The following is a 58,958-nucleotide window of genomic DNA, read 5'->3' as shown; positions in this document are numbered from 1 at the left end:
AACATTTCGTTTGTTTCATTTCACAGGTTCAGCTGTCTTTCTGTTTCGGTTAAACATTATTTTGTCTGAGAGTGTTAATACTGCTGGCCTCATTGCCTGTGAGTGTAATAACTGAATGTAATGGCTTCTAAAAAAAGAACAAGCGTTGGAATATGTAAGTTCATCAATTTTCTATTCTCAAAGTGACTTAGGAGTTAATAGCCCAGCTCATAAACCCCATAATGCATCATCTGTTTCTCCCTAAATGCCCTTGGGTTTCTGACACTCTGGAGATGCCAGGCCCTGCAGTGAAGCTAAGAGGCCACCTTGAGATGTGAAGACTAGTAGAGCTTGATGGAGTTGTCCATTTCCTTGTCAAAGGGACACAGCCATCACAACATCTTACGGTTATGAATTTTACAGATTTATTGTTCGGAAAATATACTTATCTTGTTTGTCCAGTACGATAGGTGGGATGACCCTAATTTTGATGTTTGGCAAGAGAGAAGAACACCTTCTCCAGATCTTCTTTCTCAAAGCCAAGCGTGATTTTTATCGAACTTGATCATGTCTGCTTTTTTTTTCTTTACTTGCTGTGTTCTTTGGGTGGCATCCTGCGGACTAATGGGTCACGCTTGCTTGATTAAGGTGTGTTTGTTAATTAAACAATCTCTTTCTGGTTCATTGAGTGTGTCGTTTTGAGTATGAGCCACACCTTAGAAGCAAAAGGGCCTTGCAGAGTTTCATTCACCGCCATAAAACATGGGGTGGGGGCTTTGCATTTATGTCCCCCTGGCTAGATTTGAAGGCATCTCTGCTTAAGCACATAAGCTACATGTTCTCCTTTTCATGGGGATTTGTCATTACTTTTTGGATTTTTCCCATGACTTTCTAAGCTAACCTGTGATAAGGATTAACATACAGGTACAACTTACAAACTCCATTGTTACTAGAATTTCTGTTGCTAAACAAGACTGCTGTTTACTAAGTCACACCCATTTTGCAACCTTTTTTTTTTTTTTTGCCACGGTAGTTAAACAAATCACTGCAGTCATTAAGTGAATTTTGCAGTCATTAGATGATTCTGGCTTTGCCCCATGGAGGGCTTGTTGGAAAGGGCACAAGTGGCAATAGCCTGACCTCTGCAACTATAGTAAATACATGCCAGTTGCCGAGTTTAATCACGTTGCAATGGTCTTTCACAAATCATGTATTTCAGTGTTCAACTTAAAGCAGTCACTAAACACATGGTGATAAGTCTAGGAATATCTGCACGGTATAAACTCCATATTGGTTGCCCATTGTACGTTTTGGTGAGACTTTCTTGATTTATTGAGTCGTGAAGAATTTCACATAATGCAAACTGAGTTATAACGTAATGTGTCTGTTGCTAAAGAGGTTTCATTTGACTAAGCAATTCAGGTTGGCAGGATCGCAGGGGAGGGCCTTCTCTGTGGCTGCCCCAGCTCTATGGAACCAACTACCTGCTGACATCCACACTGTTCCCATCCTACTGGCCTTCCGTAAGGCCACGAAGACCTGGCTTTGCCATCAATTGTACATCTTTCATGGCCAAACTGTATGAATGGTGTGTATGCATATGATTATGTCTCTTTTATAATAAATGGGTTTTATCATGGAGTCTAGTTTTAGATATTATATTCGACTTCTCTTATTGCTTTGTATCTTTTTGAATTTCTATTATTATTTTGTAAGCCGCCCAGAGTCCTTCGGGATTGGGCGGCATAGAAGTCAAATAAATGATTGGATGGATGGATGGATTAGATTAGATTAGATCAGGGCCGCCGATAGACTGGTATTACTGTACTGGGAGTGGCGTCACGGGCCCCGGCCAAATTGGAAAATGGGGGGGGGGGGGGCAGCGCCCGCCAAAAACTCCCCAACTCCGAATGAGACAAACTCTGCCTCTGCGGCCCGCACCTTCTTCCCACCCCCACGAGGAAAGAAGGCAGGGAGGCCGGCAGACAGGCAGGGAGCCCCGATGGCAGCCGCGGAAGGAGGAAAGACCGCGGGGTTGGCTCAGCCCTCTGGAAGCCAAGCCACGCTGCTGGGGAAGCGGAATTGGGGAAGCCGGGAGAGGGCTGAGCCCGGCCGGCTTCTCCACCGGCCTTGTGTCCCCCCGAGGATTGCAAGGGCAAGAGAGCCGCGCCTTTCGGCCTCCGGAAGTGCTGGGCCAGGGGTTCGGGGAGGTCATGAACGCCGCCCGGAGCCAATGGCTTCTTTTGGGCTTACTCGAATTCCTGCTGCTGGTAAGCGCGCGCGGGTGGCCGGGTGGGAAGGGCGAGGCGCGAGGGGGAGGCAAGTGGAGAAGCGGAGAGAGAGAGAAGTGGACCAAAAGAAAGAAAAGGGAAAGAGAGGGAGGGAAAGAGAAATGGAGAGGAAGGAAGGAGGGAGAGAAGGAAGGAAGAGAAAGGAGGGTGGAAAGAGAGGGAGAGAGAGAGGAGAGAGAAAGGAAGAGGAGAGATAGGAAGCAAGAGAGAGAGAGAAAGAGGGATAGAAAGAGAAGGAGAGTGAGAGATGCTCAGTGAGCCTTTCTTTGAAGTTGCCTTTCTTTCTTTCTCTCTTTCTCTCTTGCTCTTTCATTCTTTTTTCTTTCTCTTGCTTTCTTTCTTTCTTTTTCTTTCTCTCCTTCCTTCCCTCCTTCCCCCTCTCTATTTTTATTTCTCTTTCATTCTCTTTCTTTCTTTCTTGCTCTTTTTCTTTCTCTCTTTTACCTTCCCTTCCTCTATTCTTTTCTTTCTCCTTCCTACCTTCTTCCCTCCCTCCCTTCCTTCAGTCCTTCCTCTCTTACTCTCCCCTTTCATAAGTTTCCTTGCTTCCTTCCTCTGTTCCTGTCCCTTACCCCTTTCTTTCTTTCTTTCTTTCTTTCCTTCCCTCCCTCCATTTCTTGCTTTCCTTCTCCTTCCTCCCTTCTTTCCTCCCTCATTCCCTTCTTTCATTCCTTCCTCTCTTACTCTCCCCTTTCATACCTTTCCTTGCTATCTTTGCACCCTTCCTCTGTTCCTGTCCCTTCCCTCTTTCCTTCCTTCCTTCCCACCCTCCGTCCATTCATTCACCCATTCCTCTCTTGATCGCCCCTTTTACCATTCCTTCCTCCCTCCCTCCTTCCTTCATAGCTCGCCCTCGCCTTTCTTCCCTTCCTTCCAGATGGGAGTTCCCTCTCAAGACACCCGCCTGACTGCTGGTACCCTGCTTTTTCTCGCCCCTCGTCCTTTCCAGCTCCTCGCCCGTGGCTGCCGGGTGTGGGATCCCCCTCCCCTCTCCCCTCGCTAGAAAGCACATGGTTTTGTCAACAAGGCCTCTTCCAAGAAGGGAGAAGTGCCAAGGAGCCGTAAATAAGCCTCGCTCCGCCTGACCGATGCCAGGAGGATCTTTCTTTCCCTCGTCGCTCCCACTTCTTTCTTTCTCATGGACGATTCCACACAATCGGCTTAACCCAGTTCCTGAAATAGCCTATGGCAGTGCTTCCCAACCTTGACAACTTGAAGATATCTGGACTTCAACTCCCAGAATTCCCCAGCCAGCGTTTGCTGGCTGGGGAATTCTGGGAGTTAAAGTCCAGATATCTTCAAGTTGCCAAGGTTGGGAAACACTGGCCTATGGGACCGCCTCGCTTGGCATGAAGCGGGAAATGATCCCCGGGGGATGGAGTGGCTTGGTGACTTAAAATAGTTTTAAAATGGCGGGGGGGGGGGGGGCAGACACTTAGGCTGTATGGGGCCCCAAAATTCCTGATGGTGGCCCTGGATTAGATTAGATTAGATTAGATTAGATAGAAAAAGCACCCATGCCCCTCATTTAGAAGAAAAAAACCCAGGGTATTTCTACTCTTAATCTCTAAATCTACCTTTGCGTAGTTATGGACAGGAAGTATCTCATTTCCACATGTACATTCTATCGAATAATCAGACTTTGGACTGAATTTGCCTCTGTTTAGAACCCAAAGCAAACAACTTGAAATCACAAATATTTTGCAAGATTTGCAAGTGCCTCTTTCCTCCTTCCTCCTGACTTTGGGAAGTCAGTTTGGGTTTACTTTCATACAATGGATAAATATTTCTTGCTTCTTACAAAGAGGAGAGATAGCAGTTCCTTGTGATTTAGCACCTGATGATCGCTTTTCAATAATTTCCTCTGAAAATGTAAATGTATTTGGCTCTTCCATGTTATTTTTTCTTTCCAGGTAATTTCTTTCTTCTCCAGAAACAGTGGTTTCCAGAAAGCCAGACAATTTTACACAATGTGCTGTCTTGCATGGTTATTTCTTGTATTTTTCAGAGACCCAAAATTGAAACAAATTTCAGGAAGGTGCTGAGAAATTATCATTTTCCATGCTGCTGCTTCTCTCCAACCTCAGAGACAAAGGTGTTGAGAAAATGAAGTCTGAGATAATTTATGGTCAGTTTCATGCATCAGAGAGTGTGAGACAGGCTACAAAAATGGTGGAAGGTCTTAAGCATAAAATTTATCAGGAAAGACTTTATGAACTCAATCTGTATAGTCTGGAGGACAGAAGGGAAAGGGGGGGCATGATGGAGAAATTTAAATATGTGAAAGGGTTAAATAAGGTTCAGGAGGGAAATGCTTTTAATAGGAAAGTGAGCACAAGAACAGGGGAGCACAATCTGAGGTTAGTTGGGGGAAAGATCAGAAGCAACGTGAGAAAATATTGTTTTACTGCAAGAGTAGTAGATGCTTGGAACAAACTTCCAGCAGACGTGGTTGGTAAATCCACAGTAACTGAATTTAAACATGTCTGGGATAAACATATAGCCATCCTAAGATAAAATACAGGAAATAGTATAAGGGCAAACTAGATGGACCATGAGTTCTTTTTCTGTCGTCAATCTTCTATGTTTCTGAGACTCTCAATTATTGTGAAATAGGTTGGGTTGAGAGAGAATAGGAGCTTAGAATCCCCCCAGAAGGGTGGATTTGAATCCAGAACTTCGCCACTACACCACAGAGGCTTTAAATCTCTCTTTTTTCATCTAGGATTTAACTGTCACACCAGGGTCTTCAACTTTGTCACTTTTAGACACTTTTAGAGGGGTGGGATTTGGCTTCCTGTTCTAACTAGTTTGACATTTAAAACTTATTTGATAAGGTTTAGTTCTGATTAATAATTTCTTCTTTGAAAGAGTATTAGAAACCAATGTTTGCCATCCTTCTGAAATGGTGTGATAAGAAAACAAAAAGAGGTGTGGGACGTGTTATAGAAAATGTCATGTCCTGAACAGGTTGGGAAGTTTTCACTCCAGTCCGACAGGGAAGTCAAGTAGGAAAATTCTGATTGGTTACCTGCAGGATGGGCTCTCTATTTAAACCCCCTGCCTTTAAAAAAAATTATGAACATACATAAACAAACATAAACAAAACATTATAAAAACATTGGACGATGTGTGACAGTCCTATTTCTTATTTTCTATAGATACAGTACAGTGATCCCTCGATTTTCGCGATCTCGTTCTTCGCGAAACGCTATATCGCGATTTTTCCCACCCGATGACGTCACTCTCTTCCTTCCTTTCTCATCTTTCTTTTTCTCTCTCTTTCTCTATCTTGCTTCTTCCTCTCTCACACTCTCTTCCTCCCTCTCTCATCTCTTTCTTTCCTTCTCTCTCTTTCTCTATCTCTCCCCCTCTTGCTGGCGGGCGGCGGGCGGGCGGGCGAGCGGGGCGTCAGCGAGGAAGACCCAGGGAAGGTTCCTTCGGCCGCCCAGCAGCTGATCTGCTCGGCAGCGCGGCAGCAGCGAGGAGCTGAATCGGGGTTTCCCCTTTGCGTGGGCGGCGGGGAAACCCCGATCTTCGTCTGCTCACTGCTGCTGCGCTGCAGAGCAGATCAGCTGCTGGGCGGCCGAAGGAACCTTCCCTGGGTCTTCCCTGCCGCCCACGCAAACTCCACCATCTGCGCATGCACGGCCATGAAAAAAGGGCACGCATGCGCAGATGGTGTTTTTACTTCCGCAACCCTACATCGCGAAAAATCGATTATCGCGAGGGGTCTTGGAACGGAACCCTCACGATAATCGAGGGATCACTGTATTTCTATATTACCATCGTTTAATATTTCTAATACTATATACATTTTATTTTACATAGGTCTTATATCGGTATCTCTTTTATTCTTATATTCAGCCAATCCTCTTTTCTTTTCTTTCCCTGTTATTTTAGTTAGCTGACTATTTAATTGGTTGTCTTTACTTTATTTTTCGTTTTTCCCAACTTTCTAACCAAAGGTAAAATTTATTCCAGCTTTGGTAGAATTCAAACTCATCTTTTTCTTTTATTTCCATTGTTAATTTATCCATTTCTACACAGATCATATTTTTTTCTAATAATTCATCTTCAGTTGGTATGTTTTTACTTTTCCATTATTGTGCAAAATTTAATCTTGCCACAGTTGCTTTGTGCAGAATTAAGTAAGTTTGACATTTTTCATATCTCTCGTGGGTTATTCCCAGTAGAAATAGTTCTGGTTTTCTTTCAATTTTCTTTTCCAGTATCTCCTCTAACCATTTTTGAACTCTGTTCCAGAATATGTTTGTCTTGTTGCAAAGCCACTACAAAGAAGAACTACAAAGGAAGGAGGCACTAAGCCAAATGGGCCCGGGAGATTGGCAAGCCCAAATCAACAAACTCCTAATGACACAACACATAACTCTGAGTACAACTATGGGCAAAAGCCCTGCCAAACTTCTGATGGGCCGGAAGCTCTAGTCCAGTGATGGCGAACCTATGGCACAAGTGCCACAGGTGGCACATGGAGCCTTATATGTTGGCACACAAGCCGTTGTCCTAGCTCAGCTCCAATGTGCATGTGTGTGCCGGACAACTGATTTTTGGCTTGTACAGAGGCTCTGGGAGGTTGGTTTAGAAACATAGAAACATAGAAGACTGACGGCAGAAAAAGACCCCATGGTCCATCTAGTCTGCCCTTTTACTATTTCCTGTATTTTATCTTACAATGGATATATGTTTATCCCAGGCATGTTTAAATTCGGTTACTGTGGATTTACCAACCACGTCTGCTGGAAGTTTGTTCCAAGGATCTACTACTCTTTCAGTAAAATAATACTTTCTCATGTTGCCTTTGATCTTTCCCCCAACTAACTTCAGATTGTGTCCCCTTGTTCTTGTGTTCGCTTTCCTGTTAAAAACACTTCCCTCCTGAACCCTATTTAACCCTTTAACATATTTAAATGTTTCAATCATGTCCCCCCTTTTCCTTCTGTCTTCCAGACTATACAGATTGAGTTCATTAAGTCTTTCCTGATACGTTTTATACTTCAGACCTTCCACCATTCTTGTAGCCCGTCTTTGGACCCGTTCAATTTTGTCAATATCTTTTTGTAGGTGAGGTCTCCAGAACTGAACACAGTACTCCAAATGTGGTCTCACCAGCGCTCTATATAAGGGGATCACAATCTCCCTCTTCCTGCTTGTTATACCTCTAGCTATGCAGCCAAGCATCCTACTTGCCTTTCCTACCGCCCGACCACACTGCTCACCCATTTTGAGACTGTCAGAAATCACTACCCCTAAATCCTTCTCTTCTGAAGTTTTTGCTAACACAGAACTGCCAATGCAATACTCAGATTTAGGATTCCTTTTCCCCAAGTGCATTATTTTACATTTGGAAACATTAAACTGCAGTTTCCATTGCTTTGACCATTTATCTAGTAACGCTAAATCATTTACCATATTACAGACCCCTCCAGGAATATCAACCCTATTGCACACTTTAGAGTCATCGGCAAATAGGCAAACCTTCCCTACCAAACCTTCCCCTTTTGGCTTGAATTGTGGGTGTGGTCACTTGCGCATGCTCTATAGCGTGCACGTATGCTCTTTCGGCACCCGAAGGAAGAAAGGTTCGCCATCACTGATCTAGTCTATCCTCGACAGGTTGCACCCAAGTTATTGGAATAAAACAAAATCCCCGAACAGAGGGAATCAGAACATTCCAAATAAACACCCCTGTATGCGCAAGAAATTTCACCACGGGGTCCCTATTTTCTCTGGGAAAATCTTAGAAATAACAGGCTCCGAATCCTACACAATAGGCCTGGGGGATGGCTGAAAATGGCGGCGACATGTAAATTAATTACGTGACCAGTGACACAAACACTGACTGGGAGGTAGGCCCAACCCCTGATTATGTCCTCCCTACAGTTATGACTAAATCCTGGGAGCTGGTTCACTTAGTGTCGATCTGGAGGCGCCGCCCAATGACCGCCATGAGTCCAGTCCAGAAGATCCAACATCTTGCATGAGCAATTCCACAGGATTCCAGAGAGGGAGCCAAAGAGAGAAAACACGTCCTCTTCGGCTCCATCCAACGCCCCAACTGAATTGCGCAGGTCAACTAGAGCTGTAACACGCCCTATATATCTCAGAAATTACGTATGCAAAATTATGCACTGAACTAAGGGGGAGGGAAGGGATGTTATGTTCTGAAGAAGTTGGGAAATTTTCACTCCAGTCCGACAGGGAGTAAAGTAGAAAAAATTTGATTGGCTCCCTGCCAGATTGGTTCCCTATTTAAACCCCCTGCCCTTTGTATACAGCTGCTGGAAGTCACTCCCTGTAACCTAATAAAGAATAGAAGTCACTCCACCAGTCTTCTGTCTGTTCTGTATCAGAACTCAATAGAAAGGGACATATAGGCTGAAAAAATATGTGTGGTTATTGATTTAAGGAGAGGTTTTAATCTTCCCAGAACAGAATAATAGTAGTTAGCTCAATTGGAGATATAAGAGGATAATACAAAAAGGGTGGGTATTTCAAAGGATAATATGGGCCTTCTCCGGGTCCCGTCAACAAAACAATGTCGTTTGGCAGGGCCCAGGGGAAGAGCCTTCTCTGTGGTGGCCCCGGCCCTCTGGAACCAACTCCCCCCGGAGATTAGAATTGCCCCCACCCTCCTCGCCCTTCGTAAGCTCCTTAAAATCCACCTCTGCCGTCAGGCATGGGGGAACTGAGATATTCTTTCCCCCTAGGCCTTTACTATTTATGCATGGTATGCGTGTGTGTATATGTATGTCTGGTTTTACAAATAAGGGTTTTTTAGCTGTTTTAGTATTGGATTTACATGCTGTTTTTATTACTGTTGTGAGCTGCCCCGAGTCTGCGGAGAGGGATGGCATACAAATCCAATCAATCAATCAATCAATAAATAAATAAATAAATATCCCTTTTCCATCAAATGCAGAGTTTTCTAAATCAAATAAAAATACAGTACTTTCTTTACTTGTTAGGAAATAAGAACCTGGGATTTGAAAATAGGCAGCTGGTAATTCCCTATTACAATTATTTGATAGATGTCATCCTTAGATCCAAAAAGGACCTGACATTAGTCAAAGAAGGAAATTACTAAGAGTCATCTAGACAAAATCTTAGAGGTTGGCTGTTGCAAACCAGCTTCTTTGAATCGTACACAAAAGAGCATCCTAAAATTCCGGGTTCATTTTTACACCTCTAAAATCCTTGGTATTCACATAATCTTGATTCTATCCCTCGGTTAATGCAACCTAGAATTGTGTTGGCTTTTTTGGCAATTGCAGCACATGTCTGGCTCATATTTAAGTTACTGTTGCACCAATGCCCAAAACATCCCTTCAATTCAGTTTTGGAATGACCCATTTTTGCCCAGAATTGAGAAAAACGATTCCCATCCTCATGCCTTTTTTTTCTGCTAAAAGGTTTTAAAGTCTAAGCTTCTTCCCCTTTTTTGAGTCAACAGGAGTTAGCCATTCTTTGTGTCCTGCAGACAAGTGCTGGTTGGCCATTGTCTTCATTGTTAACTTTCCACCCCATGTAATTTTTTAAAAAAGAAAAACTCCCTTTTGGCCCTGCAATCTTAAAAAAAACAAGATAAGAAAATGATGAAATTTCATCTCAAAGGGGCAACTGGACTTTTTTCTTTTTCTTTGAAGACATTTTGCTTCTCATCCAAGAAGCTTCAAACAAAATCCAGCTGCCTCTTGAAAAAGCACCTTTGGGACAATTGGGGCCTGGATGACTGAGAATCTCCATAGATGTGGTAGATTATCACTCAATCTTGTTCTCCCCAGGGAACCTTGAAATTGAAACCCAGCCTCAGGTGTTGTGGCTCAGCCCCATAGGATGCTCAGGAGGGATGCTTGCTTTGGAAAGACCAATGGGAAGGTGGGTCTCTCACCATGTCTGGGAACAAGGCTGTTGCGGTGGAGCCTTCGAGAGTGAAGAGTTGGGGAACATCAATGATGTCTCGTTCGGTCAGTCTGAGTTCTCGCTTTAAAATACTCCGGTTCCAGTCAATGCAACTCTGGGAAGAGGAACAGAAGAACAAGGTGTGTGGTGCAAGCAGGTTCCCATCAGATTAAGCAGGAGTCTCCAAACTTTAAGACTTATGGACTTCCACTCCCAGAATTATTCCCCAGCCAGAAGAGGAATTCTGGGAGTTGAAGTGCATAAATCTTAAAAGTTGTCAAATTTGGAGACTCCTGGGTTAAATGTTTAATTCATGTTATCCTTAAGGCACTTTTATACTGTACCTCTGGCTTGACGTCCGTCTCATCAATGTCCTGAGTTTAGTATCCAAGTAATGATCTATTACAGTTAATTTTTGACTTGAGCCCCAAATATCTGGGTAATTGCAATAGTTTCTAAGCGAATTTTGATAGACGCCATTCTTAGATCCAAAAAGAGGATGTGACACCACTTGGTGTAGATAAAATCTTATTTGGAGACCTTATCTCATCAATGTCCCAAGTTTAGGGTCCAAGTAATGATACATTACAGGCAGTGAAGGGCTACCAAAATTTTTACTACCACACTGTGGCCGTGGCTTATGCAGGATGCCCTGCATTTTCTTTCAACATCTTTCAGTGAAAATTGGGTGCACTGGGGTGAAGCTCCATTTTCGCTACCCCACTGTGTTCCCCGTGTCCAGGCAGTAGCCCACCCCTGATTACAAGTAATCCTTGACTTATGACCACAATTGAGGCTAAAATATCAGTAGTTAAGTGAGATGGTTGTTAAGCAAATTTTGCAGCACTTTATGACCTTTCTTCCCTAGTTGTTAAGTGAATCACTGCAGTCCTTATTTTAGTAACAGGTTGTTAAGTGAATCCGGCTTCCCCCCATTGACTGCTCATCAGAAAGTCACAAAATGGGATCAAATGACCCTTTATGTGACTGTCATAAGTTTGAACCAATTGCCAAGCATCCAAACTTTGATCACATGACTATGGGAATGCTGCAACGGTCGTGTGAAAAACAGGCCTAAGTCACTTTTTTTCAATGCCATTGTAACTTTAAATGGTCACTAAATGAACCACTGTAAGTCAAGGATGATTTGTGCTATCTTAGCTTGACATCCTGACTTTCTCCCGAGAGTGTGGGAATTTCAATTATTGTGAAATAGGTTGGGTTGAGAGAGAACAGGAGCCCACAATCACCCAGGAGGGTGGGTTTATTTATATTTATTTATTTATTTATTGGACTTTTAGGCCGCCCCTTTCCGAGGACTCAGGGCGGCTTACAACATACAAAATAACAATATATAACATCCTGAATCCAATTAATAATCAATACTCTAAAAACCCAAAGACCATAAAAACACTCACACCCATTCAATCCACTAACTTGCATACTTTTCATTGGCTAGGAGGCAGAAGTCTAATAGCCCCAAGCCTGAGGACATAAATGAGTCTTGATACTCTTTTGGCAGGCAAGAAGAGTGGGGGCAGAACGAATCTCCAGGGGGAGCTGATTCCAGAGGGCTGCCCCCCCCCCACAGAGAAGGCTCTCCCCCTGGGTCCCGCCAAGCGACATTGTCTAGTTGACGGGACCTGAAGAAGGCCGACTCTGTGGGACCTGACCGGTCGTTTGGATCCATGTGGCAAAAGGCAGTCCCGCAGGTTTTCTGGTCCGATGCCAGGTAGGATTTGAATCCAGACCTTCACCACCACACCACAGAGGCTTTAAATCTCTTTTTTTTCATCTAGGATTTAACTTTGTCACTTTTAGAGGTGTGGGATTTTGCTTCCTGTAATGATAACTAGTTTGACATTTAAGTCATATTTGATAGGGTGTAGTTCTGATTAATAATTGATCCTTTGAAAGAATATTAGGGCTCAAGAAACCAATATTTGCCCTCATTCTGCTGAAAGGGTTCAACAAGAATACAAAAAGAGGTGTGGGGCATATTATAGAAAAGGACACGCAGGCTGATAAAATACATGCAGTTATTCATTTAAGGAGAGGTTTTTAAAACTTTCTAAAACAATACAATGATTCTTATCTCATTTGGAGACACTAAGGAGGTACTGTATTTTTCAGAGTATAAGATGCACCAGAATATAAGACGCATCTTAGTATTTGGGGAGGAAAGTAGGGAAAAGAATCTGCTTGCCAGGTATTCATCTGCCTAGCATCCTTAGTCTGTTCAGCTTCAGCACATTATTTTGTCCCCTGATTAAGGGCTTTTTTTATTCTGAGAGAGTAACAATGAAAGAGCTTGCAAGCCAGTAAGAGCTGTGAACATCATTAGCACCTGGAAAGAAACAGTCTGAGCAAGTAGAGCAATGGGAAAAATCCTGCAAAGACTTAGGGCTTGGAAAACATTCTTCTTTGCAGAGAGTAACAGTGAAGGAGCTTGCAAGTGGGTAAGAGCTGGAAACATTGTTAGCACCTAATTAGGGCTGGAAAAAACTTACTCAGAGCAAGTTAGAGTAATAAAAAAAAACCTGCAAAGACTTAGGGCTTGGAAAACATTCTTCACAGAGAGAAACAATGAAAGAGCTGCAAGGTAAATGCTGGGAAGATCGTTAGCAGTTGGTTAGGGTTGGGGGGGTACATTCAGAATATAAGACACACTCAAATTATCAGCCTCTTTTAGGGAGGAAAATGGTGTGTCTTATACACCGAAAAATACGGTAATATAAAAGGTGTGTGATATTTCAAAGGATTTCAAAGGCCCAGACCCTCTGGAACCAGCTCCCCCCCCCAGTTTAGAACTGCTCCCACCCTCCTTGCCTTTCGTAAAGTTCTTAAGACCCATCTCTGCCGTCAGGCATGGGGGAACTGACACATCTCCCCCAGGCCTATACAGTTTATGGAATGTTTGTGTGTGTGTTTGCTTTTAATAATGGGGTTTTTAGTGTTTTTTAAATTATTAGATTTGTTTTTACATTGTTCTTGTTATTGTTGTGAGCCGCCCCGAGTCTGCCGAGAGGGGTGGCATACAAATCTAATAAATAAATAAATAAATAAATACATACATACATACATACATACATACATACATACATACATACATACATACATACATACATAATATTCCCCTTTTCTATCGAATGCAGAGTTTTCTAAACCAAACAAAAAAAATACTTTCTTCTACTTGTTAGAAAGTAAGAACCTGGGATTTGAAAACAGGCAGCTAGTAACTCCCTATTACAATTTTTTGATAGATGTCATCCTTAGATCGAAAAAGAGGACCTGACATTAGCCAAGGAAGGAAATTACTAAGAGTCATCTAGACGAAACCTTAGAAGTTGGTTGTTGCAAGCCAGCTTCTTTAAAAGATCATACAGAAAGGATCATCCTAAAATTCTGGGCTCATTTTTACACCTCTAAAATCCTTGGTAAACAGTTGCTTAATGGTGGGGAAGTAATTATGCAATGGGGAACTTGTGCCTTTTGCTGGGAATCAGGTTTTTTAAATTAATGTGGTGTTTTTCAGAAGTCTTTCTAAAGGAGAAAAACACACCTGAATTCCCTACCTAGTGTAGAAAATACCACAATTTTGTTATTATTTTACTTGCTGCCTTGGTCACAGAGCTAGTCACCAAAGAGGAGCTTTCACTATCTCAAGCTGGAGTAAAAAAAGGGATGATAATTAAACACTACCTTAAAATGATCCAAAATTTGAGGTGTCTATCCCTGACAAGAATGGCAATGATATCCTCTTTTGCCACCTTCAGTTCAGCGCCATAAACATGGGACACTTACCTAGATAAACTTGAGTGCTTTCTGTTAGCAAACAAGTACACAAAAATCTCAAATGATAGGAAGATGGCATATTTTTTAACTTTTTGTGGAACTGAGGTGTTCAAAACGGCTAGAAACTTGCTAGCAGCCCAGAAAAGCACCTGTTGGGGCGGCATACAAATCCAATAAATAAATAAATAATAAATAAATAAAATTCATTCCCTGGCATGGGATGTATTACTGGCAAAATTAAAAAGCCATTACGCCCAATGCCATCCATAATAGCCAGAGGACATGCACTTTACCATAGGAATCAAAAAGAAGGCAAAGGTATTAATCCATATTGCCTCATTAGGATCTCTACTGCGAGTCTTAAGACTCATTTATGCCTCCAGGCTTGGGAGACTCTTGCCCTTAGCCCATGAATTGTTGAGACAAAGTTGATTGAATGTCAATGACTGTTTTTTATGCTTCCGGAGTTTTTTTAGATTTTAATTTTAATTAATTGGATTTAAGATGTTATATATTGTTTTATTAGGTGTTGTAAGCCACTCTGAGTCCCCAGAGAGGAGCGGCATAAAAGTCCAGTTAATCTATATACTGTATACACACACACACACACACACACAAACACACATAAACACACACATACATGTGTGTGTGTGTAACATATTTTTGCTGATAATGAAAAGGAAGAGAGACTAGTATAGATCTATTTCAAGCCAGGGGAAGAGCCTTCTCTGTGGTGGCCCCGACCCTCTGGAATCAACTCCCCCCAGAGATTAGGACTTCCCCCACCCTCCTTGCCTTTCGCAAACTCCTCAAAACCCACCTCTGCCATCAGGCATGGGGAAATTGATTCCCCTGGGCCGTTTCCACTTTATGTATGGTCTGCATGAGATGTATGATTGTTTTTATGTTAAGGGTTTTTAACTGTTTTTTAAATATTGGATTTGTAGTTTTTTCTTGTTGTGAGCCGTTCCGAGTCCTCGGAGAGGGGCAACATACAAGTCTAATAAATAATAATAATAACAACAACAACAGTAATAATAATAATAATAATAATAATAATAATAATAATAATAATAATAATAATAATATTTTGCTCTCATCAGCTAGCCATGCCCTTACCGGGATTTGAACCTGAGGAGTCTGCCTGTAAGGCAGCAGCTTTAATCTCTAGACCACAGTTTGTTTTCCAGGTGTTTACTGAGTACTTTTAAAGTATTTTCTTCCAATAATCATTTAGTCCACCCAAGGATTACTTATCAATATTGTCTTTAGCTTTTTAAAGGTAAATGTCAATTTATGCAGCTGTGCCTCTTCTTTTGTCCAGTAGGTGTCCCTCTTGTTTTTTCTATTGCATAGCAGCAATGGTACTTCAATTCAAAATATCTTCTCCAATTTAACTTTAGTTGTTAAGGTTATTGCAGCAGTCTACTTCATAAGATTTTCCTTTGGAGTCCAATCCCGATCTCACCTTTATTACTGGAGTTCATCACACTTTCTATTGTTCCAACTCCTCTATTTCTCCTTTGCTTTTACTCGCTATTGTAAATACAATACATGTTGTACCACATGATTCTTGACAATCTATATTTTTTTAATGTACATTGAGAGCATATGCACCAAGACAAATTCCTTGTGTGTCCAATCACATTTGACCAATAATTAATTCTATTCTATTCTATTCTATCCGTTCCATGACCTGGTTCTTAAATAGAAAAGTTTGTAAGAAGAAGCAATTTTTCCCATAGGAATCAATGTAAAAGCAAATAATGTGTGCAAACCTATTAGGAAAGAAATAAAAGCTCGGAATTTGGGTGGAAGGAGGAAGAGGAAGAAGAGGAGGAGGACAGTCACTGCCGAAGGAAGAAGGTGAGGTGAGGGGAATCAAAAAAATCAAAAAAATTTAAGGCTTAAAAAAAAAAAGAGGGACTCTGAGACAGCGAGGAGGAGCACGCGCCTCCCATACACCCGGCGCAACGCTGCCTCCCATACACTGCACCAGAGAGAGAACCCAGGAGGAATGGCAGGAAACTGGTCGGGCCTTCGTGCCGCTCTCATATTTCCTGGGAAATTTTTCTGGGCTCTGGTTCTTAAGTAGAAAATGGTTCTTCAGAAGAGGCAAAAAAAAATCTTGAACACCTGGTTCTTATCTAGAAAAGTTCTTAAGTAGAGATATCACTGTACCAGTGATGGGGAACCCTTCACTGGTCAACTCTATGCAACTGCCATTGGTGACCATCTTCTTTCCTGTCTGACCTCACTGGGGTTTCCCTGTCTCAGTGAACTGCACCCCCATCCAAAAATTGATCTCCAGGATGCCCCTTTCTTCAGATCAGCAGGAAGTGGCTATGTTACACCAAGCGCTGTTTAACACAGACCATTTAGTTGAGCACCTGCCCCTCTACCAACCCCCCCCCCCAAAAAAAAAAAAACAGCACGGTTTTTTCATAGAAGAATATTCCACCAATAAAAGGAGAAAGGTTCCTGCTGGATGTTTGGTGCCCCAATGGACTTCTCCCAACAAGACCTGTAGATTAATTTGACCACCCCCTTCTTTGTGGCAGCCCCTCAAATATTTAAAGATTGCTACTCTGTCCCCCACTAGTCTTTCTTTTCTCTAGACTGGCCACACCCAATTCCTGTGTTCGTTCTTCATGCAGTTTTGGTCTCCAGGCCTTTGACCATCTTAGCTCTTTTCCTCTGAACTTTTTCCAAAATGTCCACATCTGTTTTATACTATAGTGACCAAAGCTGGTTGCAGTATTCCAGGTGTGGTCTGTCTCGCTTAGCGACAGGACTCTTGGTCTCCATTCTGATCATAAGATGAGGACTACCTGTATTCTAACTAACTAACCGACATGTTAACTCAAGTGTGTGTATGCTGACATTGCAGGAAGCGAACCAAGGCAAACATCTCACATCCAGTTATTTAATTTAATTTAAATTTAATTTAATTTTTAAGCCACCCAACTCCTTGCGGACTCTGGGCAGTGTTATACTGTTGAAATAAAATTTAACTCAGATTCTTTCCCTCCTGGGGGGTGGGGTCTCCACGCAGGGTTTCCGGCTGCTTCTGGCCAGTCCCCTCGCTTGCTTGAAGCTCTTTGAAGAGAAGCAAAAAGAAGGTTATGGGGACGCTGCCCTGTTTGAAGGTGAGCTCTGACATTGTTCCTCCTGGCTGATTCCCTGGGAGACCACCCATCCTGATGTTTAAATCTTTATTTTTTCCAGGTCTGAGGAGAGTGGAGAAAATTACCCTTGATGAGATCCTGACTGATAGAAATTTGCGCCAAGACAGCAAAACTATTCAGGTAAAATAGTAAGAAAAGTGTGGCATTTTCTACATTAGGTTGGAAATTCACCTCACATTAAAAAAAACCACTGACTCTCCTCAAAAGGCAGAAGTTCTCCATTGTGTAAATAATTCCTCATTGTTAAGAAACCATTAACCAAAGATTTAGAGGTGTGAAAATGAACCCAGAATCTCAGGATACTCCTTTGTACCAACTTCTAAGGTGTTGTCTAGAGTCTAGACCACTCCTAATAATTTCCTTCCTTGACAAATGTCAGGTCCTCTTTTTGGATCTAAGGATGACATCTATCAAATAATTGTAATAGGAAATTACCAGCTGTCTGATTCAAATCCCAGGTTCTTCCTTCCTAATAAGTAGAAAAGGTGTTTTTATTTGTTTAAGAAAACTCTGTATCCGATGGAAAAGGGGTATATTTTAAAATATCACATAATTTATACTACCTCCTTGATGTCTCCAAGTGAGCAAATAACTATTGTTCTGTTCTGTAAAGATCAAAATCACTCCTTAAATCAACAACCACACATATATTTCAGCCTATATGTCACCTTCTATAATATGTCTCACACCTCTTCTTTGTATTCTTGTCGAATCATTTCAGCTGAATGAGGGCAAACATTGGTTCCTTGAGCTCTACTGTTCTTTCACAGGAGACATTATTGAACAGAATTACAACTTATCAAATATGTTTTAAATTTCAAACTGGCTAGAATTTTCAGAAAGCAAAACCTTGTTAGGCCCAACCTCTCCCACTTAATCAAGGAAGTGAAGACTCTTGAAACCATGGATTTCAAAAGGAAGCTTTTATTGAGAGAGGTGAAAAGCTGGGTGAAAGCAAAGCAGGGTCTGGGGTCATTTAGGACAATGCAATAGGAATAAAAGAAGTTGGAATCTCCTCCCAACTGTCCAATGTGGATTTGGCCCAGGGGTGGGTTGTGACTTACCTTGCTATCAGTTTGCTTCCTCCTTCACAGTATGGCAAAAAAAAAAAGCGCCATAAAACAGATGGTGGCTGCATGTACAGTGCCGGGACTCAGCTTCTGTGCATGCTCAGAAGGAAAAAAAATTAAAACTTTTTTAAAAATCCCGCCCAAAGCAAAATGGCGACACATTACACCTGTAATAGATTGTTACTTGGACACTAAACTTGGGACATCGATGAAGTGGACATCAAGCCAGAGGTATCAAAGTGCCTTCTGAAATAGATAATATGAACCTTTAAGCCAGGGAACTCCAAATTTGGCAACTTTTAAGATTTGCACACTTCAACTCCCAGAATTCCTCTGCTGGCTGGGGAATAATTCTGGGAGTGGAAGTCCATAAGCCTTAAAGCTGCCAGGTTTGGAGACCCCACTTGCATCACGCTCCTTGTCCTTCTGTTCCTCTTCCATTGACTGGAATTGGAGTATTTTAAAGTGGGAACTCAGACTGAACGAGCGTCCAGCATCTGTCCGGTTCTGGCAGCTCCCTCCGCTGGGAGAAATGAGTAGATCAAAGTCTATACACTGCACGAACAGCCCCAGGACATCCGCTCAGGAGGCGAGCGAGTGGCCAGACTGGTTCAGGATCGTGCCAGCCCACCATCACTACCGGTTCAGGAAATCACTGATTAGTGGCCACCGCTAACAGTACTCCTGAGCCAGTCCAAGCTGGTAGCATTTGACCCCTGCACCACAGTATAAAAAAGATGTTGAGATTCTGGAAAGAGTGCAGAGAAGAGGAACAAAGGTAATTAGAGAACTGGAGGATACAACATGGAAAGATATGGCTGCAGCAATTGGGTAGGTCTAGTTTAGTGAAAAGGACTGCCAGTGTTCCAACATCATCTTTCAGCTGTGGCGAGGAGGGCATTTGCCCAGGTTCGCCTGGTGCACCAGTTGCGGCCCTATTTGGACAGGGAGTCATTGCTCACAGTCGCTCATGCCCTCATCACCTCGAGGTTCGACTACTGCAATGCTCTCTACATGGGGCTACCTTTGAAAAGTGTTCAGAAACTTCAGATCGTGTAGAATGCGGCCGCGAGAGCCATCGTGGGGCTTCCTAGATTCGCCCACGTTTCTGCAACACTCCGTGGCCTGCACTGGCTGCCGATCAATTTCCAGTCACAATTCAAAGTGTTGGTTATGATCTTTAAAGCCCTACCTGGCACTGGACCAGAGTATCTCCGGAACCGCCTGCTACCGCATGAATCCCAGTGGCCGATAAGGTCCCACAGAGTTGGCCTTCTCTGGGTCCCGTCAACAAAACAATGTTGTTTGGCGGGCCCCAGGGGAAGAGCCTTCGCTATGGCGGCCCCAGCTCTCTGGAATCAATTCCCCCCGGAGATCAGAACTGCTCCCACCCTCCTTGTCTTTCGTAAATTTATTTTATTTTATTTTATTTTATTTTATTATTTTATTTTATTTATTTATTTATTTTTTATTTTATTTATTTTTTTATTTTTTATTTATTTATTTATTTATTATTTAGATTTGTATGCCGCCCCTCTCCGCAGACTCAATTACTCAAGACCCACCTATATTGCCAGGCATGGGGGAACTGAGACATCTCCCTAGGCTTTCATATTTTATGATTGGTATGTATGTGTTGTTTGGTTTTAAATGAGGGGTTTTATATGTGTTTCTTTTTAATATTAGATTTGTTCTTTGACATTGTTTTTACTATTGTTGTGAGCCGCCCCGAGTCTTCAGAGAGGGGCAGCATACAAATCTAAATAATAATAATAATAATAATAATAATAATAATAATAATAATAATAATAATAATAATAATAATAATTGGAAAAGGCAAAGCTGCAGCCAGGTAGATCAGAGCTGCCCTAAGCCTGTAAGTACAGTTACAGGAATTAGGTATGTCTAGTCTAATGGAAAGAAGGAGTAGAGGTGACATGAGAGGAGTATTTCAGTATTGGAGGGGCTGCCCCAAAGAAGAGGAGGGGGTCCACCTATTCTCCAAAGCACCTGAGGGCAGGACGAGAAGCAACAAATGAAAACTAATCAGGGAGAGAAGCAACCTGGAACGAAGGAGGAATTTCCTGACGGTACAATTTATTTATTTATTTATTTATTTATCAGATTTGTATGCCAACCCTCTCCGCAGACTCGGGGTGGCTCACAGCAATAATGATACAATGTAACAAATCTAATATTTAATTAATTTATAAAACCCCAATTTAGAAACCAATCATACATACTAGCATACCATACATAAATTTTATAAGCCTAGGGGGAGGGAAAATGTCAATTCCCCCATGCCTGACGACAGAGGTGGGTTTTAAGGAGCTTACAAAAGGCTAGGAGGGTGGGGGCAACTCTGATATCTGGGGGGAGTTGGTTCCAAAGGGTCGGGGCCACCACAGAGAAGGCTCTTCCCCTGGGTCCCGCCAAACGACATTGTTTAGTTGACGGGACCTGGAGAAGGCCAAATCTGTGGGACCTAAATGGTCGCTGGGATTCGTGCGGCAGAAGGCGGTCCCGGAGATATTCTGGTCCGGTGCCATGAAGGGCTTTATAGGTCATAACCAACACTTTGAATTGTGACCAGAAACTGATCGGCAACCGATGCAGACTGCGGAGTGTTGGTGTGACATGGGCATATTTAGGAAAGCCCATTATTGCTCTCGCAGCTGCATTCTGCACGATCTGAAGTTTCCGAACACTTTTCAAAGGTAGCCCTATGTAGAGAGCATTACAATAGTCGAACCTCGAGGTGATGAGGGCATGAGTGACTGTGAGCAATGAGTCCCGGTCCAAATAGGGCCGCAACTGGTGCACCAGGCGAACCTGGGCAAACGCCCCCCTCGCCACAGCTGAAAGATGTTTCTCTAATGTGAGCTGTGGATCGAGGAGGACGCCCAAGTTGCAAACCCTCTCTGAGGGGGTTAATAATTCCCCCCCCAGGGTAATGGAAGGACAGATGGAATTGTCCTTGGGAGGCAAAACCACAGCCACTCCGTCTTATCGGGGTTGAGTTTGAGTCTGTTGACACCCATCCAGACCCCAACAGTCTCCAAGCACCGACACATCACTTCCACTGCTTCGCTGACTGGACAAGGGGTGGAGATGTAAAGATGGGTATCATCTGCATATTGATGATACCTCACCCCATGCCCTTGGATGATCTCACCCAGTGGTTTCATGTAGATATTAAATAGTAGGGGGGAGAGGACCGACCCCTGAGGCACCCCACAAGGGAGTAACCTAGAGGTCAACCTCTGACCCCCCACTAACACCGACTGCGACCGACCAGAGAGGTAGGAGGAGAACCACTGAAGAACAGTGCCACCCACTCCCAACCCCTTCAGCCGGCGCAGAAGGATACCATGGTCGATGGTATCGAAAGCCGCTGAGAGGTCAAGAAACACCAGGACAGAGGATAAACCCCTGTCCCGGGCCCGCCAGAGATCATCCATCAGAGCGACCAAAGCAGTTTCCGTGCTGTAGCCGGGCCTGAATCCTGACTGTTGAGGACCTAGATAATCGGCTTCTTCCAAGGACCGCTGGAGCTGGAGCGCCACCACCTTCTCAACAACCTTCCCCATAAAGGGAAGGTTGGAGACTGGTCGATAGTTGTTGAGAATGGCTGGGTCCAGGGAAGGCTTCTTGAGGAGGGGGCGCACAAGTGCCTCCTTGTAGGAATCCGGGAAGGACCCCCTCCCCAAAGAAGCATTGACAATCTCCTGGACCCAGCTCCGTGTCACCTCCCTGCTGGCCGAAACCAGCCAGGAGGGACACGGATCCAGTAAACAGGTGGCGGAACTCACAGCTCCAATGGCCTTGTCCACTTCATCAGGTGCCACCAGATCAAACTCTTCCCAGACAGGTGGACAAGTACGTGCCCCAGTCACCTCGACTGACTCGTTGTCAGTCGACTCTGTATTCCAATTGGAGTCGAGGTCCGCTCGGATCCAAGCGATTTTATCAGCGAAAAACGTGTTAAAATCCTCGGTACTACTCTGAAAGGGCTCCCCAACTCCCCCCTGATTAAGAAGGGAGTGGGTCACCCTAAACAGAGCGGCCGGGCGGGATTCCGCTGATGCAATCAAGGCGGCATGATACGCGCATCTTGCCGCCTTGAGCGCCACTTTGTAAGTTTTAACATGTGCTCTTACAAGTGTTCGATCGGATTCGGACTTACTCTTCCTCCATCGCTTCTCTAGACGTCTCTTCTGGCGTTTCAACTCCCGGAGCTCCTCGTTGAACCATGGAACTCTACAGGGTCTAGTGCCGCGGAGACGTCGCAAAGGCGCAATCCGGTCAAGAGCCTCTGCTGCAGCCTTGTTCCAGGCCTCAGCCAGAGACTCTGCCGAACTGTGTACGAGTGTATCTGGAATAACCCCAAGCGCCTTCTGAAAGCCCTCTGGGTCCATCAGGCGTCTGGGGCGGAACAGCTTAATCGGTTCCGCTTCCCTGCAGGGAAGGATTAGAGCCAGGAAGTCAAGCCGCAGTAGAAAATGGTCCAACCATGACAAAGGCAACACTTCTAAGCCCCTTAGTCTCAGACCATTACTCAGTTGCTCAGAGAGGAATACCATGTCGGGTGCGTGCCCCCCCTCGTGAGTTGGACCCTGTACTACTTGGGTCAGGTCCATGGCTGTCATGGTGGCCATGAACTCCTGTGCCAGTCCAGAGGTTTCGCCGAGCGCCGGCAGGTTAAAGTCCCACAAGACAATAAGTCTGGGGAACCCCACCGCCAACCCGGCTACCTCCTCAAGTAGCACAGGCAGGGCTTGTGACACGCAGCTGGGAGGCAGGTACGTGAGAAACAAGCCCACCTGAACCCCTAAGTCCAACTTCACCAGGAGGGACTCACAACCCGCAATCTCTGGAGCAACGAGTCTATGCAAGCCAAGGCTCTCCCTGGCTATAATAGCCACTCCTCCCCCCCCTTCCCTGGGGTCGAGGCTGATGCCATATCTGAAACCCAGCTGGGCAAATTTCAGAGAGAGGAACTCCTCCCTCTGGGCCCAGCCAGGTTTCAGTAACACATGCCAGGTCGGCCTCCTCATCCAGGATCAGATCCCGGATGAGGAGAGCTTTATTTACCACCGACCTGGCATTGAGCAGCAGCAGCCTGAGCCCAGGGCCAGAATTACACTCATCACCAGTGCCCAAGATTGGGTTCACAGAGCCGGAACAAGGGATTGTTATTAAGCAAGATCATATGCTGCAATGTCCTGCCTATCAAGATCATATGCTGCAATGTCCTGCCTACTTCAGCTTCAAACACAACAACACAAGAGCACACAACAGATTCAAGCTTAATATTAACCGCTCCAAACTTGACTGTAAAAAATATGACTTTAGTAATCAAGTTGTTAAAGCGTGGAATTCATTACCGGACTCCGTAGTATCATCCCCTAATCCCCAACATTTTTCCCTTAGACTATTCATGGTTGACCTCTCCAGATTCCTAAGAGGTCAGTAAGGGGCGTACATAAGCGCACTAGAGTGCCTTCTGTCCCCTGTCCTATAGTCTCTCCTATATCTCGTATTTCTTCTCTACTATATCCTGTATAACAGCGTTTCCCAACCTGTGTGCCGCGGCACACTAGTGTGCCGCGAGACACAGCCAGGTGTGCCGCGAAGCCTAGGGAAGCTCCAGCTGGGTGGGGCGCTGCCAGTGCCAGACCGCCAGTGCCTCGGACCTGGAGCTCCCACTCGCAGCTGTCCCCCGGCTACTGCCCGATGCAGCTGTTTCCGGCGCTCTCCTGCTGGGCCCCAAAGAAGGAAGGTGGGAAAAAGGAGAGCTTCATTATTCGCGCCTCCTTTTTCCCACCTTCCTTCTTTGGGGCCCAGCAGGAAAGCGCTGGAAACAGCGGCATCTGGCAGTAGCCGGGGGACAGCTGCGAGCACCGTTCCCCGTAAGCTGCCCCCTCTCCTCCGCCGCCTCCTGTCTTGGGGGACGATCTGCCCCCTCTCCTCCGCCGCCGCTTCCTGCCTTGGGGCGAGCAATCCGGGAGTCCGGGACTGTGTGGCTTTGCGCCATGAAGAGAAAACGGCCGACTTTTCCCTGCTGGCCGAGCCGTTTTCTCTTCATGGCGCAAAGCCACACAGTCCCGGACTCCCGGATCGCTCGCTTCTCCGGTCAGCAAAGCCATCTGCCCAGGAAAGCGCCGCGCATTGAAAAAGTGCGATGCTTTTCCGGCAGCCGGCTTGCTGGCTGGAGAAGCGAGCGATCCGGGAGTCCGGGACTGTGGCTTTGCGCCATGAAGAGAAAACGGCAGCAGGGAAAAGTCAGCCGGGCTAACGGGAGGCGGTGCGTGGCTGGGCGCTGGGGACGTCTGGGAGGGCGAGGGGGCTGATCGCTGCTGCCTCTTAGCTGCAGAGCCGGCTGGCGGAGGCAAAGACAACAGCCTCCGGCTCTCTCCCTCCACTCTCTCCGGCTCTCTCACTTTCTTTTTCTCTCTGTTGCCGGCGTGGTGAACGAGAGAGAAAGAGAGAGAGAGAAAAAGGAGGGGAGAGAGAATGAGAGAGAAAGAAAGCAAGAGAGAGAGAGAAAGAGAGGGGGGAAGGAGGGAGAGGGAAAGAGAGAAAAAAAGAGAGGAAGAAAGAAAGAAAGAGGGATGGAGAGAGAGAAAGAAGGGAAGGAAGGGAGAGAAAGAGGGAGGGAGAAATAGAGTGAAATGGAGGAAGAGATTTTTTTTTGTCCAAACTTTTCTTTAGCCACCCCCCCCCCCCGCCACCCCCTCAGTGTTCCCCAGAATTTTGAAAATATGAATAATATGCCACGGCTCAAAAAAGGTTGGGAAACACTGCTCTATAACATTCATTGTGTATTATTGTGTATTGGACAAAATAAATAAATAAATAAAAATAAAATAAGCCATCATCCATGGCCAGTGTTGCTTGGACATGAAAGTCCACTCCCTCCTGGAGCAACTGGGCCTCTCCTGCACATTCATTGATGACATTTTTCCTACCATGTTTTGTCAGGAGAAATTCATTTTGTTGGTGGAATATTCTTCTATGAAAAATAACCTGCCCTCTTATCTCAGATTTAATGTTCTCAATACCTTTGTCTTTGAGGAAGCCGCAACATGGAAAATGGTAGGAAGGAGAAGGAGAACCTCTCCCAGAAATAATTTCTTATCACCTTTCTGAAATTTGTTTCAATTTTGGATCTCTGAAAACACAAGAAAGTAACAATTAATTTAATTTAATTTAATTTAATTTAATTTAATTTATTAGATTTGTATGCTGCCCTTCTCCGTGGACTCGGGGCGGCTCACTACAAAATAACACAATATAACAAATCTAATATTAAAAAACATTTAAAACCCAACATTAAAACCATGCAACACAATCATTCCATGCATAAACTATATATGCCTGGGAGTACCTTAATTCCCCTATGCCTGGCAACATAGGTGCAAGACAGCACATTTGATAAAATTGTCTAGCTTTCTGGGAAAATGGCCAATATAAATATATTTATAAATATAATTTACATTTTCAAGCGCTCACCAAGAACATCCGGATAAAACCACAAGGAGGAAATGCTGTTTCTCCTCTTTGTAAGGAGCAAGAAATATTTATCCATTGTATGAAAGTTGACCCAAATTGACTTCCCCAAATTTAATTTTGAATGAGGAAAGAGGCATTTGTAAATCTTGCAAGTGTTTGTGATTTCAAGTTGCTCCCTTTGGGTTGTAAACAGATGCAAATCCAGCCCAAAGTCTGAAGAATGTGCATGTGGAAATGAGATACAGTGGTACCTCGAGATACGAGTTTAATTCGTTCCGGACCTGGGCTCTTAAGTCGAGCAGCTCTTATCTCGAACGACTTTTCCCCATAGGAATTAATGTAAATAATTTTAATTGGTTCCAGCCCTCAAAAAACTCACAAAGTTAGTCTAAATTATGCAGAAAGACATGTTTTTAATGAAGAAATGTACATGTACATATAAATGAATAATGAAGTTTCTTTCACTTAACTTGTAAACTTCCTTAAACTTTTAAATTTACATATGTTCAACTTCTCTGCCACCCAATCCTGTAGGACAGAGGTCCCCAACCCTTTTTGCACCAGGGACCGGCTTTAATCGATCAAGAGAGGAATGGGTGAATGAATGGACGGAGGGTGGGAAGGAAGAAAGGAAAGAGGGAAGGGACAGGAACAGAGGAAGGAAGCAAGGAAACTTATGAAAGGGGAGAGTAAGAGAGGAATGAGTGAAGGGAGGGAGGGAGGGAAGAAGGTGGGAAGGAGAAAGAAAAGAAGAAATAGAGGAAGGGAAGGTAAAAGAGAGAAAGAAAAAGAGCAAGAAAGAAAGAAAGAAAGAAAGAAAGGGGGAAGGGACAGGAACAGAGGAAGGAAGCAAGGAAACTTATGAAAGGGGAGAGTAAGAGAGGAATGAGTGAAGGGAGGGAGGGAGGGAAGAAGGTGGGAAGGAGAAAGAAAAGAAGAAATAGAAGGGAAGGTAAAAGAGAGAAAGAAAAAGAGCAAGAAAGAAAGCTGCAAGCACCCCCCCGAGCCCCCCAGGCCGGCTGCAACCTTTTAAAACACGCGCGCCGCTTCACAGCTGTCTCCTGAAGCCGAACGCGGAAGTTAGCGTTTGGCTTCAGGAGACAGCTCCTTGGCGCTTGTATCTCGAATTTGGGCTTGTAAGTAGAACAAAAATATCTCTCCCCTCCCAGCTCTTATCTCGAGTTGCTCTTAAGTAGAGCAGCTCTTATGTCGGGGTTCCACTGTACTTCCTGTCCATCACTACGTATAGGTAGATTTAGAGGTTAAGAGTAGAGTGATGAAGGACCAGCTGTGCCAAAATCAGGTGAGAATATCTGATCTCTGCAGAAGGGGGGGGGAGAGAAGCCCATTATTGGGAAATCCATATGATTTGAATTGGGGATTGTTATCTCAGCCAGAAATGCAAAATTGTCAAAAATAAAAATGTGCATTATGAAATAGTCTCAGGGTAATGATTAAACTTTGGCTGCAACTGGCAAATATTTAGAGTTTATACCATGCAGATATTCCTAGACTTATTGCCATGTGTTTAGCGATTGCTCTAAGTTGAACACTGAAATAAATGATTTGTGACTGGTCCTCGCAGTAATGGCCATGGCAACGTGATTAAACATTTGCAACTGGCATGTATTTACAATAGTTGCAGAGGTCAAGTTATTGCCATTTGCGGCCTTCCCAGGCAACTTTCCAACAAGCACTCCATGGGGCAAAGCCAGATTCATTTAATGTCTGCATGATTCACTTAATGACTGCAGTGATTTGTTTAACAACCACGGCAAAAAAATAGTTGAAAAATTGGGTATGATTTAGTTAACAACAGCCTTGTTTAACCACAGAAATTCTAGTCGCAATGGAGTTTGTAAGTTGTATCTGTAGGTGAACCCTTATCACAGGTTGGCTTAGAAAGTCATGGGAAAAATCCAAAAACTAACCCCAAATCCCCATGAAAAGGAGAACCTGCAGCCTCTGTGCTTAAGCAGAGATGCCTTGGATGTAATCCTTTCAAATCTAGCCAGGGGGGCAGAAAGGCAAAGTCCCCATGTTTTATGGCAGTGAATGAAACTCTGCAAGGTCCTTTTGCTCCTAAGGTGTGGACAATGAACAGGAAAGGAGATTGTTTAATTAACAAAGCACACCTCAATCAGGCAACCGTGACCCATTAGTCCATGGGATGCCACCAACAAGGAACACACTGCATGGGATAAAGCAAGTTAAAAAAAACATGCTTGGCTTTGAGAAAGAAGATCTGGAGAAGGTTTTCCTCTCTTATTCTTTCGCCTCTTATTTCCACTGTCCAGGGTGTCAGAAACCCATGGCCATATGGGGAGAAACAGATAAGGTATTATGGGGTTTATAAGCAAGGCTATTTACTCTTAAATCACTTTGAGAACTGAATTGTACAGAAAATTGATAAACTTACAGATTCTTTTGTTTAGAAGCAATTACAGGTCAGCTCTTACATTCATAGGCAATGAGTCCAGCAGTATTAACACTCTTAGACAAAATTAATGTTTAATCCAACAAGAATTGTACAGAAAATTAACAAACTCACAGGCTCCCAATCTTAAAAGTTATGGTACTAATGTGGTTATTTACCAAGCGCATCTAAATTCTTTACAATACCCAAGACATATCATAATCTTTGGGCACTCCTAACGTTTGGAACTGAAGAGAAATTTCCTAAAAGTTAGAACCATTAATCAGTGAAAGGGCTTCCCTCTAGAAGTTGTGGCTGCTCCATCACTGGATTTTTTAAAGAAGAGATTGGACAACCACTTGTTCCTGCTTGAGCAGAGGGTTGGACTAGAAGACCTCTAAGGTCACCTTCCAACTCTGTTATTCTGTTACTTGGTTGCTGAAATTAAACTGACTGAATTAAATTCTGGAGACCGCCTCTTTCCTTGGTGTCTAAGCCAAATCCATTCTGTCAGATGTAAGGTCATACATTCATCAATTTAAGATGGCAAATTTCTTTGCTTCCCATCTGCCCCAAATCTATTGTCGACTTCTAGCATCTTCCAAAAGTGTTTGACTTTTAAACTGAGCTGTGTTTAAGAAACCAAGTTCATTATCTTTCATTTCAAATACAAACATACATCTGGGGACAGAACAGAGCAGAAAAGGAGGGTTGGGCGCAGCTCTTTCGTCTCCAGCCTTTCGTCTCTGATGATTGTCCACTGCCTTTTCTTCCTCGGCAAAAGGCCCCTAGCTCTTCAGCCCAACACTTCCGTCACAAAAACCCACATTCACCCCCGGCCTTTTGGCCGCACAGGACACTTTGCCACCAGCCAACCAGAGCGGTCCTCACAAAAAGATAATTTGGGAAGGAAAGAATGGGATAGTTCGCCTCCTCCTGAGAGATGCTAAATCCTTAAAAAGCTAATTTGGGAACGGAGGAGGAAGAGGAGGTGGAGGAGCAGGGAGAGGAGGAGAAGGGTCCGATCCTGCCCGAACTCAAGGGAGGTCCGGAAACCCTCCTGGGCATCTAGATGAGCCTCTTACACTCACACACACCAGTTTGTCTCGAGGATCCCCAAAAGTGGGGTGATAGGGATGATGGGGAAAAAAATAGTAGTAATAGTGCAGACCTAGTAAATAGTTTGAGAGTATTGAGGGAATTATTTGTTTAGCAGAGTGATGGCGTTCTTGTGTCTAGTTGTCTTGGTTTGCAGTGCTATGTAGCAATGTTTTGAGGGTAGGAATTGAAACAGGCGTATAAAGATACAGGGTACGCCGAGCCCTTATTTGCAGACCTCCTCAAATCTCTTTATTGCTGAGCAGGGAGATGGTTGTCTGTTTTCAGACACATTTTCACACGTTCTCCAGGTAAACTACCAAATGATCTGGATCGACGCTAAGTTAGCATCTTACTTCTTTCCAATTAGAAAATATAAGGATTAGACTTTATTAATGTTTTGGGTTTGGGGGTGTATCTTATTGGCTTTTACTATATTTATTGTTTTAAAGATTTTAACTCTAATCTTAGGTTTCTGAATTGTGAGCCTCCCAGTGTCGTTTGCGGGATGGGCGACTATATAAATCAAATCAAAATAAATAAATAAATAACCCTGTTTCAGGAAGTCTCCACGTCTTCTGGCTACTTCTTCCTCTTCCTCCTCCCTGGGATGGAAGCTGATAACTCTTGGGTGAGAACATGGGGTGCCAGCTGCCAAATCTGCCAGCCCAGCCCAGAAGGCGGGTTTAATGTGTGCACTAGCCTATCAGCTGGCAAGATGGAGAGAGGCTGAGCAGGTACCCACCTCATCCTTTCCCCTTTTAAATCTCTCCCTCCAGCTCAGGGATGTTTATTCCAGAGCCAACAACCCCCCCTGAAAGACAGGAAAAAAATCTCCCAGGATGACTGACCTGAGATGCGTCCAGCTTTCAACGGAGGTTACCAGCATTGTCCATATTCTGGGCACCGAACTCTGCCTGGACCTTCACGGGTGAGCATCTGGGCATTCCTATTACACAACGATTTTTATTTAATAGAAGAAAAGAACTTAAAAGGTCTACCGGTCTTCCTGCATAACACTTCCCCATCACAACATCTTCACATTAAGAACTGGTCCCAAATGTGCTTTTTCCCCCCTCAAAAAGGCAATTGAACTTTCTTATTTTCTTTGAAAATATTTCTCATCCAAGAAGCTTCTAAGAGTGAAACGTTTTCAAAGAAGACAGCAAGAAAATTCACTTGATTTTTGGAAAAAGCACTTTTGGGATAACCAACCATGAATGTGGATATTGAGAATATCCATAGATATCAGGAAGTATTCCCAGTTTAACATAAGTATAGCAATAGAATTTGCTGTGATATTTTAGAGGACTTATTCCTTCAGTCAAAAAGTAACTTAGACAAAACAAGTCAGATCTCACCCATATTTATGTAGAGGTTTGGCAATGAACCAATAGAATTATTCTTGGGGCAGGAGGCAGGATTTAAATGGGAACAGTTTTCCAATGAACAGCATCTTTCCTTTAGGGCAGCCCCAAAGGGTGCGACTTCCTTCGGGATCTGGGCCACCCAAGGCCTGAACATCTACAAAATCGAAGGTGACAGGACAAAATCGAAGATCTGCTGCCATGATTCAAACTGGCCTCTGGACCAGACCGTCAAGTTCAGGGCTACCATGGATGCACCAAGCGATCATGTCGATGATGAAAAGGTGAGGCCAAAGGTTGCTTCTCAGGTCCAACGGATCCTGGGATTTGTAGGCCTTGGTTTAGACCTACCAATGACTTGCCTGCAGAGGGTCTGGGTGCTCCAACTTTGGAGGTTTCTACTTACAGGTTGTCTGAAATATTATAGGGCAGTGATGACGAAGCTTTTTTTCCTCAGGTGCTGAAAGAGTGTGGGCGCACACTATCACGCGTGTGCAAGTACCCACACCCATATTTCAATGCCTGGGGAGGGCGAAAACAGCTTCCCCTGCCACCCCACCCCCGCAGGCCCTCTGGAGGCTAGAAACGGCCTGTTTTCCAACTTCTGGTAGGCCCAGTAGCCTCGTGTTTCGCCCTCCACAGGCTCCAAAGGTTTCCCTGGAGTTGGGGGAGGGTAAAAAATCCTTCACACATCCCCCTCAGAGGGTCTCTGGAAGCTAAAAACGCCCTCCCAGAGCCTCTGCGAGTCAAAAATCAGCTGGGTGGCACACCCATGCACGCTGGAGCTGAGCTAAGGCAACAACTCGCGTGCCAGCAGATATGGCTCTACACACCACCTGTGGCACCCGTGCCATAGGTTCACCATCACTGTTATAGGGTCTTGAGTAAAATGACCAGATTTTAAAATTGGTAAAGAGGGATACCATTGAGCGTGGGGGAAGGGGGGGTTCAGCAAAAAGAAATTTGCGGCTTTCTCTTTTTTTTTCTTTTTTTTCCTCCCTCCCTTTCTATTTCTCTCTCTTTCTTTCTCTCTCCCTCCTCCCTCTTTCTCTCTCTTCCTTCCTTCCTCTTTCTCTCTCTCCATCCCTCTTTCTTTTTCTCTTCCTTCCTCCCTGTCTCTTTCTCTTCCTTTCTCTCTCCTTCCTTCCCTCCCTCTCGCTGTTTCTCTCTCGCTCTCTTTCTCCCTCCCTTTCTCTCTATTTCTCTCTCTTCCTTTCTTCTTCCTCTCCCTCTTTCCGTCGGTGGTGTGCACCTGCACTGCCTCTCTCACCTACTTCCAAGGTGAGGCCGACACAAAGACCTAGGCAGAGCATGCTCAGTTGCTCCGTTGGCAGCGCCGGAACGAAGGCCCTTCGGGGAGAAAAATGCCTGGCTGAGACAGACCCATCTTTATTCACCAGGCCAGCTGCTTCTCGGATGGAGTGAACAGGTTTTTCTGACCAGCGAAAATTCCGCTCTGTCCGCTGGCCCTCAAACATAGCAGACGGACTGTCGGAGGAGGAGGAGGGGGCGAACGCCTCGGCTGTGCTTCCCTTTCCTTTTCCTCCCATTTGCTGTCGCTGCCAGCGAGCCCCCTTGCCTGGGGGACAGGGAAGGTGTTGAGCCGGGGGCAAGGAGCGAGCACAAGAGGAAGAGGAAGAGGAGGGGAAGGAAGCAAATAAAAAGAAAGAAAGAAAGAAAAAGAAAAGAGAAGGGGAGAAAGGCGGGAAAGGGCACCTGAGGGGTTAATTGACGGCTGCGGGAGGCTGAGTGGGTGAAGAGCAAAATGTTGCGAGGCCGGGGGAAGGTGGCCACAAGTGACGGGGTGGGGCTTGCTGGCGAGCTGAGCTGAGCTGAGCTAGGGACAGATGGATTTGGGCGAGTCCAACACTTCGGCCATGCTGCCCGGAGAGAAGGAAACTTCTGTGCTTGGAAGCCGCGAAGAAGGAAGATTTGTTTCCACGCTGCCCAAAATAGACTGATGCGGAGATCCAGCAATCTCCAGCTGGTGGCTTGTTTCAAAAAATCGGGACTTTTAAAAAGTGCTGCAGGACGCGGGGAAAATAGCTAAAAAGCGGGACGTCTGATCACCTTAGTCTTGAGTGAGGGGACTGGCTGATTGGACTAGAAGACCTCCAAGGTCCACAATAAACCTGGTTTATGAAGCCTGGCTTAGATCGGGGCGGCAACCTGTGGCTCCGGAGCTGCATGTGGCTCTCTGGGCCCCCTGCTGTGGCTCCCTGTCCCATCACTGGTTCACCCACCCCTCCCTCATCTGGCCTGGCCTGAGATGGTAAGGGCAACGGCATGAATGGAGAAGCAGCCAAGGCTGATTCTCTGGCGCTGGTTGAGGATAGTAGCCATCCCTGGCCACATTTGCTTCGGGCTGGAGCTCAAGCCCTTCCTTTTGGGTGACCCTCCTCTTGCTCTCGCGACTCCCTGTCTAGCTGTGGCAGGATCAGGATTGCATGCATGCCCGGGGAGACCCTCAAGCAAGCGCCCAGCACAGGAAAGGCACAGAGGGCAGGCGGCTACTCGCTTAAGGACGTTGGATGCAGCTTCTCTCTTGCCCTAGTGACCTGGCCATTGCCTGCCACGCCCTGTCTCCATTCCCCTCATCTCCTTGGCTGAGCAGGGTGGCATAAGTTCCAGCCCAAAGTGGCAAGAAGCGAAGTCTGCCTTCCCTCTGGTGACCCTCCTTCCCCTCCTCCTCTCATGTGGGTCGGGGGGATGGCCGGATCCTTAGGGCAGAAGAGAAGCGACCCTTCACGCTATATTTGTGCATAAGGCAGACTTCGCTTCCTGCCAGTTAGCCACACCCACCCAGGTTTTGTGGCCTCCGGGTGTTTTGTTTTTTCTGTGAAACGGGTCCAAATGGCTCTTTGACTTTTTAAGGTTGCACACCCCTGGCTTAGAGAAAGCACTGTGAAGAAGTATATAAGTCTAAATGCAATTGCTATTTATCCACCACAAAGCAAATTAGAAATTTCCCAATTCAATATTTCTTTGGGCACAGGCACCCTGATAGATTATAAAGTTAGAAGCAGAGAAGTGTCACAGAGGGAGGATTTTAAGGGGTGCCACCCCCAATGTCCTTTGACTTAATTTTACTGCAGATCAGAGTTTCCTACTATGACGTTATCGGCGAGGTCCCCATGGCCAAAGTGACTCTGCATATTACCTGCATAGGTAAGCTGGCAAGGATGCAGAGGTGTGGCACGGCTCCAAAGTTAATTGGGGAGTGGGGGGTGGGCTATAACTCTGGATCGGTGAACTCTGCCCTGATCAGACTAGGATCAAGCAGGGGAAACGCAAAAGCAAATAACTAATTAACATGGCCTGAAATACATTTGTCTCACAGAAAAATGAGACTGGGGTGCAAGCAGAGGCTTTGGATGGGAAGAATGAAAGGTTTCTTTGTTTTAAATACCACTCCCTTGTTTTCTTCCTGCAGAAATATCCTTGGATGCTGATATAAACCGTTCGGGAACGGTGACCAAAGGAAGGAAGCAAAAGGTTAAAATAAGATTTTTAGTTGGAGCAGATTGATGGGGATGAAAATATTTTTAACATAATGCGGAGAGGTTGGAAAGCGGATGGCTTTGTGGGCTGTTTCTCCTGCTGACGGGAGGGTGGGATTTGCTAACACATCTGGGGCACACCTGGCTGGAGTGGTGCTATAATGAACTCACTTGGCTAATTACATTCATCTAAACCTAATCAATAAATACATAACAAACAAAATTGTAGCTTGATCACTTGGGAAGCAGATGCCACTTTTCACAAGAGCAGCTGAGACCACAGATTGGTCTTCTGGCAGCTTCTGGAGAGGAAGGTGGCTATTTTTCATGGCCTCCACAAAGGGGAGGAGGAACAGATCCAGCACTTTGCTGATGTCCATCCTGACACGGCTTCCCATCCCTGCAGGACCAGTGGAAGTGGGGGCCAGATGGAAAAGGCGCCATTCTCTTGGTGAACTGTGACCGAGACAACCGTACAGCCAAAGAGGAAGACAACAAGGACACCAAGCTGACCTCCATGCAAGGTAGGCATGAGGAGCACCCATTGTTAAGGGCATTTTTTTTTCATTCTCAAAAACTTTTAAGAGGTGTGGATTTCAACATCCACAATCTGTAAAGCAGTGTTGTTGCAATGGGGGTACACAAGGCTGAATACAGAGAGTCCTCAGCTGATGAACAGTTGCAATTATTCTGATCACAGAATAGGTTCTTGATGGTCCATATAATACTCCAAAGTTATCATCAATGGTCATGCCATGCAAAATTGTGAACAGTTGAGGTCATCAGTCGAACTAAAGCCAGATTGTGGTTAATGAAAGTGTGAGACCAGAAGTCAAGAGTTTCTGTCTCAACTCGAATTGAATTGAATTGGTTCTCCTTTTAGACCTTGAGGACATGTCCCGTATGATCCTGACAACTAAGGGACCTAATGAAGTTTTTGCAAAGTACCAGCTGACTCTCCACATCTCAAAAGCTGATGGGGACAAAGTGGGGGTCTTCTACGCTAAAGGTAAGTGTTGAAGGCCAGCAGGCCGTTGGGCCCCAGGACTGAGGCTGAAGGCAAACGAAACAAAGGCCCAAGGGAGAAGGCTTATTCTAGATTATCCAAGTGACCATGGTGTCCAGTCTTCCTTTTTATGCTCATCGCCTAGTATTTTCAAGAGGTTCAAGTTGATACTTATCTTCGTCGTCCCATATCAAAGAAGAAATCCATAATTTTGTTATGACAGCTCAAAAATCTGACCAGCTCTCTGGTCACCAATGACAGCCACAAGTTCCTTTGGTTCTAAAAGGGTTAATGCACTTGGTTTTAATTATGCAGATTGCTTAAAACTGCCGGATCTGGATAAAGGTATGTATGTTTGCTTTCAAGAAATCAACAGATAAGATGACACCATCTATGACACTTGATAAATGTACAGATATGAACTTATTTCTTCTTTTATTTTCTTCCTTTCTCTCTTTACTTCCCGTCTTCTTTCACTCTCTTCTTTTTGTTTCTTTCCTTTCTTTTTTCTTAGCTTTTTCTTTCTTTCTATATATATAAGTGTGTACAGTGATCCCTCGAGTTTCGCGTCCTCGAGCATCGCGAAAGGGCTATATCGCGAGTTTTCAACCCGGAAGTAAACAACACCATCTGCGCATGTGTGCCCTTTTTTTCTATGGCCACGCATGCGTAGATGGTGGAGTTTCCCCAGCTGGGAAGCAATAAGAGCAACGGGGTGGGCGGGGGAAGGCCGGGCGGCGCGCGCGCGGGGGCCGCTTCCCAGCTGGGAAGCAATAAGAGCAACGGGGTGTACAGTGGTCCCTCGATCATCGCGAGGGTTCCGTTCCAGGACCCCAAGCGATGATCGATTTTTCGCGAAGTAGCGGTGCGGTAGTAAAAACACCATCTGCGTATGCGCAGATGGTGTTTTTACTTCCACCGCAGCAGCGAGGAGCCGAAGATTGGGGTTTCCCCGCCGCCTCGCTGCTGCCGCTTGTCCGCACGCGCGCCGCCCAGCCTTCCCCCGCCCACCCCGTTGCTCTTATTGCTTCCCAGCTGGGAAGCGGCCCCCGCGCGCGCGCGCCGCCCGGCCTTCCCCCACCCACCCCGTTGCTCTTATTGCTTCCCAGCTGGGAAGCGGCCCCCGCGCGCGCGCGCCGCCCGGCCTTCCCCCACCCACCCCGTTGCTCTTATTGCTTCCCAGCTGGGAAGCGGCCCCCCGCGCGCGCGCCACCCGGCCTTCCCCCGCCCACCCCGTTGCTCTTATTGCTTCCCAGCTGGGAAGCGGCCCCCGCGCGCGCGCGCCGCCCGGCCTTCCCCCGCCCACCCCGTTGCTCTTATTGCTTCCCAGCTGGGGAAACTCCACCATCTACGCATGCGTGGCCATAGAAAAAAAGGGCACGCATGCGCAGATGGTGTTGTTTACTTCCGGGTTGAAAACTCGCGATATAGCCCTTTCGCAATGCTCGAGGACGCGAAACTCGAGGGATCACTGTATTCTGATTTATAATTGTATACTCAATTGTATACATTTGTATTGATATTTGCACACTTCTTTTATTTTATGTATCCTTTCTATTTATCTTTAATAAAGATTATATATTTTTCTTTTAAAAAAGGAACAAATAAATGAATAATACAGGATTGAATTTTGATTCATAGACAAGAAGGAACAGAGATACTACAAACACGTTTTGGGATCTGGAAAGATCTCCTACCATGTGAAACAGAACCCTGGTCAAGCGGAGAGCGTTTTCTATGTGGAAGGGCTGCAATTTCCTGACATTGACTTCTCAGGGCTTGTCACTTTCTACGCGTCACTCCTGGAGCCTGCCAAGCAGGTATGGAGAACATCAAAGAGAACATGGGGAAGAGGGAGAAAGAAGAACCTTCGGCAGGGAAATGGAGAAAGCATCTGGGATGCTTTTTCAGTCATCATCCTAGGACCTCTCTCTAGGACATCTTCATTTATCAGCTATTCAATGGATTGTGGGTCAGGAAACAGAACCCCCCAAAATTGCAGGAATTCTATTTTATTGTTATAGAAAGTACAATGAACAGAATCTTGCAATCTTAAATTTCCTTTAGTAAAGAAGATCAACATGGTATTATCTTGAGCTTCTTTCTTACCCCTCTTCCTTTCTTGAACTAAAGAGAATGTTGGCCTCTCTTTCTGTTGTTGTTTTTACTTCAAGCTTAGCTCTGTACTCTAAATCTTGTAGCTTTTAAATGTTTACGTGAATTCAACATATTTCGTGGTCCTTGTCTCCTGTGTTTTCCTGCTTCAGGGGTCCCCAGAAACTTCCATTTTCATGGATAGCTTGATCTTCCGTGTTGCTCCATGGATTATGACTCCAAACACCTTGCAGCCAGTTTCTGTTTACGTCTGCAGGTAAGGAGTCATGGACCAACATACACGTATGAAGCTTTTTGTACACCCACCATCAAGTTTGGTAAACACCCGAGCCTTTATTTTATCCCTCTTATTTTTTTCTTCTAATCGCCACCTCTTCTTCTGAATGTACAGTGCCTATGGTAATGTTGATTTTGTGGAAAGTATAAGGAAGCTTGCCAAAAAAGCTGGATGCAAATTTATTATCTGCCCGGAAGAGAAAAATGACAAAGACGTGTGGATCCAGGTAGGTCACAGACCAGAGGCGGTTTGGGTCAGATGGTCCACTGAATGAGATCCTGATGCTAAAACCTGGAGCAGAAATTCAGGTAGTTCTTATCCTGTACATCATCCTCATCTTTTAACAACCTCAAAATCCCTTTCGGGGTGGAGTCTGTGCAACTGAATGGAGGTAGCAGAGTGTTTAATAGTCAGATGCCTTTCCTGCTGCCAATGCGGAGTTTTGTTCAACAGATACATATTCTCATTGTATAGAGTGGCAATTAATTTTGCCATGGGGCCGCATGAGAAATTGGGATGGTTTTAGAGGGCCGGACTAATAAAATTAACTCAATTCTACCCAATTCTGTTTAATTTCCTCCCTTCCTTTCTCCTCCCCTTTCCTTCTTTCCTTCCCCATTTCATTTCTTTCCTCCTTCCCTTTTCTCCCCTTCCTTCCCTTCCCTTTCTCTTTCTTTCATTTTCTTTCTTTCTTCCCTTTCCTTCCTTCCCTCCCCTTTCCTTTCCTGTTCCATTCCTTTCCTCCTTTCCTTTCCTTTTCTTTTCTAAGTGGAAGTTTCATATTTTATTGCAAATCATTGTGATTGTGAAAAAATGAAATATAAATTATTTTAATAAATAAGGAATGTCCTGTTATATTGCCAGCACACCTAAAGATGGGGTCCCAAAACTTGGCAACTTTAAGACTTGTGGACTCCCAGAATTCAACTCCCAGCTTCTCCCCCACCCTCTCTCTCAAGCAGTTCCAACGATCTCTGCTGGCTGCTAGGTAAAACTGAAACTCACAGATAGCTGGTGGGCTGGTTACAGACAGTGGGCAGGCCGGATGTGGCCCATGGGCCGCACCTTGCCCAGGTCTGGTGGGGAGAGAGAGAGAGAGAGAACTATCTGCCTCTACCTAGGATTGAACTCACAGCCTCCTGATTGTGTGGCGAGAGCTCCACTGCTTGGCCACCGTACCACTACTGTAGTTCTTATCTTGTATATCTCCAGAAATAATTGGAAGTGTTTTTAATCAATGTTATGTAGCATCTCTTCCTTGTAATGCATCCACTGGTATGATAACATCAAAGGTTTAATAGAAATTCTTATCCATAATTATGGTTCACTCTGTTGCCTATAAAGAATATTTGTAACTTGGGGTTGACATGAGGAGGAGCAGGAAAACTCTAAGCTTGCTTCTTTCATGCAGATGTTTCATTGGCCAAACTAGCCAGCTCAGAGAGCACCAAGAATCCCATAGGCCACCTCCTCCCTGCATACTCCATTCTAGCACTGACAAAGTTACCTAGTTGGGTCATGAATAAAGTGACCAGATTATTACCTTGGTAAAGTGGGACACCATTCCGGGGGGTGGGGGGAGAGAACACAGACGTACGGATGGTGGCGTGAGCCCAAACTCATGCAAGGCTTCAACCGTGACCCTGTTGTAAAGCAACCCATCACCAATTTTTGCCAATCCCTACTGCAGAAGGCAAAGGGGTTGGCAGATGCAAACCAGCTGAGCAAACGCGTTTAAGGGATCCCAGAAGGGGAGCCGATCCCTTCTGCATGAAACCAGCTTGCAAAAAGCACCGTGCTTAGGTGAAACAATTACTGGGAGAGAGAGGAAAAAAACAAACTCCGAATGCGGATCAGTTGTTCCCTGAACTTACGAGAGAGAGATTGGAACTCGTTTAGTGGAGCTTCTCCTGCTTTCCTGAGATCGGCACCGGCAGAGGAGGCAGGAAACGAGCAAGGAGGAGGAGCCACAGCCAGCAGCCCACGCCACTCCAGCTACAGTGCTGGGAAGAGCTGCTCGGCGTCAGTCTTTTTTACGGTCCAGCCCCCCCTCGCTCGGGGAGCATGCTCGGAGCCTAGAGCTGTCTCCTCGCAGCCAGACCTTTGGCTGTCAGACGTCAGAGGTGGTGCTCCTCCCGGCCAAGGTCTCCAAGCTCAAGACCATCGCATATTGCCCCAACCCATCCCCTTCGTTTAAGGTGACCAGACGTCCCATTTAAAAAAAAACCAGGACTTTTTGAAAACATTGCGGAACGCGGGACAAATTTCCCAAAAGTGGGACTGTCCTGCCAAAAGTGGGACGCCTGGTCACCTTAGCTAAAGAGGTGACCTTGAAACCTTTTAATTTTATTTCAATTCTTCTGTCAATTTAGGATGAGATGGAGTTTGGGTACATCCAGGCTCCCCACAAAACATTTCCAGTTGTCTTTGACTCCCCAAGAAATGGAGACCTGAAGGATTTCCCCTTTAAGGAGGTTTTGGTAAGTTGTATTCTGCCCCCCACCCCCAGCTTTGATTTTGGCTGTTGAAAAATCACAGCTCTGCATTTTATCCTCAACACTTAATTCATAAAAACATCAAAATTCATGGTTGCCTTACTGATATTCCCATCATCAAAGATGAGACTGATGGGTCAAAAGGACTGGGAGCAAGTTTTCTAAGCATTTGTCTAACTCAAATACAGCATGGATAAAAAGAGGATTGAATAAGATGTGTATGACACAACTGTTTGTTTTCCCTCCAAGGGTCCAGATTTCGGGTATGTAAAACGGGAGTCATCCTCTGATGAACATCCTAGCGGTAGTAGCCTGGACTCATTTGGGAATCTTGAAGTCAGCCCTCCGGTGTACGTCAAAGGCAAGGAATATCCCCTGGGGCGCATCCTAATAGGGTCCCGCTTCCCTAGGTAAGTGATGACAGGAGATTATAAGAAGATTCCCACGTATCTGTGGTTTAAACTCATAAGAGTCTCTAGGGATTCCTCTTCCCATATGGAGGTTCTGGAGAAGTTTGCCCTAGCAACCACACATTTCTCCATGTTAATGACGTTCAATCTTTACCGCGAATGCCAGTAGGGATGTGCATGGGAAATCTGATTGTTCTAGCAAGACTCTCCCCAGGAACAGACTGGAGAGAAAGCTTCCAAAAAGTGAGCAGAGCCTTTAAACAAGGCTATGGAGATTTTTAAAAAATATTGTATTTTTCAATGATTGTAACTTGGATGAAGGGGGACTGAATAAAAGGGAAAGAGTCCCTTGGTTGGATGCAACCCTTAATCAAAAGCTGCCCTGTCTCATAAGATGCTAAAACATCACCTGGCCGGTTAAGTTTTGGGTAAATTTAATATAAGACACATTTAATACTGTGGTTTATCTTTTAATGAATGGTGTAGTATGATTTAGGGTGCATTAATAAATCATGGTTTAGCACACCATGAGAATTCAGATCCCACTTTTTTTGGGGGGGGGTGTTAGGTTCCAGGAGCCAATGTCCAAACTGGTCAAGGACTTCCTCTACAGCCAAATTGTACAATCTCCCATTGACCTCTACACGGATTGGCTCACTGTGGGACACGTAGATGAATTTGTCAGCTTCGTGCCTGCCCCAGACCGGAAGGTATGGATCCATACTCTTCTTTCCAATTTGAAAGAGCTTAAAGCATAAAATCCATTGCAATCTCCTCCTATGTTGGCTCTGCTACCAATTGCAGCAGTCTGGGGTTTTTTCCTGGTCGTTTCTTCATTGTGATGCAGATGATGCAACTTTTCACATAACTGTCCCTGTCTTTCTTTTTGCCGAGCCACCAGAATTGCCTCCATGCTAAGTATAAAGTCTTTAGGAACCCAAAATGTCCTGCTGACTTGATGTCGTGGCTCCTCTGGAGGATTAGGGTGTGCAGAGTTTTTTCCTCTTACATGCTAGGCCATCTCTTTACTCAAGATGCCTTTGCATAATTAGTGAACATGTCAAGGAAACTTAGGAGGCTGGTCAACAGCTGCAGGCAGAATTGTTTGACATTCTACATCTCCACCCACTGCCCTTAGACAGCTTCTAAGTCTTCTATAAAGTGTCCCACCAGAGCCTTCTTAGCCCTTAGAAATTGGTCTAACCAAATATTTCAAATTTCTATTCTTAAGAGCCTGGAGGCTTATAAGTTCTATATGGAGGTTCTCAGTCATCCAGGTTTTCCCAAAGGTTCTTTTTCAAAAGGCAGCTGGACAATGCAACAGCATTTAGACTTCCCATATTTTTCAGAGCATAAGACGCCTTTAGACTTATATACCGCTACACACTGCCTTACAGCTCTCTCTAAGCAGTTTACAGAGTCAGCTTCTTGCTTCCAGCAAACTCAGAAGGATGGAAGGATGGGTCTACCTTGAGCCAGTCAGGGTCAAAATTCTGACAGTCAGCAGAATTAGCTTGCAATACTGCATTTTAACCACTCTGTCACCACAGCTCTTAGAACTGAAGATAGAACAGAGAATGGCTGATGGAAATGAAGCAGTTTTTGGATGAGAAGTGAAACAACTTCAAGAAAAAAGGGACAACCAGTTGGTATATTGCAATTTTGAGCTCTTTTAGGGAACTTCATTGAATTTCTAACACAACGGAGACCCTGTTTTGCTGCCAAAGGAATAACAGAGTCAGAAGGGACTTTGGAGGTCTTCTAGTCCAACCCAGAGCAGAGATATTCACAAGGATCAGTCCTAAGGCTTTAGCAGATGACTGTTTTCAAGGTGGATCTCTGATCCAGCTGTTAATCTCTAGGGTTTGTAGAGACCAAGAACTGGAACTGATTAAACATCAGTATACTTATAGAATACCTCTTCCCTAAAAACCTTGATATGAGAAAAGACTTAAATAACTTACCAACTTTCTCCTCTCCACCTGTGTGATGGATGAAAACTTGTTATGGCGATCAAAGTGTCTTTCATCAGTTTCTGTCTGCCCTGCGTCAAGCTTCTCCTAAGCTGCTAACTTCTTATGTTTAGGCTGCTAGTCCTCTCTGTCCTACAGGTATCTGCCTTACTCCCTCATTCCAGGGTTTCCGCATGCTGCTGGCCAGCCCGACAGCCTGCTTCAATCTGCTGAAAAAGAAGGAAAAGGAAGGCCACGGGAAAGCCAGAAGGCCTGAAGGTCGGGTGATTCATCCTCTTCTGTGTAGGACTTTTAACTTAAACAAAAGTTAACTGGGAAGCCCAATTTTTCCAAAGGACGCTTCGTTTTCTGAAAAGGATGAGATCAACTGTTGGGCTGTGTTGTGTTACAAGGAGTTGTGTATCTCCTTTCCAACACGGTCTCCCCATTGGGAACCTGCAAGGAGTTTATCTATTGTAGAATAGTTACAATAATCCTTCACACCAAGCACTGGGCTTCTAACTAGGGATGAAAAGAAACATGCACACCAAAAACCAAATCATTTTGCTTTTTTCGAATAGGAATTGAAGTTCAGAAACATGGTCCGGAGTCCCGTTCCATATCAGAAATCATTGCTGACAGATTCTTACATGACTGGAATGAATACTGCCAAGTAAGATCCCACCTATTGTGCTATTAAATCTGGAGACCGAGTGATCCAATAAAGAGGGCTAAGGGGTTATTCATTGTTCTGTTCAGATGGGGATGGCCCTACGTAATCAGTAAATTATTAAGGCAAGGGGTTATATTTGAAAATAGACCCAGCTCTCCAATCAGATTCTAAAACTTCCAGGGATTACAGATTGTCCTTGACTTAACAATAGTTCGCTTAATGACCATTCCAAGTTGTGATGACACTGAACAAAGTGACGTAGGGATCATTTTTCACACTTAGGCCTGTTGCACCATCCCTATGGTCAAGTGACTTATGTTTCAATGATTGACAACTGACTCAGGGTCACATGATCCCTTTTGATGACCTTCTGACAAGCAAAGGCAATGAGTAAACCAGGTTGACGTAATAACTGTGTTACTAGTTTAACAACCGCAGGGATCCACTTAAGAAACTTGGCAAAGAAAATCTTAAAATAGATTGAAGTGCACTTAACAAATTTCTTACTTACATACATTGTGGGCTCGATTGTGGCCCCAACTCCACTACTTCCTGCATTGACGTTATGGTTTCATTGAATTCACTTGGTGGGCACTGACGTATTAAGTGTGGCCTCTCTCTACTTTCTTTTTCCATGAAGCTTCTCTTTCTTCCCTTTTCAGAATTGCATTAACTGGAACAGAACCATCCTTCAAGAGCAGCTGGGCCTGGCAGAGGAAGACATTATTGAGATACCTCAGCTTTTTCATCCTTACCTCAATTTACCTAAGAATTTTGCTCCTAGAGTGATCAAGGCTTCCGCTGTGGCCTATTTCCCAGACATGGTAAGACTACCAACCCAAATGGGTTTTGAGAAGAACCCAGCAGGTCCTCTCAGTCAAAGGTTCAGTTTACTTCAACTTTGGCTGTCCTTTGGAGAATTAGTGGGCATCTCACCTGGAGCCAGATTTTGCCTTCTGGTTGCCAACCTTTCTGAAGGCAAAAGTGGTGGTATGACAAGAAAGAAGACACACACCTTTTGAGTGTTGTTTGGGATACATACATCACAAGAAACTCTTAAGATAGTGGTCCCAACCCTTTGGGGCTTGCTGGCCCAGCTGTGGGGGACAGGGGAACTGGATTGTGTGAGTGGCAGGTAGGTGCCCACTGGCCCATCACTCGTGTGATATAACTTATTATTCTCCTTTCCATTGAATTTTACTATGCTTCAAAATTATGTTGATTGCTATCTAACCTGTTAGACAACTGGTTATCTCCCTTGTGCAGGTAAATATGATTGTTCTGGGGAAACACCTGGGCATTCCGAAGCCATTCGGACCCATCATCAACGGCCAATGCTGCTTGGAAAAAGAGGTCCGACGTCTCCTGGAGCCATTAGGGTTGTCCTGCAATTTCATTGATGACTATGGAACTTACTTTATCAGCCATGGTGATGTTCATTGTGGCACAAATGTCCACCGGAAGCCCTTTTCCTTCAAGTGGTGGAATATTAAGCCTTGAGGGCCTCATCATGCCTTCTACTTTCCATCCAATCAAGATTTCTGTGTCTTCTCCTGCATTTCCACAGGAAATCCAGTAGCTTTTCCAAGAATTCCTGGTGATTCCTCTTCCGGTGGTTATATGAAGGTGCTTGGAAGCTTCTCTTGTGATTTAGACTTTCTCCAGTATCTAAGAAGGCTTTTCTCACTTCTAAATGTATCAAGTCTGCAAAATGTTGTCTGTTATGTTTCCCCAATTACCCAAAGGAACAGAGGGCAGCTAGGTTCAGGCAGGGTGATCTAATCCAGAGGTATCAAACCTGCAGCCTGCAAACTGCAGACCCATCCCCTGGTTTAGTAAAGGAGGAGAAAACCGCAATCTGTCACATGACAAAAACATGACACTGCAAATTTGATACCCTGCTCTAATCTTTTTAAAGATTTTAATTCTAATCCTTTTCCTTATCTACACACAATAATTCTAAAACTAGTTATAGTGGTTCAAGAAAACATTTCATAACCCTAGTTGGTTCATGGTCCTCCAAAGAATGCGATTTCTCTCACCTCTCCAAACCTCATCAGCTCAGGTAGAGTCAAGTCAGATTGTCACAAATCAAGAAGTCCCCAAAACATACTCCAAAATTAGACATCCAACAGATGTAGAACATTGTCCACAGTCTTGAACTTGGGATGACAGAGTTGTGTTGTGAAGGCTGGCAGCCCTTCCAATTGTACAGATTGAAATAGTCATGAGTAATCAGTCCATGTTTCAGTGTTATGTTGATTTCTATCATTTCAACCACTTGATTTGCAAAGAGGCATTATAAGGGTGTAATGATTGTGAAGTCCATATTTCTTTGGCTCTTTGTTTTTAAATGGAATGTGCACTACTGAATTATTTTATATTAAAAAAAAACTTGCAGAGGCTTTTCTCACGGATCTACCAATTGTTTGAATAAATTGTGAAGAACAGTTAAGCATTGTGTTCCATTTTTAAAATTGATGTGTCTGTTATACAGTCATAAAGGCAGAATGATTTTGAGGGCATGAATATGGTAGCCTTCAACTTACAAGAGTTTGCTTAGTGACCGTTCAAAGTTACGGCACTGAAAAAAGTGAGTTTATCAGAGTTACAACCTTTGCAACATCATGGGATCTAAATGCAAGAGATTGGCAACTGGTTCATATTTATGACCGTTTCTGTGTCCCAAGGACATGCAATGCCCATTTGTACCTCACGACAAGCAAACTCAATGGGGAAGCCAGGTCCACTTAGCAACCAGGTTACTAACTAATCAACTGCAGCGATTCACTTAACAGCTGTGGCAAGAAAAGTCATAGTATGGGGCAAAACTCACTTAACAGATAAGGACTTACTGTATCCTGACTTGGGATGGCTTAAAGGTCATGTGACTGGCTTAAAGGTGACCAACTTGACATCACTCACATCAAGGGTTTGGGTTAGGGTGCCTGGCCTCTCCTTGCTTTAAAGAGATACAAGATACTATATTTTCTATTACTGAACATCCAAAATATACTATTTAATCCTACATGTATACACGCCATATGCGTACATACATATTATACACAGGCACTCAAAAATATACATTATATGTGAACTCCCCAACTCTGGACACTTTCAAGAAGAGATTGGACTGCCACTTGGCTGGGGTGCTTTAGGATTCCTGCTCAGGCAGGGGGTTGGACTTAATGACCTGCATGGTCCCTTTCAACTCTAACAATAAATAAAATAATATATATTATATATATTATATATATTATCTAACAAAATGAAATTCAAGGGTGGAAAAAAAGGATTCTACTTTTAGGCAAGAAAAACAAAATGCACAACTACAGTATATGTGATACCTTGCTCAATAGTAGTATTTGTGAAAGGGATCTTGAAGTCCTAGTGGACAACCATTTAAATATGAGCCAACAGTGTGCAGCAGCTGCCAAAAAAGGCAACACACTTCTGTGCTGCATAAACAGAGGGATAGACTCAAGACCACATGAAGTGTAAATGCCACTTTATTATACCTTGGTAAGGTCACACTTGGAATATTGCATTCAGTTTTGGTCTCCATGTTCTAAAAAGGATGTTGAGACTTTAGAAAGAGTACAGAGAAGAACAACAGAGATGATTAGGGGCCTGGAGGCTAAAACATGAAGAACGGTTGCAGAAACTGAGTATGTCTAGTTTAGTGAAAAGAAGGACCAGGGGAGACATGATAGCAGTGTTGCAATATCTCAGGGGTTGCCACAAAGAAGAGGGAGTCAAGCTATTCTCCAAAGCACCTGAGGGCAAGACAAGAAGCAATGAATGAAAATTAATCAAGGAGAGAAGCAACATAGAACTAAGGAGAAATTTCATGTCAGAAAAATTAATCAGTGGAACAGCTTGCCTCCGGAAGTGTGGATGCTACAACACTCAATGCTTTTAAGAACAGCTTGGACAATCCTTAGTCTGAAATGGTATAGAGCAATGATGGTGAACCTATGGCATGAGTGCCACAGGTGGCATGCGGAGCCATATCTGCTGGCACGTGAGCCGTTGCCCGAGCCCAGCTCCAATGTGCATGTGTGTGCCGGCCAGTTGATTTTTGGCTTGCACAGAGGCTCTGGGAGGGCATTTTCGGCTTCCAGAGATCCTCCAGGGGGAGGGCATTGTTACCCTCCCCCGGCTCCAGGGGGCGAAACACGAGCCTACTGGGCCCATCAGAAGTTGGGAAACAGGCTGTTTCCAGCCTCCAGAGAGCCTCCAAGAGGCAGGGGAAGCTGTGTTCGCCCTCCCCAGGCATTGAATTATGGGTGTGGGCACTTGCGCATGTGCAAAAGCACACAAACAAACTCTTTCGGCACCCAAGGAAAAAAAGGTTCACCATCACTGCTATAGTTTCCTGCCTGAGCAGGAGATTGGATTAGAAGACCTCCAAGGTCCCTTCCAATTCTGATATTCTGCTTGGAAGAAAGAGAATGGATGCGAAGTCAACTCAAATCTTTGTCCCTTTCCCTGCAGGTAAATATGCTTAGGGAAATACCTCGGCATTCCCAAGCCATATGGACCCATCATCCACGGCCAGTGTTGTTTGGAAACGAAAGTCCACTCTCTTCTCGAGCCATTGGGCCTCTCCTACATGTTCATTGATGACTTTTTCATCTATCGTATTTTATCGGGAGAAATTCATTGTGGCACCAACGTCCAGGGGGAAACGTTTTCCTTTCACTGGTGGAATATTCGTCTGTGGAAAAAAACTGCCCTGTTATCTCAGATTTAATGTTCTCAACCATTTGTCTTTCAGGAAGCAGCAGCATGGAAAATTGTAGAAGGAGAAGGAGAAACTTTCCCAGAGATAATTTTTGTTTATTTTTATTTATTTTGTCAAAACATGTACAAGATAGTAGGTAAGGTATAGACATAAACAAAAGCAAAGGAGGTATAGGTAAAATAGGCAATAGGAGAGTAGGACAGGGACGGTAGGCACAATGGTGCACTTATGCATGACCATTATAGACCTCTTAGGAATGGGGTGAGGTTGACCGTAGACAGCCTAAGGTTAAAGTTTTTGAGGTTTGGGGAAGAAACCACAGTCAGGTAGTGCATTCCAGGCATTGATCGCTCTGTTGCTAAAGTCACATTTTCTGCAGTCCAGTTGGGTTTGAATCTACTGTGTGCTTGTGCATTGTTGCAGGTGAAGTTCAAGAAATCATTGACAGGTAGGGCATTGTGGTAGATGATTTTACTACATTTAGATCAGATCAGGGGCGATGCAGGTCTACGCTATCTAAGACCAAATTTTCAAGACTGGTGGCATGCAAACAGAGAAGTGGAGGACTCTCCTTGTGAAATATTTCTGGACTCCCTCAATTGTATTAATATCCAATATGCAGTGTGGATTCCAGACAGGTGAGCTGTATTCGAGAATAGGCGTTGATTGCTTACCTGAACGCCTCTTCTCGTACGGTGAGCGGGTACAGCAGTCACATGGGTTGCTCATGTCCAATCCGGTGGAACTGAGCCTAGTGTTAAAAAAGCTTGCCGGATCCGCCCCTTCCCCAGAATTCGCGAATCCATAGACTAGGCTCAGCTGTGAAGCTCTGTAGTGTTCAACTCTCATTGTTAGAGGAAGAAAGGTTATAGGAAGATAAGGAAGACACATACAAGGGCGGGAAGTGACTGCTGTACCCACTCACCGTACGAGAAGAGGCGTTCAGGTAAGCAATCAACGCCTATTCTCCGTACTGAAGGAGCGGGTCCAGCAGTCACATGGGACATACCCAATAGATGGTCCCTAGGGTGGGATTAGATTGCTATCGTGTGAGATAACGGATTGGAGTACCCTTCTGCCGAAGGCAGCGTCCGCTGAAGCGTAAGTATCAATCTTGTAGTGCCTGATGAAGGAATTTGGCGAGGCCCAAGTGGCTGCTTTGCAGACCTCCTCCAACGGGGCTTGAGTCGCCCAAGCGGCCGAGGTGGCTGCGCTCCTGGTGGAATGCGCTGTGATGTTCCTTGGAACTGAGAGGGAGGCCGACTCATAGGCCTTAGATATAGTCCCTCTGATCCAACGGCCTATTACTGTTGAAGACACTTTGGCACCCATGACTCTGGGGTGATAGGCTATAAAAAGTGCTTCTGACCTCCGAAAGGGTCCTGTGCGTTGGATATAGATTCTCAGCGCTCTAATGAGATCCAGGGTGTGCCATCTAATTGCCAAGGGATGGTCTCGTTGGAGGCAGAAGGAAGGTAGGACAATATCCTGAGTTCTGTGGAACATGGAACTGACCTTGGGTAAGAAGGTGGGGTCCAGTCGCAAGACTACCTTGTCCTGATGAAATTGACAAAGGTCCTGCCTGATTGAGAGGGCAGCCAGCTCCGAAATGCGTCGGGCAGAGGTAATAGCCACCAGGAAAGCTACTTTAAAGGATAGGTATCTGAGGGACGCCGATTTTAGGGGTTCGTATGGTGCCTGCGTGAGGGAATGGAGAACCCGTGGCAAATCCCAGGATGGATACCTGTGGACCTTGGAAGGTCTGAGGTTGGCTATGCCCTTGAGGAATTCCTGAACTTCTGGGAAGGAGCGGAGAGGCTGTCTGCGAGGGCCCCCTAGGACAGAGGAAATGGCCGCCAGATGACGCCGGAGGGTGCTGGTGGAAAGTCCTTTATGGAAACCTTGCATAAGGAAGGAAATGATTCTGTGTATGGGAATGCACAGGGGAGAGAGGCCTTCCTGTAGACACCACTGGTGAAACTTGGACCACGTGTGGTCGTAGATTCGATTGGTCGAACCCCTTCTGGCCTTTAAAATGACCTCCACTGTATCGGGGTCGTGACCACGTAGTTCTAAGTCTCTCCTGATAACAGCCAGGCGGTGAGATGGAACCACTCCGGGTCTGGATGGAATAAGGCCCCCTGCCGCAGCATATCCCCCGAAACGGGGAGTCGCCAGGGGTCCTGGACGGACAACTGTTGGAGATCCGCGAACCAGGGCCGGCGGGGCCAATGAGGGGCGATTAAGATTACTCGGGCCCTCTCGGTGAGGACCTTGTGAATCACGTCCGGGAGAATTGGAATTGGAGGGAATGCGTAAAGTAAGCCTGGAGGCCATGGGCTCCGGAGGGCATTGATTGCTTCCGCTCCCGGGGATGGAAATCTGGAAAAGAAGCGAGGGAGTTGGGCGTTCGCACTGGTCGCGAAGAGATCCAGAATTGGTAGGCCGAATCTGAGGCTGATTTGATGGAACAGGTCTTGATGGAGGTTCCACTCTCCTGGGTCTATCGTTGCTCGAGATAGCCAATCCGCCTGGACGTTGAGGCTCCCCGAGATGTGGTCGGCTAGGAGCGACCGAAGATGTTTTTCCGCCCAAAGGCCTAACTTGAGGGCCTCCCTCATGAGGGCCTTGGATCTCGTGCCCCCCTGCCTGCAGATATGGCTTTTTGTGGCAATGTTGTCGGTGAGAATGAGAACGTGCCGGTTGGGAATGCGAGGAGAGAAATGCTTCAGAGCCAGGGAAACGGCTCTTAACTCTAGCCAATTGATTGGCTTGGAAGCTTCCTCCGGGGACCACGTGCCCTGGGCTATCATCCCCTGGGCGTGGGCGCCCCATCCCGATAGACTGGCATCTGTGGTGATGACAAATTGATCCGGGCACCTGAACGGGGATCCTTTGTCCATGGCCGGAGACTTCCACCACTTGAAGGATCTGCGAACAATTGGTGGGACGACAATGCGACGACTTGAGTTGCTGTGCCCCGATCTCTGAAAGGGTAATAGGAGCCACTGTAGTTCCCTAGCATGAAGGCGAGCCCAGGGAATGATGCCTATGCATGACACCATCTTCCCCAAAAGGGAAGACAGGGTTACTATGGATACTGAAGGTTGAGATAAAATGCAAGAAATTAACTCCCCTATACTGAATTTTCTCTCGGGAGAGAGAAAAACCTGGGAGGATTCTGAATTAATAATGGATCCCAGGTGTAAGATGGATGTGGAAGGTTGGAGATGACTTTTATCAAAGTTGATGGAAAATCCATGGTCCTGAAGGACTGACATGGTGACAGAAAGGGCTGTTTTCACTTTCTCTAGGGAGTTCCCATGAATCAAAATATCATCAAGATAACATAAAATGTGAATGGGAAACGCCCGGATATAGGCCGCCAGGGACCCCAAGAGCTTTGTAAAGACCCGAGGGGCCGAGGAAAGGCCAAATGGCATCGCCCTATACTGGAAATGCCTGCCTTGAAAGGAGAAACGTAAAAATTTTCTGTGGCATTTGGCTATAGGAATGTGGAGGTAGGCCTCAGTGAGATCTAAAGAGACCATGAAATCTCCCGTGTGGATGGCGGCCAAAATAGATGATAAGGAGTGCATCTTAAACTTCCTATATTTGATGAATAGGTTCAGCTTCTTTAAATCCAAAATAGCTCTCCAACCTCCGGAGGATTTTGGAACCATAAATAGGATGGAATAAAAACCTAGACCCTTCTGACCGGAGGGAACCGGTTGAATGGCTCTGATGGACAATAAGTGGGAAATGGCCTCCTCCATACGGTTACAATCTGAGGAGGACCTGGGAGAAGGGCAGGAAATAAAACGTTTCGGGGGGGGAGAAATAAATTCTAAAAGAAGGCCTGTTTGAACAGTGTCAATGACCCAGGGGTCCTTGGAGGTGAGACGCCAATTAGAGGCGAAATGGGCTAGGCGACCACCTATGGGAATTGAGGGAAAATTACCATCTAGGTTTCTTTGAAGCCCTGTTAGAGGACGCTCCCCTTTGGAAGCGAAAACCTCTGCCCCTGGAGTTCCTACCTTGGGAACGAAAGCGGGGGGAATACTGACCTGGAGATCTCTGATAGGAAGCCGCTTGATCTTGCTGACGCCCTGGGCGACGAAAGGACTGCGTTTTGGTAGCCTTTTTGGTGGTTGGACCCAAAACTTTCTTCTTGTCCGTGGTTTCCGTGAGGAGTGGATCCAGAAGATCACCGAAAAGAAGGTCGCGCTTTAAGGGTCCCAGAGATAACTGCCACTTCTGGCGTACTCCCGCTTGCCAAGGGCGAATCCATAGGAGTCTTCTTGCCGTTGTAGAAGCTGCAATAGACTTAGCAGAAAATCTAGTAGATTGTAAAGTGGCATCAGCCACGTACTGAGCAGCTGCAAAGACCTTGTTGAAGTCTTGTTGACCTCTCAAGTCATCGGGAGGAATATGCTGTTGAAGTTGGCGAAGCCACAGAAGCATGGCTCTGGAGAAAAAGGAAGCCGCTCCAGAACTTTTAATGGCCCAGGAATCTGCGGTGAATCCTCTTTTGAGCATTTGTTCAATCCGCTTGTCCTCTGGGCGGAGGACTTCCTCTGCTTCGCCTGGCACAGCAGCTGCCGAGTGAAGGATCTTGACAGGTTCATCCGGTTTAGGAAAGGATAGGAGCTCCTCATAGGAAGAGGAAAGTTTGTACAATTTTCTGTCCTTGGTTGAGGGATTAAGCCCAGAGGCTGGGAAATCCCACTGCTTAAGTAAGGCATCTTTAAACAATTTAGGCATAGGAATTACCTCGTTATCCTCCTGTTCCTCTGTGAAGTAAGGTAAATTCTCCTCCGGGGGATCAGTGGATGTGGAGGCCTGTTTCTCCTGGGCCGCCAATCCCGTAGAAATTCTAGCTTTGAGGAGGAGAGATTTGAACAATTGAGAAGGAAAAATAGTAATTGGAGAAGGAACCTTTATTTGGGATACCTCATCATCTGAGAGGCCTTGAAAGGGATCCTCATCCTCCTCCATATCCTCATATTCGTCCTGAGAGGAATCTGAATCATCCTGAATAGGAGCTCTAACCGCTGGGGAAGAACCCAAGGGGCGGGAGGGACGAGGAGGTGGAGGAGGTAGGGGAAGCTCATTGATGGTAGAAAATTTAGCATCAATGGCCTTGGACAACACAGAAAAGATAGATTGGAATTCAGGAGGTAAACTAGAAATATCAGCAGGAAAGGCAGAAGAATCCCTGAAGGCCTGGGAGGATCCTGGCTGGGGGGAATCTTCAATAATATCTGGTTCCTCTGGACCTATTCCCCATAGGTTAGGTTGGGGTCTGTCTAGGTTTGGCTCATCCAGAGATAACACAGGGACCCCAGAAGGAGGCAGGCTAGAAGCCTCTGGGGGGTCTTGACTACTGAGTACTTGGGCCTGTACTTTCAAACGTTTTGCTGATTTGTCATGGATTCTTTGTAGGGCTAGGTCCCTTCTCTTCTCAGCCCTGGTGACCTTGGTCGAGGGGCGGGCCCCTGAAGAAGAGGAGGTCGAGGCCTGGGGGATACTGGTAATCTCATCGCCTGTAGGCCTGGCCTCTCTGGGACCTTTTGTTGTGCCTCTCTTGGGAAACGTAGCCATAGTCTGACAATTAACAGAAGACCAGGCTGAGCCAAATAACTGAATTATTAGGGAGAAGAATTTCAAAGCCTTCCCAAGAGGAATGGATCCTGCTCCGAGGCCTCGGAGCTGCTGAGACTTGAGGGCAATCTGGGCAAACCCAGAGTTCGTGTCCCCAAATACAGCGTGGCCAGCCTCCCTAAACTTTAATTAAAGTAACCAAGGCACTCTGGTTGGAGGCTTAGCCGGTGGAGAATTAAGCCTGAGCGTCCCAAAGCCCACTCCGGGATCCACGCGGTGGACTGAGGCCTACACGGCTGGCAGGAGGCCAACACGAGAGGCCTAACTTTAAAAAGGGCGCGAAGGCCTTCGCGCCGAAAAATCGCTCCGTAATAAAATTCTTAAAGGGGAAGCGATCGACTAAGTCCAGGAGACTAGAACAAGCGTCTCACTCCGCAGGAGGTATTTCTTAAGCCCTTTAACATTTTATACAATAATGAATCAATGAATCAATACTTGCACCAAGACCTCCAGGCCAAAGGATTAAAGGAATCCACAAGCGGCAGCGGGGATCGTAAACGGCAAAACAGCCGGGGGAAAACGAAACCGCAACTTCTCCCAAGGAAAAAAGCCGAGCCACAAACGGCTGGCGCTAATAGTGCAAGTAAATAAATAAGGATAAACAATTCTTACTACTTTTGAAGGAAAAGATCGAAGGGAAGGTGTTAGAATGTTGAACGAGCTATCACAATACAACCGCAGGATATGCGAACTGAGCGAATTCTGGGGAAGGGGCGGATCCGGCAAGCTTTTTTAACACTAGGCTCAGTTCCACCGGATTGGACATGAGCAACCCATGTGACTGCTGGACCCGCTCCTTCAGTACGGAGAATTGGTCTGGCAAATGTTTTGTATGCTCTGATTGACAATATTGCCAGAGAAGAAGCTACACAAGATTAGGTTAACAACTTTTAGTGCCTTTTTGGCAACGTTGTTACAATGGGATCTGGCACTTGGGTCATTAGATATGAGTATTCCAAGGTCTTTGACAGAGTGGGGGTCATCTACAAGGTCGTGTCCTCCAAGCTTGTATTTTGTGTTCTGATTCTTTTTGCCATTTGTTGGTCGAGATTTGAAGTTGCCAGTTGTCAGACCATTGTGAGACATGGCTTAGATTTTTTGAAGGGTAGAAGTATTGTCAGTGGTGTTGAATAGTTTAATATCGTCAGCAAAGAGGATGCAGTTGATTGTAATATGACCACAAAGGTCATTTATGTAAAGATTGAAGTGTTGGTCCTAGAATTCTGCCTTGAGGGACACCACTGTTGACAGTTCAGGATTTGATGGGGCATTTCCTATTTTAACCTTTTGTTGTCTGTTTGACAAGAATGCAGTTATCCAGTCAGGGGGACCAGATATGGCATACGATTTTAGTTTTTGAAGTAGTTTGTCATGTACAACTAAATCAAAGGCTCTACAAAAGTCTATGTAAATTGTGTCTATTGATTTACCTTGATCGAGTTGTGATACATATATTTTTGCAGTGTATGAGTTGCAGGTTACAGGATATTTTTTTCTGAAACCAAATTGTTTATTTGAGAGTGGGTTGTTAGTTTCTGGGTGATGGGTAATGGATTGATTTATCATTGAGTCCATGATTTTGCAGGTGATGCAACATAAAGAGATTGGTCTGTAATTCTCAAGGTTGCTTGGATCTTCTTTTTTGAAGATAGGGATGACTGTGGCAAGTGACCATAAGTTAGGAAAGAGGCTACTTCTGAAGGATTTTTCAAAAATTATGCTTAGAGGTTCAACTATGTTTTCCTGAAATTTGTTTCTATTTTGAGTAGGCAGTAACAACTAAACATACAAGACAGCACATTCAATAAAATTGTCTGGCTTTCTGGGAAAATGTCCAATATAAATATATTTACATTTTTAGTGAAAATTACTCAAAAGCGATCACCAAGAATTTCCAGATAAAACCACTGTCCTTCCTCCTTGTAAGGAGCAAGAAATATTTATCCATTGTGTGAAGGCTGACCCAAATTGACTTCCCAAATTTTATTTTGAAAATCTTGCAAGTGTCTGTGATTTCAGGTTGCTCACTCCGGGTTTTAAACAGATGCAAATCTAGCACAATTCACTTAGTGGCTGCAGTGATTTGTTTAGCAACCATGGCAAAAAATGTTGTAAAATTGGGTGCGACTTAGCTAACAGAAGTCTTGCTTAACAACAGAAATTCCAGTCGCAATGGAGTTTGTAAGTTGCACTTGTAGATGAACCCTTATCACAGGTTGGCTTAGAAAGTCATGGGAAAAATCCAAAAAGTAATGACAAATCCCCATGAAAAGGAGAACATGTAGCTTCTGTGCTTAAGCAGAGATGCCTTGGATTTAAGCCCTTCAAATCTAGCCAGGGGGCAGAAAGGCAAAGTCCCCACACCACGTTTTATAGCGGTGAATGAAACTCTGCAAGGCCCTTTTGCTCCTAAGGTCTGCCTTACACCCCAAATGACACATTCAATGAACAGGAAAAGAAATTGTTTAATTAACAAAGCACACCTTAATCAGGTAAGCATGACCCATTAGTCCACAGGATGCCACCAACAAGGAACACACTGCATGGGACAAAGCAAGTTTTTTAAAAAACAGGCGTGACCAAGATCGATTAAAAAACCATGCTTGGCTTTGATAAGGAAGATCTGGAGAAGGTTTTCTTCTGTCTTGCCATACGGGAAAATTAAGATCTGAAATTCATGATCATAAGATGTTGTGTTGGCTGTGTCCCTTTGACAAGGGAGAGGGCAACACCATCAAGGTCTAGTGATCTTGAAGACTCAAGGTGGCCTCATTTCTACATTTCCATTGCATGTCCTGGCATCTGCTGGGTGTGAGAAACCCAAGGCCATATAGGGAGAAACAGATGACGGATGATGGGGTTTGTCAGCTGGGCTATTTATTCCTAAATCACTTTGAGAACTGAATTATACAATAAATTGATGAACTTACAGGTTCCCAGTCTTGTTCTTTTTTTAGAAGCCATTACATTCAGTTATCACACTCACATGAAACGTGGCCAGCAGTATTAACACTGCCAGACAAAATAACGTTTAGCGAAGAGAAAGATGGCTGAACCTGTGAAATAAAACAAACAAAAAGTTCAAAAGGTTTTTTGTGTTTTTTTGTGTTTTTTTTCCATCATACATCAAATAATTACATCTATATAAATCAAACATAATAGAAAAGAAAACACTAAAATACAGTATCTTGCTTTGACTTCAATCTGAACTATCAAAATCTGCCAGTCTGAACTTCCGTTTTCTATTCTCTCAACCTTCCTTTCCCTTCTTCTCGTCCTCCTCCCTCTACCTTCTCCAACCTTCTCTACCCCTTCCTTCTCCAACCTCCCCACCCTCTATCTCCTCCTACCTTTCTACTTCCTCTCCTTCTTTCTTTACCTTTCCCAGAGTGAACTATTTGTGATTCTACAAATCATTTTTAGAACATACTGGCAGTTTCTTTCTATTGTATTGTCATCTTGCCAAACTTTTATTGTTACTTAATTTTTAATTTAAAGTGAGCTTATCTTGGATGTCTAGCTTTCATCAATGCTGCCTCCCCACTCCCTGCTATTCTCACCACCTGGGTTACAAATAGTACTTCTAATCCCCCCTTTCTTATTAATATTTACTCTTTTTTTCATAGTTAAATTTCTTATCAAACCATACATAAAATTTCATCCATATTCTATAATATTTGGAATCTTCTTTGTCTTTAATCTTAATTGTCATTCTGTTCATTTCTGTGCATCACTTCTCCTTCCGTCGGAACCGACTGTAATTTCCATTTTTGAGCATAAAAAATCACCACATGTATAATCAAATATATTTCTTCTTTTTTATATTTCTCTGACAATATTACCAATAGGAATGTCTCTGGTTTTAATTCTAATTTTAGGCCCAGCATCTCTTCTAGCCATGCTTTAATCATAATCCAATATTTATTAGCTTCGGTACAGGTCTACCACATATGGTAAAAAGATTCTGGAATTTACTTACCGTAATATAAATATCTAAAAATCCAATTAATTAACTAATTGTTCTTAAAAAACCCTGGTATCATTAAAAACCATTCATTCCCATTCAAACAAGCATACATCACACTCATCGGACAGGGGCTAAGGTCTAGTGGCCCCAAGCCTGGCAGCATAGATGAATCTTCAGACTCTTATGGAAGGTGAGGGGGGGCAGTACGAATCTCTGGGGGGAGCTTAAATTACTTAAAATTATTCATTTATGAGTCTAATTTAATGAATAAAGTTCATTTTAAATATTCTTATCAGTACATTATTCTTATGTGAGATATACAAATGGAAATTAACACTTTCCTTTGAAAGTTCACTTACACATGACTCATATAGTTCATATTTTTTAAATCATTTCTTTTGAAAACAGACCATGAGATGAGAAAGATAAGATGGTACCTTCATTCCTCAGTTATTCTTGTGAATAAGTTCCATACAATAAATATCAGGCTCTCCTCCCCTGTTGGTAAATATTATACTATTTTTTGATTAATAACTGTATTTTACATAGCATGTATACAAAGGACTAAATGTATGTTTTTCAAAGAGAAGTAACAATTTAGCTGAAAAATCAGACAGGTAACTGTCTTACAAAGCTTTTTTGTGCTTATATGTGAAATGTAAATGGACATGGGAACATTATAATTAATATATTAAAGATGTATACATACTTGTTTTCAAAGTGAAGTTATCTTTATCTTCTATCGTCCTTGTAATTTAATGCTGCTCCTGAGACAAAATTGCCTGGCGAAATGGCAGCACCTAATTAACCGTCTCTGAGCTCAAAAGCTAAGCAAGATCAGAACAATCTACAGTGATACCTTGTCTTACAAACTTAATTGGTTCCGGGATGAGGTTCTTAAGGTAAAATGTTTGTAAGACAAAACAATGTTTCCCATGGGAATCAATGGAAAAGCGATTAATGTGTGCAAGCCCAAAATTCACCCCTTTTGCCAGCCAAAGCACCTGTCTTTGCACTGCTGGGATTCCCCTGAGGTTCCCCTCCATAGGAAACCCTACCTCCGGACTTCTGTGTTTTTGCGATGCTGCAGGGACATCCCAGCAGGGGAATCCCAGCATCGCAAAAACGAGCGCTTTGCTGGCAACGGAAGTCCGGAGGTGGGGTTTCCCAGCGAAGGAAGTATCATTGAAATCGCAGCATCGCAAAAACAACGAAGTCCTCAAAACCCCATCTCCAGACCTCTGTGTTTTTGCGATGCTGCGATTTCACTCAGGCTCCCCTCGCTGGGAAACCCCACCTCCGGACTTTCATTGCCAGCGAAGCACCCGTTTTTGCGCTGCTGGGATTCCCCAGAGGTGGGGTTTCCCATGGAGGGGAGCCTCAGCGGAATCCCAGAATAGTTTGTAAGAAGAGGCAAAAAAATATTAAACCCCGGGTTTGCATCTCGAAAAATTTGTATGACGAGGCGTTTGTAAGACGAGGTATCACCGTAGTTAGTTTGGAAAGTTGA

General features: G+C 44.7%; 1 protein-coding gene across 2 annotated transcripts; it reads left to right on the top strand.

Moving 5' to 3' along the window:
* The first annotated feature begins 10,075 nt into the window (after positions 1-10,075).
* On the top strand, positions 10,076-45,525 carry LOC139171297 (protein-arginine deiminase type-3-like). Of its 2 annotated transcripts, XM_070759390.1 has the most exons (20): positions 10,076-10,333; positions 11,716-11,925; positions 17,044-17,137; positions 17,217-17,296; positions 30,055-30,206; positions 30,743-30,926; positions 33,738-33,810; positions 34,076-34,137; positions 34,549-34,666; positions 35,026-35,151; positions 36,790-36,968; positions 37,416-37,519; positions 37,655-37,766; positions 39,913-40,020; positions 40,285-40,445; positions 41,014-41,155; positions 42,583-42,676; positions 42,979-43,070; positions 43,733-43,894; positions 44,337-45,525. In XM_070759390.1, the coding sequence occupies exons 5-20, from the start codon at positions 30,118-30,120 to the stop codon at positions 44,568-44,570; spliced, it is 2,040 nt and encodes a 679-aa protein (XP_070615491.1). In that variant the 5' UTR covers positions 10,076-10,333; positions 11,716-11,925; positions 17,044-17,137; positions 17,217-17,296; positions 30,055-30,117; the 3' UTR covers positions 44,571-45,525. The 2 variants fall into 2 exon arrangements, with proteins under 2 accessions (XP_070615491.1, XP_070615492.1); XM_070759391.1 differs by lacking the exons at positions 10,076-10,333; positions 11,716-11,925 and adding an exon at positions 15,772-15,854.
* The last annotated feature ends 13,433 nt before the right edge of the window (positions 45,526-58,958 follow it).

This window comes from Erythrolamprus reginae, chromosome 8 (genome assembly GCF_031021105.1).
Source record: "Erythrolamprus reginae isolate rEryReg1 chromosome 8, rEryReg1.hap1, whole genome shotgun sequence".
In the NCBI taxonomy this organism is placed as follows: Eukaryota; Metazoa; Chordata; class Lepidosauria; order Squamata; family Dipsadidae; genus Erythrolamprus; species Erythrolamprus reginae.
This window is presented reverse-complemented; position numbering and strand designations above follow the sequence as displayed.

What these genes read in the sequence shown, in the direction of transcription:
- LOC139171297 (XM_070759390.1), top strand. Translation starts at nt 30,118, where the DNA reads ATGACTGACCTGAGATGCGTCCAGCTTTCAACGGAGGTTACCAGCATT. An exon ending in ATAGGGTCCCGCTTCCCTAG is followed by an intron (nt 40,446 to 41,013) that starts GTAAGTGATGAC and finishes GGGGGGTGTTAG; the next exon opens with GTTCCAGGAGCCAATGTCCA. An exon ending in TGGCCTATTTCCCAGACATG is followed by an intron (nt 43,895 to 44,336) that starts GTAAGACTACCA and finishes TCCCTTGTGCAG; the next exon opens with GTAAATATGATTGTTCTGGG.